The 57,441-nt window shown below is 27.4% G+C and overlaps 2 protein-coding genes, 2 non-coding genes and 1 pseudogene across 4 annotated transcripts; 3 read left to right on the forward strand and 2 right to left on the reverse strand.

Annotated features, from left to right (window-relative positions):
* Nucleotides 1–9,174: 9,174 nt before the first annotated feature.
* On the forward strand, nucleotides 9,175–9,246 carry Trnag-ucc (transfer RNA glycine (anticodon UCC)). Its single transcript has one exon. It is a non-coding gene; the product is annotated as a tRNA-Gly (tRNA).
* Nucleotides 9,247–13,698: 4,452 nt separating this feature from the next.
* Nucleotides 13,699–14,833, reverse strand: LOC132936255 (inhibitor of growth protein 4-like). The gene is made up of 5 exons (XM_061002948.1): nucleotides 14,772–14,833; nucleotides 14,477–14,715; nucleotides 14,284–14,404; nucleotides 13,989–14,221; nucleotides 13,699–13,800 (listed from the first exon to the last, which is right to left on the reverse strand). Exons 1-5 carry the CDS (start codon nucleotides 14,806–14,808, stop codon nucleotides 13,699–13,701), a joined length of 732 nt encoding a protein of 243 aa, XP_060858931.1. The 5' UTR covers nucleotides 14,809–14,833.
* A 9,932-nt stretch (nucleotides 14,834–24,765) lies between these two features.
* On the forward strand, nucleotides 24,766–33,108 carry LOC132934991 (inhibitor of growth protein 5-like). The gene is made up of 6 exons (XM_061001425.1): nucleotides 24,766–25,059; nucleotides 31,736–31,927; nucleotides 31,984–32,222; nucleotides 32,289–32,409; nucleotides 32,475–32,710; nucleotides 32,893–33,108. Exons 2-6 carry the CDS (start codon nucleotides 31,891–31,893, stop codon nucleotides 32,992–32,994), a joined length of 735 nt encoding a protein of 244 aa, XP_060857408.1. The 5' UTR covers nucleotides 24,766–25,059; nucleotides 31,736–31,890; the 3' UTR covers nucleotides 32,995–33,108.
* A 10,150-nt stretch (nucleotides 33,109–43,258) lies between these two features.
* Nucleotides 43,259–44,369, forward strand: LOC132936244 (inhibitor of growth protein 4-like; annotated as a pseudogene).
* Nucleotides 44,370–54,409: 10,040 nt separating this feature from the next.
* Trnag-ucc (transfer RNA glycine (anticodon UCC)) lies at nucleotides 54,410–54,481 on the reverse strand. Its single transcript has one exon. It is a non-coding gene; the product is annotated as a tRNA-Gly (tRNA).
* Between the last annotated feature and the right edge of the window lie 2,960 nt (nucleotides 54,482–57,441).

Raw genomic sequence — 57,441 nt, forward strand, 5'->3', positions numbered from 1 at the left:
CGGTTTACGAGTCTACGACGCGCCTCTCACTATACGTACCTACTCAATTTTCAATTTTATTATTATTTCATCGTACAATTTGTGAATACCTATATATTTTTTTATATTACCTTTTAGTTATAGTATAATAATATTATTCATAATATTTATAAAGATTATTTTTTTTAATTTTTAAGTCATCACAAAATAATCAATACCTATTCTGTATAATAGGTACGTAACATTATGCAAAATTAAAATATCAATCTGTTGTAACTGTTGATTTTGCAAAATATACCTATTCATTATGTTTTTGTATTTACTTTTAAATGGGATTAGGCTTCTAGCAAGTTAACTATTTTTTGACCACAGAAAGCCTTGTAAACATTTTGATTTTTGATGACTGTTTTTTGTTTGCTTATCAAATAAAATTTTTCTGATTATTTTTAATAAGTACCTACCTACAATTTTTTTTTAAAATATGCTAGTATGTTATTTAATTCCAGTACCTATTTAGATTTTAGACATGTTATATAGTAAAAAAAAAAATGAGTTACGTGGACTCTAATGCCTATAATAAAAACGAATCGGTAGTTAAATAATTACTTTCCCCATTGTCTTATTTCTTATAGTTCATAGAAAAAGGTAACTACTGTACATTAATTAACCTAGTTTAGTTAAAAACAAACGTTGCGAATTTGGGTAAAAACATTTATATTTTATTATAAATAACATAAACATGAACACTTTCTTTTTTTTTTTGGGGGGGGGGGGGGTCATCAAAAGTTTTGTTTTATCCAGATTTCTCAGCACCCATATTAACCAATATTAACCCGAATAATAACGGTTTTTGAAAACCCAAATATTTATTTAAAATTTTTTATTCGGGTGTTTGAACACCCAAATACATCCAGCACCCGAAACCCGAAACCCGAATAAATGATTCGGGTGCAAGGCCCTGAATATAATATAACATTGGTTTATACAATATTTAAAAATCAAGGAAAAAATATTTGTTCGCAGTATATAAAAAAATGTGGGTAGGTACCTACAATAATATGTGAATTATATTTTAACATAAAGATCCCCCCTGGTGTCGTTCCAGACCCTTGGAATTTCATGTCCCAAGACCGGTCAAAGAAAAAGCGAATATACCTTTAGACCCAGCATAAGCCATTTATCTTGCCAACTGTAACGAACTGGAGTTTGAAATTATATTATACTATACTATAATACCTACCTATATATTATATAGGCTACCTATCTGTACACGACAACAATAAGTACTGTATTTTCATGTTTCGGTTATATACAACTATAGTGAAACACACCGCACACGAAGTTCAAGAAATTTTGTTCGCAGCCCCGGAGGTCTTATAATATAAAACCTATATTATTACTGCGTCAAGTCAATATTACATGGCAGGGGTTACCAAATACAACCCAGGCGCCCCCACAAATAAAATTTATCCGGCCCACAAACAATGAAAAAAAGTAAAAACCGATATTACCTATGATACGTTCAAGTGTAAGTTGTAGCTTATTATTTTTGTTAATTGGTGACCACTGTTATATTATATGGCTATAATGCAACATTATATTATATTATTAATGAGGATGTATAAAAAGTAATATAGATACGCGGGGTTGCGGATAAATGAACTTCATTCGGTGGTGGTGGCAATAATATTATAATGATCGACGATAATATTGCAATTACGTGGTATATTACCTTAAGGCACCAGGTGCCGATGCCATTTTGTCCTCAAAAATACACTCTGCGGGAATAACGATACTGCCTTGTAGAATCAACCAAATTTCATAATTATTTTTGTAATTGCTAGAGGGGAATAATCTACAGCCCGCATCGATCTCTGTTTTTCAATATTTTATTCTCAAACTTTATAATATGTCTAAAAAAATACAAGATTAAAAACATTTTTAAAATTTTTTTAATACAACTATTGAAATAAAATACAAAATCAGATGCGGGCTGTAGGAAGTCTTCTTCTTTAGATAAAAAAATAGTCATCAAAATCCGACAATTCTACAAAGCTTGAGAGTTATTACCGTAATGTAATTTTTTTCGATATAATACTCCCTATCAACCCCCCCCCCCCCCCTAAATAGGCATCGGGTAGTAGATAAGTGGAAAAGTCTTATAATTAAGGGAGCAACTAAAATATAAAATTTTATTTTCAAATTTTATTGAACTGTGGAAAACTTGAAAAACTGGCACCGTTGTCTATGGTACGCATACCTATGTCTGCAGTGACAATTGTTATCACTGAATAGAGGGTTTATGCGATGACTCAGATGTTAGACCAGACATTTAGTTATAGGTACCGAGAACCTAATTACTATTTAAATAAAATATTAATAATATAGTTTATTTTACTTTACGATGACCTGGTAACAATAGGGACACAAAGTGAACGATGAAATGAGCTAACCTATATATGATCTGAAACATTTTTTTTTACATTTGTATATTCCTCTAACATCTATAATTTTAAATGAAATATTTTTTAATATATAGTACTATAGGTCCCTAGGGATCTATAATATCTATTTTTTTTTAAATACTAACTTTTTAAAAATTGACCAACAATCAGCTGTAGTTGAAATGTGATTGACCAAACTTAATTTTTTTTTTCAAATTTGTTAACATGGTAATTATATTCAAATCAATCCTTTTTATTAATGTTGTACGGCTCAATATTTTTAATTTAGGAAATCCTGTTTGTAAAATAGGTTTAAATTCTGGAGCTTCTACTAAGGAGAATGGCAAACATCGGTTAATGATCAAATTTTGAATCATGATATCCAACTCGTCTGAAAAATATACATAAATTGCATTTTACTACCTAGCTAAAATAAAAACCATAGTGTCAATGAACATTTTCTTGACACTCGATTTAATTATAAATTATAATATTTACATACCTTGAGTTGTATTGTTTTTGGATTTTACATGACACTTTTTTTTTACGCATAATTATGTACAATTATATTAAATATTTATTGTATTAGTAAAAGTGTATAACAGTATAATTGTAGGTACTAATTACATCTTATTCACAAGGCTGATCAAGTTAGGATAATTTTGAATAATTAACTAAAAATATGTTTAGAGAAATCAACATTGTTATAATATGTAGGTACTTACATAGTTACTTATTTAAAATTTTTGAATACCTTTAGTTTTATTTTATTTTAAAACCCATTTTATTTTTCATGCACTTCAACTATACAAATACAATTTTGTTTACCTACCAAGCTTTAATACTTAGGTATATTTTATTTTATCTTATATTATGTAGGCATGTAGCCAGTAAATAAGTACAACTGTATATGATTTTAGAATCTGAGTGAAGCGATAAATGTATTGATTTTACAATGATGTGTGGTTTTTTTTTTATTTTAATTTTTAATTTTTTAATTTTTGTATTTTTGTGTCTGTCATCACCTTTTAGGACAGTAAAAGTGCTTGGATTTTCTTCAACAGTAACTTTTCTGATAGGAAAGTGAATCTAGTTGGTACTTTGGGGGGTCAAATATAAAAACTTCCTAGTAGTTTTTAAAAGCGACGTGAAAAACAAAAGAAAAATTAAGGAAAAAACGGGATTTTTTACGCAAAATCTGTTTTCGAGAAAATCGATTTTGGTTTTTGGTGTAACTCTAAAACAAATGACCGTAGGGACATGAAATTTTGACTGAATGTTTATATTAGCATTTTTCTATACAACATAAAATTTTGAAAATATTTTGACTCTTTTTGAGCTGTTTACGGACATTGTCAGTTTTCAATTTTTTATTTTTTTTTTCTATAAATATCAATAAAATTTTATCTGTTAGTAAAAAAGATTGAAAATTTAATAGAAGGCTCCTAGGTTATTGTTTCAAAGGCAGATAAAAAAAATTAAAAATCCTTAGTCACAGTTTTTATTTATAAGCATTTAAAGTTCAAATTTTGACAAAATACGGAAAAATCACGAAAATTAGCAAATTATTTTGAGTTGAGAATTCATAAAAAATTTTCTTTTTAAATCTAAGATTTTAAAATGTAATATAAGATTACTCATAAGTTTGTCTACCTTTATCAAAAAAAAATGTCTTCAAGAAACTTAAATTACATTTTTATGAGCGTCTGAAATTTATATTTTTACAACATTTGATATTCACTTGATTTCTCATGTAACAATTTTCTTATTTTATTGTAATTGAAAAACGAATGTAATATGATGAAAATCGATTTTGGTTTTTCGTGTAACTCTAAAACAACACTGAATGTTTATATTAGCATTTTCTATACACCATAAGATTTTGAAAATATTTTGACTCTTTTCAAGCGGTTTACGGGCATTGTCAGTTTTCAATTTTTTTAGTTTTTTTTTCTATAAATATCAATAAAAATTTTATTGTTGAGTAAAAAGCGTGAAAATTTAATATAAGGCTCCTGATATATCGTTCTAATAGCAGTTGAAAAATATTAATGCACAACTTTTTTTATAAGCATTTAAAATTCAAATGTTGACCATATTTATCAAATTTATAATTTATTAATTATTTTGTAGTTAAAAATGTATAAAATGTTTAACTTTTATGGCTAAGGATAGAAAATTTAAAACAAGGCTCCACGTAAATAGGTTATATATAAATTACTTTATTCACAATAATATCATCAAATATACTTGGTAATATCATAGGCTGACTGACCGTTTTCGCTTAGAATCGTTTTTCTTATACAATGATATTATATCATTGAATTCAAATTTAACACCATCCATTACAGTGACCCACTTGTAACCTACTGTACAGCAGAGCGACATCCACTTATCCACCTTTTTATAATTATGTTTTAATTTTTAGTAATAAAAATTAGCTAGACACCTAACTGTTATGATTATCATAAAAATAACAGTACCTACATATTAATATATTATAAGCAGTGTTAGGAACAGATAACAAAAAAATCATCCAGATAAAGATAAAGATAACAACACTAAATTTTATCTAAGATACAAATAAAAGATAAATAAATCAAATTCATATAACAAAAAGATAAATGATAAAAATATTTTATCTAGATAATTATCTAAATATTTAAATAACAGATAATTTTAGAAATTATAATTAGAACAACTAATTAAAAAAAATATATATACCGTCATGTAAGTACACAAAATAATACACACACAAGAAAACCCATGGCTAACGGCCGTTCTTGCCGGCCTGGTGGTGGGGTCACCGGCCACTTTTCGTGTCACGTACTATTATTATTATTATTAATAATTAACAACATTGAAAAGATATTTACGAGTATTGTGTATTTGTGTATACGAAATAATGTTTATTATTATTATAAGAAATGTGCAATTAAAATTTAAAATTGGTTTAGAGATTGTTTACAGTCCATAGATTTATAATATAAAACATAAAACCCGAAATATATAAATAGCATCTCATGTATTGCTCGTCAGACTTATCAATTCTCATTAATTTCAGACGCATTGTAAATACGGAAAGAATAGATGGCTGGTTTATCTTTATTTCTCAATGAATAATATTATATTCTATGGAATTTTGTTTGGGACGGCGGTGGTTATAACTTGCTATCTGTTCTATTATTCGTATTTTAATTATAGTTTAAAAAATATTTATAAAATTCTGGGAATTTGACATATTTGTTGCGACAGTAATATACTAATATAGGCTAATTACATAAATCTAGGACATTTCGCCGCGACCGTTTCGCCACAGACCATTTCGCCGTAGACAGTTTCGCTGCCGCAGACCATTTCGCCGCAGACACTTTCGCTGACGCAGACCATTTCGCCGCGGACTGTTTCGCCGCCGTACCGTTTCGCCGCAACCGATTCGCCGCTGGACTTTTCGCCGCCGGACCATTCGCCGCGACTGTTTCGTCGCGAAGGGTTAACCTCCCCACCTCATCATTTTGAAACATAAATGTCGATATATTCCTCAATTCAAATCAGATACATTTTATCACCCCTCCTACTGAAATACGCAGCTTTAATTTCCGTTTGTGCATAAATGTGCAGCTTATAGACATGCGCACGGGTGTGGAGCCATGCGATTTCAGTACTTGCACTCTGTTGGGCCGGGGGCAAATGTTTTTATTTAAGAATCCATGATAAATAATAATATGAACTAAGTCCCACAAAACAATACATTTTAGAAAGAAAAAATAACAACATATTTTGTAGGTATACGTTCACGGCTGAATGGCACTTGACAAGAATTATGAAATTTTTATCTAGGTATATGATTTTTAATAAACATGCAAATGATAAATGTACAATTAATACAATTGCCTGACCGTTTAATATAATTATTAGTTCGTAATATTTATATTGCTTTGTTTGACACTACAGATATTTGATAACCTCCTATGTAATTCCCACAGCCCACGTTCAAATCCAAAATTGAACTTAATTCATATTTCTTACATAATACATACCATGTAAGAAAAGGCATTATTAACTATTTAAATAACTAAGACTAAAAAACATTTTTGTTTCAAAATAAAAATTATATAACTATTAGAAAATAATTTTATCGTGAATTGAGCAAACCCATGCACTTAATAAAACTATATGCTACAAAATCAAATTAGAGGATTCAGCAGTATTAACTATTAACATATTAGAACAAACTGGTCAGGATTGGTAGGTATACCTATACTCTGGAATTCTCAAAATAACATTGTTACCTAAATCATTGATTGTTACATAATTAATTATTAATTTAATTGATTAATAGGTATAATATATACGGAATACTCCTCGCATAACAGTGTACCTATATAATAGCTGCAACATATAACATAGGTAAGTGTACGAGTGTACCTATCTATGATTTATTTAGTGACCCATTCACCATCATTGTATCAAATATCTAATATACATTATACAATGTTCATAATATAACACTCTGTAGGTAATGATTTTTATATTTTATCTGTCTCAACAACTCAAAACATAAAAAATCTAAAAAACTAAAAGTTAGTGGCTAACAATAAAATAATCGTATCGAAGTATCAAACTATTATAATGTAACAGGAACTAGTGTTTTTTTCGACTTACAAAAATTTTAAGTATATTAATATATTATTATTTGTAGCATAGGCGCAAATAGCTCAATATTTTGGTGGGGGACTAAAACCCCACGATCTTCCTATAGTATTTTCTAAAAATTATATATGATTAGTACTAAGTACGGACATTTGAATTGGGAAATTAAGCCCCCCCCCCCTCCTATTTGCGCCATCGATTTGTAGCTAATAAGTTATATAGATACCAATAAATATTGTTATTAATATTTTTAGATTTATAAATCAATTACTAATGACTTGTTTGCTTGTAGCGGATATACATCAGACAATATAATATATTATATACATTCTTCAAACAGAGTTTTAGCATATTTCAATTTTTAACCATGCAGCCACGACTAATTATTTTGTTACCATAAAAAAAATTATTTTAATGTTTGGCAACAACAGCATCTAAATTGTGAATACAAAATGAAACTAATCTATTATAATATATTATTATTACATCTTATTAGGTACATCTTCTTAAATAAAAATAAAAACCAAAATGAAAATGAAAATATAATATACCTACATTAAAATAATACTAATGTAATTTGTGATTTCCAATGACCAATTGAGCTAGGTAGGTACTTGAAAATGTTAAGCACTCCTTCTGCATGGGAAAAATAAACAGTTTTACACAGTAAATTGTGTTAAAATTGTTGGACATTATCAAATTTATTTACATAACTGTTTTTCTAAAGAAAATATTGATAAATATAATTTTTTTATGGTAACAAAATAATTAGTTGTGGCTGCATGATTAAAAATTAAAATATGCTAATACTCTGTTTGAAGAATGTATATAATATATTATATTGTCTGATGTATATCCGCTACAAGCAAACAAGTTATTAGTAATAGATTAATAAATCTAAAAATATTAATAACAATATTTATTGGTACCTATATACCTTATAAGCTACAAATCGTTGGCGCAAATAGGGGGGGGGGGGGCTTAATTTCCCAATTCAAATGTCCGTACTTAGTACTAATCATATATAATTTTTAGAAAATACTATAGGAAGATCGTGGGGTTTAGTCCCCCACCAAAATATTGTTTTAGCTAAGGCCTTGGGTACATGTTTGTGTACTATTAATAATCAACAGTAAGGTTATTATTACATTTTTATAATTATATAAATAGCATTTTATTATTATTCATTATTATTTCAAAAAGTAACTGTTTCTTACGAAGTTAAGATACCTTTTTTCCAATTAACTAGTGTAACTTTTACAAGTAAATAAAATTACTCTTAACTTTTAACTTGATTCAAATTTTTCTATATTATTTTAACTTAACGAGTAAACAAAATATTAGTTTACTTCCCCAGACTTGACAAACAGAATTTAATTTTTATTTTTTATTGATATTTTTAATAGTATTATTATTATTATTATTACTTTCATTATAATAATAATAATTATTATTATTATTATTCAATAAGCAAATAATTAGGGCCAACACTTGTGTGTATTTTCATATTTTTATTGGTTGGTCAAAAAATAGCTAGTTTACCAAAATTTGTTTTATAACCTAACGATGCTGTATACGAAATTTTATTTTGCATATTTTTGCATTTTTAGGGCATATTTTAGCATTTAGTATATTTTTGAAGCATTTTTAAGATACTAAAAACTCGGGAATTACAAAATATTAATTTGTTTCACTCATAAACCTTATTATGCGTATTTCAACTCATTTATGAAAAGTGGTAAAAGTGAAAATTTTTAACATTAGTCGTATCAATAGTTACATCTCTCATGTTTTTGTTTAACTAATTACTTATTAATTATTACTTTAATTTTAATTTTTTAATTTTTAATATTTTTTAATGCCACACATTTTTGTAAATCATTATTCATTGGCAATAATTGTATTATAGTATAAATTGTATAATACATATAAAAAATTAATCATTTTTTACAATATCATTTTTTTTTTAGAGCATATTTTGGTAATTTTTAGGATATAATGCCCATACATATTTTATAGATTTGTAGGACATATAATTGTTGGCCTTACTTATAATATTACACTCTACATAACATTGATCAGACATCCCAATATATATGCGTTGGTGGTGTAATGGTCAGCATAGTTGCCTTCCAAGCAGTTGATCCGGGTTCGATTCCCGGCCATCGCAGCGAGTTTTTGCTGTTAAAACTTTTGCAGTTATTTAGTTCATATTAATATATTATACTAGTCTCTAAGGACTCTAAGTCAGGGGTCACAGGTGGTGAACAATTTTTAACGGGCCTCTTTTTAATAAAGTAATTATTTTGAAATTGAATAATTATTTAACCAACATATTGTCATATTTACTGAATTGGTAGAGCTTATATGGGTCGTCAAGCCTCTAGCGTCTGATTTAAAATACCAACATATTATTGTTGTTATTGTTTTATAAATTATACATAATACATGTCAAATTGACATTGCCAATACAATAATATTTTTCGTTTTCAAAATATAATATTCTTTTAAAAGGGGGCCGTTAAAAAATGTGTTCATTGCCTGTGACCTCTGGGCTCTGACTTAGAGACAAGTATAATATAAACTAAAAAATTAACTAAATGCAAAAATTTTTGAACTGCAAAAAACGACTGCGACGGCCGGGAATCGAACCCGGATCAAATGCAGTTTTTTTTTATCCTGTATACAAAATGTCTACCAGAAGCAGTGCTTCGATTTCAACATATAATATCTTATCTTTTAGCAAATTGGATGAAAATAGTACTTTAGAAAGGTCATTTTTCGATATTTTCAATAGTTATTTAATGCCAAGGGAAAAACCACCGACAATCAATGAAAATCAATTTTAAAAATTGAAATCCGTCTAATCGTATTCCTTCAGTTTTGTCTGACTTTTAGTCTGAGAGCCACTGTTTTCATCGACTGCATTCCCCTGCAGCCCCTTTAAGATTTATGTTATGATACGGAATTTTAATATATTTAAAAGTATTAAGATAAACGAAATATAATATGTTTTGATTGGGCAAATGTACATTAGTTTTGAATTTTGACAAAATCGACAAAAATGTATATGTTAGGTATTTTATTATAAAGGTGATTTATACCCATACATTTTTTTACCAAGTGTAAATTGTACACTGGTATCCACAATATAAAATAAATACATAACAGTATACTAGATATATTATATTAGATACCTATATTTATTACATATATTAGTACCTACACATAGTTCGTAAAAAAATAGTAACAATATTGTGACATTTTCATAATAATATAAGTGATATATTAAATAAATTATACAAATATTCTACAGTTTTTGTCCCCACTTGACTCCCCCCCCCCCCAAAAAAAAAAGAAAAGTTTTCAACGTGGCCTGGTAATGATCTGAATGGCCTGCAAACATTTTGGCATCAATAAAAAAAAAGTTGAAATGACGCCCCTAACAGATACAACTTAACGTAACTTATAGAAACTGTAATTTAGACTTCGAATACGCACAACTATGTTATTCACATGGAGATTCCATCTAAGGTGTTTGTCAAACGTCAAACCTAGATGTCGGGTACTAGATACTCTAAATAATTTTTGACAAAACGGTGTCATTACACAAAGTGCTATTTTCAGGAATGGTCGAATTGCACTTATTTTAGTCCAACTACACTTGGGCTCAAAAAAAGTATTTCAGCAAAAATATCATGCATTTAAAGGGGTTAAAAGTTAATAATACACTCATTTACCTTCCCACTTACAGGCTGAGGACTGACAATGATTTTAATTATTGGCGTAGTTAAAAATGATTGTTTTATGCATACCATGATTGTCTATTATGTTATATATGTTATTATATATACATATATTATGACATATGATATATTAAATCATTAAATGTTATTATTGTCATTATTATAACTTTTTTTTTTAAAACTAATTTTGATAATTTTTGTAGAAATATTATATATATAATTTTTTTATTCTTTTTTGAAATCGTCAAATATTATTCATTTTTTTTCATTTTTTCATTTTTTTAGTAATTTGTTTTTAAATGGTCAAATATTATTATAATAATAAAAGTAAACGTCCGTGGTGACCTGAAATTTTAACTTTTTTCAACGAGTGCAGTTCGACCACTTCCTGTTTTGAAGCCTAGTGCAATTAGACCATTTATTTTTAGGTAAAAAGTGCGATTCGACTATCCCACTATTTTCACAAAAATGTAGGGTTAATTCATCAAAATTATCTTTAATAATATTTGTGCTAAAGTTCATAAACATGGTTTTTTTAAATTTATAAATAACTTTCTATGTCTTAAAGATTCCACAACAATTTTGGATTCATGAGTAGTATTGGTAGTATTTGGTACTAACGTCGCTCCCACAGTCTCCATAAAAAAGTGAACAGGTATCATTTACATATATATTACTATTCGTCCGTCAATGTCCAAATTACACATATGAATGAAAGTGTACCAATTATAGATGGGTTATAGGTAGCATACCTTATCGTCCTCATCACGTCATTGTATAATTATTATTTTTATAAATATATTATAGAGGAAATCAACCTTACGAGACACCTTTTTTTAAATTTATTTTTTTTATTCATAATTATGTAGTTTTTGACGATGAAAACAGTGGTGCAATTATAAAACAAAATACTAGATTCGTTATACTAAGTTTGTCTACCTTTATCAAAAAAATTAATGACCATAAGAAAATTCAATTAAATTATTACAATATTGGATATTCACTCGATTTCTCAAGTAGCAATTTTCTTACTTTGTTGTAATACAAAAACAAATAACCATAGATACTTGGAATTTACACCATATACTTATTTTATCAATGTCCAAACTTTATAACATTTTGACTAGTTTTCTTAGTATATTTTTCTATAAATGTCTATAAAATTTATTTGTTGAGTCAAAATGCATGAAAATGTTATACAATTGTCCTAATATATACTTAAAATAGCAGTTGAAAAATATTTAAAAAATATGTGCACAATTTATTTATACAAACATTTAAAGTTAAAATTTTGACAGAGTGTATCAAATCAAAAATGTATAAATGATTATAAAGCTAAAAATGTTAAATTTTTATATCTAAGGATTGACAATTTTAAATAAGGTTCCACGTAAATAATAGGTTAAATATAAATTACTTTATTAACAATATCATCAAATAAAGTAGCCAGTAGGTATATACTTAGAATTAAAATAGGCAGACTGACCGTCTTACAATTTAATGTATTAGGAATTGTTTTTTTTTTTATCTAAATTAGATGGATCACAAAAATGTTTATATATGATGAAGCACAAGTCATTCCATCTTTTGACAACTGATGAGATGTAACAGCTTAAACTGTTATTATTTCTTATTTGAGTAATACTAAATGGTAAGTAATAATTTTTTTTTTTTAAATGATAATAATAAAAAATTATTTATGTTTTTGCAAACAACAAAAGAAATAACAAATTAATACAAGCTGCAAACTCCCCTATAAGCGTAATGCTTGAGGTGGGGATTAAGAAATTGAGTACTGAACTATACAGTATAGTTAATTAAACAAGAAAAAAAGGACAAAAATACATTTTATAATAAAAACATAAAAAATATATTTTTTAAGTAGAGAATAGAAAAAAATATTAATAGGTACATTGACAAGATTACAATAACTAAAGTTTAGAAAAATCTATTTTTTTTTTATAAATAACCTCATTATATATGTATCAAAAAGTCATAAATATTAACATTGTATAATCTACAAATTCTATAGGAGAATTTACAAATTATCACATCATTGTAAAAAAATGATCAATTTAGGTTAAGTACAAACAAGTTATAATAGATTTGTAACCTTATACAAAACATTATTTTTTTGATTGTAAAATAGGCAGAGAGATTCTTCTAATTTATATTTTTCTAATAGCATGACCTTTGTTTTTGAAATAATATATTAATAGATCTAAGATAAGTAATTATTAATATACCTCATATACATTATAAATATCAAAAAATGAGAACTAGATGTTCATAAAATGGACATGTTGTTGGACCATAGTTACGAATGTTTATGAACACCAAAGTATAGACCAGAGATTCTCAAACTCTTTTTTCTGCGTACCACTCATACGTACTGCGAAATTTCAATACATATTCAACATTCATAATGTTTAAACATTTTAATTTAGGTAGGTACATTTAACAGTGTATTTAGCGTATACCTACATTTACAGGAAACATATTATAGTATTAGATCCGCTATAAATACATGGAATTGTTTAAACAATTAGGAATGTTTTTCCCCTACAAAACTATTTAATTGCTATGTATGTTTAAAGTGAACTATGCTATGTTATAATATTTCATAATATTAATGTAGTCATTAGATAATAAAAATTGATAAAAAAAACATGTTATTTAATTTTTTCTAAATAATTACATAAATTGATATTTAAAACACTTCTTTGGCCTAAATAATTTCTATGCCTGCCACAATAAGGCAGGTATATATAATTACAATCAATTGTTCACACTATAATTTAACCAAAAATTAATAACTACAATAAATGTACATACAAATACATACAAAATAAAAATACATTTCTTTTAAGAATGTTTTATTTTTTCTTCTTGTCTTTTACACAGTTTGGACAAAACCATTCTTCTTTGGGCTTGGTAGTTAAACTGACACATTCAAAGTGGAACCATTCAATATCACACTAAAATAGTAAAACCACACAGTTAAAAAGTATACTATACAAAACCATATAATGAAACAATGTTCACTATACAAATTTAACGTTATTAAACTTTATATGGTTAGGTACGACATTAAACAAGGGGTTTATGTATAATATAAGGAAATAATGTATATAAATAAATATTAAATTAACAATAAAATGCTTACATCTGGGTTATCACAGCCTATCATTTCACCAAACAATACTTGTTTGCACAGACAAAATGTTGGTTCATTGGGATCGATAGGCATGTCGACATAAGCCGAATGTGCGATTCTATGACCAACTGAAGCACCAGAAAGGCAACTAGTCGCTACTGCAACATTGTCTACGCTGTTGGTTTGGTTTGATGGACCAGTGACAGCACTGGATGTAGATGGACCTTTTAATTTTGAACCTCCTAAAAATTTTTAAATACAATAAAATAAATTTAATCAATACTATAATTATTTTATCCAAAACCTTTTTTCGGTGGTAAATTAATTTTAGCCTTTATGGCAGTGTCACGCATATCAGTTTGCAATTGAGTTTTTCCTTTAAATCTCAATAGTTCTGTATCCAACTTCCGAATATGTTTATCAACCTGAAAATCATGCACAAAGGAATATAACAATATTCTAGGGTTAGGTACGTTAACAAATCAACATCTACATACCAATGCATAGTTTTGTATTGACAGTTGAACTTTATCATCAGATATGTTTTTTGCTTCATCAAATTTGGATTGTATTTTTGACATTATTCCTTTCTGTTTCTCTACCGAATATTTTCTGATGTTTGAAATATAATCGTCGGCCATTTTGTCAGCTTCATCCATCAGTTTTCGAGATTTAGAGTTGAGATCGAGCATCAGAGTTAAATTTTGTTGTAACTCTTCAGGGAGTTTGTTCAAACCTAAAATGGTAATCGGTTAGTACTTCGTTGGAATGCTATCCTGATAAACTACTTACTGCTCTCAAAGTCATCCAAGTATGGAGCTGAAGCCATTATTATTTAATTGGTTTAGCGAAGAATTCTAGAGAAAAAAAATTAAGAACCTAAAACACACTCTTAAACAACCACAATCTGGAAATTACTATGCTGTATCAACAAGTGAATTCACACTGCTACGTAGACAACTAGTAGGATCTTTTCGTATATACGAGAACACCGTGATTTCTGAAAACAAAATACAGAGCTGTGATTGGCTGAATCTAGCGCAGTTAGGTTAGTTGTAGTGTTACCGGGTTACCATAGTATAACCATATTATATTTTATATACCAGATAGATGAATCTAATCTTACTAGTGGCATAATAATATATAATAACATTGATTATAAATACTTTTTACCCAACTATAAGTATAGTTAAAAACATGATCTGAACTGACACATAAATATAATAAATTAAAATTCGAAGAGTCATGACACTATTTTGTCCACACGGAGCGCTGCTACAAGTGAGGTTCCCTATATAATTTATGGTCCTTCTTATCACTAGTCGATGAGCAACCATACTGTCTTAATATCATGGTGTACCTACAGTTATATTGGCGGAACGTATAAATAAATAACAAAATTAAGCATAATAAATAATCAATAAATAAAATTATATATTAATTTCAAACATCGACATTTTTACAAAAATCATTGTAGCCCAATTATTAAATATATCATATTATGTTAGACGACATAAAAGTATATTAGTATACTAGTATACTAAGGTAGGTACTAAGGCGGTATATTAGTTGAAATATCCACCGTTATATTGGCGCAACGTGCAAGTTGCTCACTATTGTTCTAAATTCTAACACAACCAGATGCCAGGTAAACGGGCAATATTTTTCCCTCAATGAAAATACTATATGCGGACATTAGATTGCCGTCAAAATTTTGGTGACCATTGAATTGGATACCAATTTTAGGTAAAGTAGGTACCACGTTAACTCCAAAGAAAGGCAATATTGAATTGGGCTCTCCATATAATTTTCAACAAGTGGTTCTCAAATTTAAAAGTTGAAAAAGGACGTGACTTTAACGGTCGCAATCATAATATCAATAAACGCAGGATCACAGTTCGTTACAATCCATCGCAGTACCTACTCGCAGTTTGTCTCAATCCCTCGCAGTTCATTGCAATTTGTCGCAATTCGTACCTACATATAGTAAAATATAACATTAATTCGGTCAAAAAAATGCAAAGTGAAAGGGGCGAATTAATTTTAATAGTACCTAAATAAGTTCAAATTTAGGTATCATAAGCTTCTACGAAATGCATTTAAACGATTAAAATGTACTAAACGATGACGCAAAGCTTATTTAAGAGTTTGTAACAATGAAAATATTATATGAGAATCGTACAATCTTAATCATAACCACGATCCAGATGAAGAAAACAAACTTGAACGCCAAATTATTGGTAATGGACTGAATAGAAAAGCTATCGAAAGTATATGTGAACGTCCTTCCAAATTGTTGTATTCATTCTTAAGGGAAAATTCAACGAATTTAACTACAACGCAAGTTGTCAAATACATCGAACACAATATCATGCTCCAAGCTCGAGCTTTAGTACGTCCAAAGTTACCCCAAAATAGACAAGACGTACATGATATTTTACAAATCATGGATATAAAAACATAATATGACGGTAAACATTTTTTACAAACGAATAAGCAAACCCAGAAAAAGGTGTCTTATCCTTTAGCACATAAGGAAATTTAAAATGTTTAAGTACGTTGACTGATTAATTTTAATTTTGGGAATAACCAACCTTTCCACCATTGCTACTGTCACCGGCAGTGAACTATTAATTATACAACAGTTATAAGTTATAACATCGCATTAAGTTGTACAAAAATCTTTTTTAGTTATAAACAAAGCGAGGTACTTAATAGTTTGAATTGTTGTGTTTAAGAGGATTATTAAACACAATAATTGCCTGGTAAAATCTGGAGAAATGTCATCATTATATAAATGAAAAAAAGTCCATTGAAGCCTTAGCGATTTCATTTTCATCCAATTTTATCAATATTGAGGGTAATAAAAAATTTAAATTCTCAGTTAGTACCTAACTTGTTGTAGTCCTTGAAACCTTGAGTTTAGTTTGAATAATACTGTATCAATTACAGATAGAACAATTTTAATGCGGACAAGCCGATTCCAGATAGTAGATAATAATAATATGACACAATATTATCAATATACCCGTATTTTTCTACACTATATGTCTATATGCTCATTATATTATATTTTATTGTCATTATAATGTCTATAATGACATAATATACGTATGTTATAATGTATTAGTACAGCAAACCCAGAAAAAGGTGTCTTATTCTTTAGCACATAAGGAAATTTAAAATGTTTAAGTACGTTGACTGAATATATGTTGATTGTTAATGAAACATTCTCGTGTAGTACAAAGATTTTTACCAGCTTTTCATAGTCCGCGTAATGAAAAATAATTACTCTATACCTTTGGTTTTTACTTTACTAAAAGATATAAATCAAGAACCACACATTAACATTTTTAAAACCATCAATAACTATTATTTAGCTCATAATAATCAATTTGAAACGAAAAAAATGAATGTTGATTTTGAAGTAGCTATTTATAACGCAATAAATGAAGTTTGGTCGTTGAGAGAAATTCTAGGACTCGTGGTTGTTGATTTCACCTAGGGCAATCATGGTATACCTAGAACAATTAAAAAATTGGGCCTTTAAAGTGTCACCGAACTAAATTTTTTTTGGTGTGGCAATGATCATAAATATAAAATATAAAAAATGTGTGTAACTATGATGTACTTTATACCTACGTTGTTTTAAAAGCATGATAATTTTGTTATACGTATATTTTAGTTGCGTTCATATACTAGGCTTCTGTTACTATACCTCTTTCTTAGAAATACAATCTTTACAATTAGTTTTATTCGTAAAGCTGTTTATTTGCTACCCGTCTATCTTGCGTTGCAACGTATCTTTGATATAATATACCATAATATTTGGAATGACCCGCATCGCCAGCTCCTACATACGGCCGTATCGAGTTATTCTAATCTATTTTAAGAATTTTATAAGTTTTAACTGTACAACGAAAAACCGATTTGATAAAATATTGAAACATACATCATATTATATTTAATTATATAAATGGCATTCTAGTTTATAAATATTTTATAAAACAAAATGATTTGTCCCGTAATCTAATTTATAAGTGTGAAGACGTTGTCTCATTGTCTTCTGTGGCGCTTCGCCACTGGTGATTCATATTACTACTACTATTATTCTTATTATTAGCTATATTACGTTGGACTCTGGATACATCACTACCTTAAATCATGATGTACAGTTATACCACTTATACCTACCATTTTATACTTGTGTGACGTTCAAGTTTGTACGAGGTTTCTTATTGTTGCCTGCATAACTGTTAGCTGTGGCGTTGTCTGTATCTTTTGTGTGGCCACCTAAGTGTTTGCTAAAATTGTGTGAGCTGCAGCCCATGCAATTAATTTTATATACATCAATTTTAATTAATTATTGTAATTATTAGAAGGCGTCCAAGGCCATAAATTGGGCGGTCTGCGTTTGAACGAATTGCCCTTTTACCCGCATAATAAAAGTACCCAATGTGTTTGGGCGAGTTTCTTATAATGTGTTTGACCGAGACAATATAAAAGATAAAATTGTAAAGATTAAGATACAAATATTATATAAAATCTATAGAGAATTTTAGATCAACCCAAATATGGCACAGTCTTATATGCAGGTCGGGCAACTAGTAGAACTCTATCATATTTTCAAATATCAGTTTGCTTGAATATTTGTAACGTGAACTTGTATTATAGCGTTAGTGAGTTTATGGAAAATATGGATCTTAAAATTGAATATATTTTCCATCGAATCATTCCATGCACATTATAATTCAAAATTGTATTCATCACATTCAAATGTACATCAAGTAAGTAATTATAATGTGTTACAACAAATTGAAATAAAAACCAACACAAAATGTAATGCTATAAATAAAAATATTTACAATAGTCAACGAAAAGTCATATTAGAGAAATAAGAATACCTATTTAAAAACGAGCTGGGATAAATATATGTCAGGTTTTAGATAATAATTTAAAATTAAGCTTTTAGAGTATATACAACGTTTGGGGGGCAAAATTTCTCAGGAAAAAATTTTAAAAAAAAATACATTTTTTTAATTTTAATAATACTTATAACTTGATTTATAATCATATAATGAATTCTAACGTAACTTTAATACCAATAAAAATTGTAAATTAAAACCTTGGATCGGTTGGTCTCGTCCCCTCAATTAGAATAAGGGATAACATGTATAATAAAACTCTTAAATAACCATTTAATGTTACTTTAAAAAATCATTATATTTTATACAGGAATATATTGAATAAATTAATTAAATTTCCAACAATTTGTTTTGTTGTAATAAAATTAATGAAGGTAGTATGAATTTTAAAAAAGATGTGGAATTAAAGAAGCATATAACACAAAAACTAATAAAAAAATCAACTGTAAATGAAATACTGAATGGATAGTATACCATAACTTCAAAAAAATATGAAATTGCATTTTTAATACATTTTTTTAGTATTGTGGGATTTTGTATTGTCAATGATATTAATATGAATATTTATAAATTAAGAGAATGGAATGAACTCAACAATAATAAATTGTTTTAAAACTAACTCTATTTATTTTAGATAATACAAGACCATCTTCATTTTTTGTATAATATGATTTTATATCATCTAATTAAAATTTAACACATGTATTATAGTGACTCTCTAGACACCTAATGTACAACAAGTATTACCAACTTTTTACAATTTAAAAATAATAATCATAATCTAGGCTTTAAAAATGTATACTGCATAATAACTTTTATACTTTTGATACTCAACATTGTTGTTAGTTTGCTATTAAAAAGACAAACTCAGCCAAATATTTAGGTCTGTATCTTGGTGATCATTTAAAGTGGAGTATACATATGGTTAAGAAAATTCTTCTATGTTTTTAAAACTCTAAAAAATATTCTGAGTGGTCAACTTTAAATTATATTATACAAGCTTATAAATAAGCACATACTATTAAATTAGATACCATATTAATTTCATTAAATAAGTACTTATTCAACAAGGCACAAGCCATGATTTCACTCTACTATTATACTATGTATAATGAATTAAAAATATTTGATCTTACTTCCCTGCACTTATTATTTGTATGTACGCTATTATTTAAGTATAAGAATACCTACTATTAAGTACTTCACCATACGCACTATCATCAAAACGGGTGAAATGAGTACGATTTTGAACTTACCCAACCTCCTACAACTTCACTATTAATTTTTTAAATCTGAAAAAAATCTAGTATATTATACTGTATATTATAGTCTGCGTACTGCATATAGACTGCGTATAAATGACTAAATTTGCATAAAAAAAATTATGTTTAACTATAACTTGGTTAAAAAAAAAAAATAAAAAGTGGGTGTTCCAAGTCACATTGAGTTTCAGGTGACACGAAACAGTAAGGTTTTTTTTAATGTTTTTGAGCATTGAACCTACCCTACCCCTACGTTTTACTTGGAACACAAATAAGGGTTTTAAAACCATATTTGTACATATTATAATAACCCAAATAAGTCAATACCGGGGCCGGAGCAAGGGCAGTGCAATCGGTGCCCCTGCACAAATTTAGGGCCCCACGGAAGCTGAGCTCACTCCAGAAAAGCAAATCATCACTAATAAAATATTATAATTTCATAAAAATATAACATTTTTCAAACTACAGTTGAAATAATAATTCTGTGACATCCGTACGGTTTTAATATGTGTAATCTAACTTTTATTTAAAATATCATTTTATACATCAACAAAAATTTAAAAAATCCCAAATATTTTTAACAAAATTTAGTATTTACGATACATTGAAGAGGATAAACAATGTAAATCGTAATTAGGTACTGAAGTACTTAAGCAATAAATGGTATAAGACATGGGCGTAGCTAGGATTTCAATCAGGGGGGGCAGTGATGTAGCCAACTTTAAATCATTAAAACTCAATTTTTTTTTAAAGTATTTATTTATAATATATTATTCATTAATCATTATTTTTAAATTATAACAATGACAATCGTCTAGAGTCTTCGCAAAATCTGCTGAAAATTTTCTGTTGCATCTCTTCCTTTTTTTCATCTAGCAGCTTTCTATGCACACTTAGTATGCATAGACCTGAAATAATTTACATTGTATATGATTAATATTAATATAATTATTAATTAGCATTGATATAAAAAACTATTTTGATTTACCATTCAGACGGTTTTCCGTCATCGTTGAACGCAACCAAGTCTTTACCCTTCTTAACGTACTGAATGAATAGTGCAAGTTGTACATGGCTGAGCTAAAGAAATATGCAAGGCTTGTTTTATTTTAGGAAAGAAAATATCTGTTTCTTCTACTACTTCACTCATTTCCATGTCTGATAGTTTGCTTTTAGCCAGTTTTTTCTCCTTCCAGATGTTGTACCATAATTCTGCTTCACTTTCCAAGTCTTTAATTTGGTAATAATTGGCAAAATCATTTATTTTAAGTTTAAATTCTTTGGTGTTCATATCTAACATATTTGAAGGGTGTAATAATAAAAGTGAAAAAGCAGGTATGTTTTCATCAGAAAATCTCCGTTCCAATGAGAATATTAATGAATCCAAGTATGGAATTAGTAATGATCTCTTCCAGAATTCAGCCGAATTTAACGCGGTATAGCGGCCTCTTAATATATCATAGTTGCGGCAGGCGGCGGTCACAATACATAGTGTATATATTATATAAGTAAAAGACTTTGTACTTATTTATTTTACTTTGTAACTATTTATAATTCTAAAACAAGATATGTACTTACCACCAAAAAACTTTCTTATGTCCATCGTGTAAAATAATATTAAATGTAAACGTTATATATTATATTCGTTACTTACGCGAACACAGAACGGCACGTACTGCTGTCTGCTGCACTTGATTGTTGACACTATCGCTGTTGATATTAATGTATAAAGCACATAACGATTAGCGTTTAACTCATAATTCAAATAATCTTTAGATAGACTAATCGATAAAATATAAAACGATTACACGTGTAGATATCACTCGGTCCCACTAAACTATTTTTAGACTTCATGTACTTATATCATATTTAATATTTCAATTTTAACGTAAAACTTACACGTGTGATATAAGAAATACAATTTAGTTTGTAGTGCAGGGGGGGGCACTTGCCTACCCCTGCTCCATACTCGCTACGCCCATGGTATAAGATTAAAATAATATGAAACCATAGGCATGTGGCGTTTCAGTTTCAATTAAGTTTCAGTCCATTTCAATATAATAAATTAATAACCTAATATAGTATTCGCTTACCCTACACCTAATAGGTATTTAACAAAGCCACTCGTAAATCTTTTTGTTTATTTTTAGATTCTGATTTCTGAGTGAAGCTAAGTTTATTTTTTTTCTATAGTCCATAGACACTATTTTCTGGTAGCAAACTTTGTCCAAAAGTTACGTTCGATCACTCTATAGTTCATAAATTTACAAATTGTCCCTTTGAAAATGTTTAGGTACATCATTTAAAACACAACACATAATAATATATCTACAGTGTAATTCTTAGTTTTAAAACTTTTCATAAATGTATTATATTATAATTTATTTATATAGGTATAATTCAACAAAGTATTTTTTTATCCAAGCAATTTTGCACAGGGCCCCAGCAATTTGTAGTACCGGCCCTGGTAAATAAGTAACCTAAATATCATATAAAAAATTAATTAAACACATTCTCTTTACTGAAGCATAATGTTTTTACTTTTTTTAATCAAGCAAGGTAGTTTACCATGGAAAAAAAGTTACCATTTTTCAATTCAGAAATGGCATTTTGTAAAGTTTCATTAGAGAAGTTTTGTTACAACAGACTACCTGACTGTCTCTTGTATCAGTTTGGTATGTTTCAAGTCACCCTTCTTAAATTTTTATTACTTATTTAATAAGTAGATTTCTTAAGTTCATTTTTTGGAGTTTTTAGGGCATTTTAGCATATTTTTTCAAGGGTATTTTTATGTGTTTATTATATTTTTTCATCAACATCCTAACTATAATTATAATAATATAATATTACTTCTGTTTACTATAGTAAATAACTACTAGAAATAGTGCTAGAACCAAGCCTAAGTGGCCATCAAGTAAGTACACAAAGATAATGGTAGTTATGTTATAATAATTATTAAATTAAAAGAGTAAATTTTAATAATTATGTATTATTGATCTACGGGCGCATAACAGTAGTTTAACCAAACCATTATTCTTTTATAATTATTATTACAGATTAAATAAAATATCATGTTATTTGCAATCATATGGTTTATTCATCTTATAATAATTAACATAAATACAAAATTTATTTAGTTCTAAAAATGGTTTTATTTTAATATTTAACACTCAGTTTTGAGCTGTATCACAATTATTTCAGTACGTAGCATACATAAAAATTATTATTTCAGTCATGAATATTGATATAGGTCAAAATGTTTTCAAACATTTGTTAATTGCATTAATAATATTATATCAATTTACAACATCTACCAAGAACATTTAAATACAATTTATTTTAAAATATTTCTATCAAAATAACAAACATTTACCTAATAAAAATTTAATTTGTGTATCTTTTTTAAATAGCTGATTACCAAAAGTTGTGTTTCCTGAGTTGTGTCACTATTCTTTCAGTAATGTGTTAAAAAAAAATTTTAAAAGAAATTCATTAATTAAGAAAAACTTTTGCACAATTGGGACCACATTACTATGTATTTATAAATGTCTGGGTAAATTTAAAATTAATTCTCAAGACTTTTATAATCCCCATATTTTAAACAACTTTTTATCGATACCATTGTAAATAAATTGTGAACTAAGTGCATAATATAAATAATAGGATACGTTTTACACTACTGTTAAGATTTTTATTGAATAAATTATATTAAAATGATTTACTATGGTCATGAACCACTATTTTTTTAAATGTAACTTCAATTTTTCAAACATGTATGAGAAATGTACTTAGTTGGTTAGAATTCTGATCTCCACGCTATCATTGGATTGGATGTAACCAACTATCTTTAGTTGTAATGATATATATTTGTTTTTATGTAATATTGTTGTAGTTTAAATTGTATTTAATAAATAAATTTAATATCCCATAAGACCAGAGAGAACCAATTAAGGAAATATTATCGGTTTAATATTTATTTTAAATAGGAAGTACCGTGAGAATTGTCTGATGTTAACTATTTCAAATAAGGTAGGTATTAATAATCTATAGTTGATGCTCATCCAGCATCCTTGGGTGGAAGTATATTAAATGCTGTCTACGAGTAGAAATACTACCTATGTTGTTTATCACATCGTTTTCTATTGACGGTATCTAAATAATAATAATAGTTGCGAAACTGCCAATGTAACAATGGGTAATATTAAAAAAATATTAAGAAGATTATACAGAACGCTAAGTTTGGACAAAATGATATGTACTGATTTAAATTTTCCATTTGGATTTTTTGTTGACTTCGAATGATTTGTACACAGACTTATAGTTAAGAACATGGAATGATATATTTATAATATGACAACCACATTCGCGAATCGACGTGAAATGTGAATTTTCAGAATATTGGTAGGTACCTATATAGTACCTATAAACTATAATGTTTACTACTTATATTTTAATATCAAGTGATTTGTGACTAGAGGAGTCATGATAACACTCATTCATAGATATCATTGTATTGTTATATATAGAATTTGAAAGTATTTACAAAAAAAAATTATTATTGAAGTCGTATAATATCCTTTGAAATACGTCTATTCCATGGAGGACAATATTTTGGTCTTGAAATGTCGGCATTAATTAGATATTAATAACGAAAAACCTACATAATATTATTCGGTGATAGTGTGATACACTGTATTTTGGTATATTATTCCATATTTTTACATTATTACGTGTGTGCGCGTGTCGACTGTCGAGCGTTGGGCTTCCTGATAAATTCCAAGTTTTGAACCGAGCTCATGTTCATTTCATTCTAGTTTCGATAGACAGCGTGTGGCCTTAGCACCCTTAGCTGTGTTTATCGTTTTATTAAAGGACGTCATCGACGATATTTAGGTAAGTACCTACGTCTTATTTAATGTCGATTTCGTGAAAATCGTACAAATTATGGGTTCTACTTCCACTACAAAACTAATTACGTTTGGTTATCTCGTTGGTTAAACTTTCAACACATTATCGCGTTAGTAAAATATAATACATTATTACTGTATATTGCACTACTGTAGTTGTATATTATACTCTATTTGTACTTTAGTATAGGCACCGAAGTACCTAATGTAGAAATAAGACCAGTCGTAAAAAGTTCATTATTTTTTACCCCTAACTATCTTGTTATGAATTTAGTTAATTTTTTCATCATAAACTTAGACTGAAAATTAATTTGCTTGATAGGTAAACATATTATCATATTATTTTACTTGAATATTAATATTTTCTTTGAATACCGGAAAACGAATACCTACCTACTCATCAAGTACCTATTTACAATATTATTGCTATTTAAAGACAAATGTAGATAGTTGCTTTGCTCTGCTTTACTAGGTAATATATATTATGTGTGTTATAGATCACTGTGTATCAGTGGCGGCAGGATATAGAATTATTTGAAGCAATTCCTATTCATGACTGAAACGGGTGGGTTGGTGTATAATCTTAACGCCTCAACACATATATTATGGCAAACATTATTATTAATAATTATTAATGGCACCTGCTGCTTATTTTGGTTCAATGAAGGGTGGTGGTAAAATTATTTAAAATATACAATATGTTTCAAAGCCTCCACAATTTTATGCCGCCACTGCTGTGTATTATAAAAGTATTTTTTACAACAAATTATTTTAGTATCATTATTTTTTACATCAACAGGACTTGTTTATTTGTTTGTTGGACATTTGTTATTGATAACATTAAAATGTTGCCAATTGTACCTACTGTTGTGTTTAATTGTGTTAAAAAAAATGTATATTTAAACTATTTCATTTCTTATTATATAGTTTAATTATATTAGGTACCTACCTATAGGTACTTGCAAATAATTAAAAAATTTAATTTAGATTTTTATAGTTAATATATTAGAACTATTTTTGATGAATTGATATTAATTATTTTACCAATTAAATTTGTAGTCTAATCTATTATCTATGTAATGTGTTGAATACTATTAATAGGTAATAATAATTCCATAATTAATTTTTAATTTTAATTATTTATTAATTTATTGATAGAACGAGAGAATATTAGATCACTTTTTTTAATGTACATAAATGGTTAATGGTTATGTAAAATAATTCTAGGTTATACCAACTATTTTGCCAAATTTAAGTAGGTATAAAAATCAACATTTTTTCTTATTTACCATGTTTAGATTTTATCTTTTACTGCATAGAATATGTATACCATGTCAAAGATAGACTAATAGTTCCCACCATGTAACAATAATTATTTGGGTTGTAATAAAGTTACTGTATTACTATTATTAAATTTTTATTGATGATAATTGACGCTACATCTGCATATGTTTGATACATGGAAAGTATGTAAAATATTAATATTTAGTAAGAAATTATTATAATTCATTTTACTATGGTTTTACTATTACGTTATTTAATTTTTCTTTTAAAATTCGCTGATCCAATTATTCAAATAAGAACATAAATTCTACAAAATACAAATGTTTGATATAAGTCAATTAATATAATTAATAACTAAAAATGTATAGGTTATAATTTAGTTTCAAAAGTGAATCTCTATACCAGGAGTTGAAGTGTCTTGAAAACAAATTTTGGAAAATTATTCCTAATACTTGATAGTTTAAACAATAATAATCTGCTCCTTACAATTAGGTTTATAACTATTAATCTTATAAACATAACAAATTAAATTAAATTAATTTTTTTTTAGAATACCCACTTCTGAAATATCTATCATATGTATTAGTGTTATATAATAAATATTTTGTGTACATTTTATATACATTTAAAATGAGAATATCTTAATTATACAATTATATCTGGAAAATGTAATAAGAAAAATATATTATTTGAATTGAATCTTAAAAAAACATCACACCTTATTTGTTGAAAAATAATGTAATTCAGGTATTTAGTATCTATTATTTTATTATTTTTATTTTTATTCTTCAAGAAGTTAATGGGCCCACGAATATGTTCACGAGTTCACTATTTGAAATATAAATTCATTAAATAGTTAATATTAATTAAATAAATACAATTTGCAATATACATTTCTCACATAACTAAAATATCAATATAAATAAATACAATTTTTTTTTTCATGTTGTATAATATTATTATGTACTATTATGTAAAAAATTATGTAGTTAAATAATATAATTAATAGCAATAGACCTTCTTAAAGGAGTTATTATGGTCAATTTCTAATGTTAATATATTGTACGTTTTTGCACTGATATATTATAAATATGTGTATTGTGTTAATTTTTTGTGTATAGTTGGTAATTTGATATTAGATATTTTTCTAGTATTATGTCCATGTTCAGTTTTAAAAGTAAGATTATTTTTAATTATGTAAAGTACCGAAGCTTTATAAAATAATTTTTTACTGGTAGTACATTGATAATATCATTGTATAAGTATATTGTGTGGTATCTTCCATCTTTTTTAGAATAATTTTTAGTATTTTTTTAATGAATATATAGTTGCTAAATACCTACCTCCCCATATAGAACTATTATAATTAATTATTGATTCTATTAATGGTTGATACACTACTTTAATTTTTTTAAGTTCTAAGATATTTATTACATTGTTAAATGCATACCTACATTATTTTTCTTAATTTATTTGTGACAAATTTTGTGTGGTCATTCTATTTAATGGCACATTTCTATACCTAAATATTTACAATTTCTAACTATTTTTACAAAGGTTTAGCATGTACATATAGGTATTTTGATTTAAACACATAATTTCATGTATACATAGACTTGATTCAAATTAACTATAATATAATGTGGTAAAATGTAGGTTTTTTCTAAGTTTATGAATAAATTATTTTCACATAGCCACTTTTGGATTTTATTCAAGTCGGAATGTATGCTAGCAAATACTTTATCCCTGGACTGGCCTTCAACAAAAAGTACTGTATCATCTGTGTTGAAAACTAGTTTTTCATTTGTATTCAAATTATGTATTTGGTTTATATGTATATAAACAGTGTAAGTGATGGAGTGGAGTAGTCCCTTGAGGTACACCACATATTATTGAAGTTTCTTCACTTATTAGTTATTTCATTGTTTATTTGTTGTTTTCTATTTTTAAATATGAACTTAATAAATTGTAAGCTGTTCCATTGATACCAAATGTGTTAAAATGTTGTAGTAATATTTTATGATCTATAGTATCAAATGCTTTTGCCACATCCAAGTAAACAATTGCACTTTTTTTTATTTTTGAAGGAATGATAAATATAGCTTGATACTGTTGCAATTTCTTGTTCAGTACTTTTACCAGGTCTAAAGCTGAATTGGGTACATGATAGAAGATAATTACATTCAAGGTAATGAACTATTTTTTTTTTAATAATTTTTTCAAAAGATTTAACTATATATTCATAGTATATGTGTAAATAAACTACTGTATAAAAATCAATTTGGTTTTAGACCTGGCTTAGGGACAGTAAATGCACTTAATAGCGCCACGAGTCACGTATATAATGCCCTTGATCATGGTAAAAAAACCTTAGCTGTTTTCTTAGACCTATCAAAGGCATTTGACATGGTTAATCATGAAGAACTGATAAAGACTACCTAGTTTTGGAATCAAAACAACTAGTTTAAATTGGTTTAGAAATTATCTTAAAGATACGCAAACAAATAGTTAAAATAAACAAAACATCAGGTCAAAAAATGGGAAATCATATGCGGAGTTCCGTAAGGTTGTGTTCTTAGTCCTTTATTTTTCATTTTATATATGAACTGTATATGCAATATAAATATAGATGGTAAAATTGTAACATATACGGATGACACTTGTCTACTCTTTACAGATAGTTCGTGGCCTTCTGTACAACTTAAAGCAATATCTGAAATAAAAGTAGTAAATCTTTTTAACTTAAAGAAATTATATTTGAATATAAAAAAAAACCTATTTTATGACATTCAGTATTTACAATTCGGTTATTCCTTTTGAGGAACTAACAGTACATTGTTGTAAAAATGTCACTGAATGTAATGATGATATTTGTAAAAAAAATTCAAGGGTCCAGTCCACCAGATATCTAGGTATCACATTTGACAGTAACTTTAGGTGGAATTTACATATTAATAATATAGTAATGAGGCTACGTTCTTCACTCCGCAAATTTTATAAACTAAAAAATATATTGCGTAATATATATTTAGCTCTATATCAATCATTGTTCCAGTATGGATGTTTAGTGTAGGGTAGATTGTCCGAAATTTATTTAAAGCCATTACAACTTCAACAAAACAAAATAATAAGAATCTGTTTAGATACAAAAACTATGGAAGACTCAACGAATCAAAATTATAAAGAGTTTAAGGTTCTGCCTACTAGGTTTACAAAAAAAATGTGATACTTTGGTTAGATACTAACAGAAATACATGGTTCAATACAGAGTTATATAAAAATAAAAGACCACAGGGCATTAGATGCATTAGTTAAGTGTGGTCAAAAATTCTTAGACTACCTTGGGCCTACTACATTCAATTCATTGGATTATGATATAAAATTACTATACTATAAAAACAAAAATAAAAAAAAATAAATAATTTATGTATGGTTACTATGCAATTTACCTTAAATCAAATTATTTTTATATTTTAAGCTATGTAAATAATTTTAATCTTTGTTTTATTCGTGCATGTTTGAATATAATGTTATTTTTAGTTTTCTTTTTATCATGTACAATTTCTTAAAAAATTTACATTAATATCTGTTTATTTAGTTTTATATGCATTTAGAATTTTACTTTGAATCTTTAAAATTTTAATTTAATTTAATTTCTTTTCATTAATAATTTTATTATATAATTTAATAACTCTATCTCCAACACAAGCTTTGCTTAAAGGAGATAGATAATCGAAAATTTTATCTTCATAATTTATGTATATTATTTCTTTTCGATCAATAAAAAAAAAAAATTATATTTGTGAGATTAAGCAATAATTTTCTATGTTGGATTTGTCATCCTTTCTGTATACTGCCGTATTGGTGTTATTACTGAAATTTTAATGCATTCTGGAATAGTAGATGTTGCTATAGCTAAATTAAAAATATCTGATAGTGGTTTAATCAGTGAATGTATATTTAATTTGAGCATTTTTACTGTAATTCCATCTAATCTAGGCGAAGAATTGTCTTTTAAAGCCTTAATTGCTTTTATAGTTTATTTGTCATTAATTAAGCTAAATTCACTAAACAAAATGTTTGTAGTATTTGAGGTTAGTTGTTCAGTATTTTTACATTCTATGTTATGTATATTTTATTTGGTTATACATGTTTTGTACTGCGTTTGTAAAGTACTTGTCAAAACGCAATTCAATATTTCTTTTGATTAATATCTGAAGTGTGCAGCTTCTCACCAAATTTTTATTTATAGTTTGAAAAAGGGAATTTGTTCTAGATTAGTTTGTTGCATCTTTAAAATTTCCTCGTTAAATAAATATGAGATAATATAGTATATATAGTTATATTTATATCTTAATAGTTTCTTTTTTTTTTTTTACACAAATTATGATTAAAAAACAATAAGTATTAATACTTTTTCCTGACAAACCTATTTATTGCTATCATTGTTATTTGTTTTTCTCTTCTGTGCCACTGCTTTCCTGACGAATCCTCCAGATGCCCTATGAAGCTACTACGTAGGGTTTGAATACCTTCACTATACATAGTTTGCTCTAGCACAGCCTTTGGCTTTGGAAGTGATCTAATTATAATTATGCATTTTGTAGACATCTTGTAAATTTTGCTTGTTGGAGAAATCAATAAATATTAAATTGTTATTATTATATTATTAAGTGAGGGAGTGGGTAAGTCACCCCTATGGACACTCTTGTAATGAGGACGGGTAAGAATTTATTACAGGAAAATCCAAATTAACTAAAATAGAATTTAGTATTACTCTTGATTTTATAATTTATCAATTATTTATAGTATTGGGTTATTAAATATATCCACATTCTTTACTTTACCAATATTAACATAGCAGATATCCACAGGTGAAAATAAATAGGATATTTGTTGGTTTAACATGCAGTGACTTAGTAAACAAAGTTCTATGATGCCTAGGCGTAATGGTAGACATTTTTTTGAGGGTTGGTTAATTGGATGCATTATGGTAAACAATAACGAAAAACAAAAATTTAATTTACAGTCTTTTTATAGTAAATTTTGTTTTTTAACATTTTTTTTTAATTAACCCAAGTAGTTTTCAAAGGCAAAAGCTAATCAATTACTAAGTGGCCAAAACTTGTTATAAACATTACTTAAGTATGTTGAATTGTTTATGTTGTGAGAAATGAGGTAATGCCCATAAATAATCCCAAAATCTTTCACACAATTTATAGTTAATGTTAACAGAATTTGTCTTCAAATGTTAATTTAAATGCATTATATACTATACAATGAGTAAGATTGGATTTTTCTCTCTGATATATATGGTTACAGCTTACTAACTGCTAGATTTAGCCAATTATAGCTCTGTATTTTTTTTTTTTTTTCAGAAATCTTGGTGTACCTACTGTGCAGTATACAATATACAAGAAAAGTAGGATAGTTGTCTACGTAGCATTACCTGTTGATAACAAACAGCAAATCCCAGATTGTGGTTGTTAAAGAGTGTGTTATACTTAATTTTTTGCTAATCCATAAAATAATAATGGCTTCAGCGTCATACTTGGATGAATTAAGAAACAGTAAGTACTTTATCAGGATAGCATTTCAACAAAGTACTAACGGATTGCCAATTTAGGTTTGAACAAACTTCCTGATGAGTTAAATCGAAACTTCAGTCTGATGCAAGAACTCGACTTTAGATCTCAAAAAGTGATGAACAACATTGATAAAATGGCCGACAGTTATATGTCAAATGTCAAAGAATATTCGGTAGACAAAAAGAAAGAAACTATAGCAAGCATAAAACATCATTTTGACACAGCCAAAGCATATAGCGATGACAAGGTGCAGTTGTCTATACAAACATACGAACTGGTATGTAGATCTTGATTTGTTAATATAACCCTAGAATTCATCTACTTCATTCTACCTACATTTCAGGTGGATAAACATATTCGGAAGTTGGATGCAGAACTATTGAGATTTAAAGGAAAAATTCAATTGCAAACTGACATGCGCGACACTGCCACCAAGGCTAAAATTAATTTACCACCGAAAAAAGGTTTTTGGATAACATAATAGTATAGTCTTGTTTATGTTTATTCTATTGTATTTCAACATTTTTAGAAGGTTCTAAAACAACAAGTGCACCACCTTCTGTCAGTGCTGTCACTGAACCATCAAACCCAACCAATAGCGTAGACGATGTTGCAGTTGAGACCGGTTGCCATTCGGGTGCTTCAGTTAGTCATGGAATTGCACATTCAACTTATGTAGACATGCCTATCGATCCCAATGAACCAACATTTTGTCTGTGCAAACAAGTATCCTTCGGTGAAATGATAGGCTGTGATAACCAAGATGTAAGCATTTTATTTTTAATTCAATAGTTATTCATTGTTTCCTTCTATTTTACATAAACACCTTATTTAATATTGAAACCATTGAAAGTTTAATAACGTTCAATTTTTATTGTAAACGTGGTTTCCTAGTTTTTTTTTTTGTTGAATAGTATACTTTTTAACTGTAAGATTTTATATTTTAGTGTGCAATCGAATGGTTTCACTTCGCATGTCTCAGTTTAGTTACCAAGCCCAAAGGAAAATGGTTTTGTCCAAACTGTGTAAACGACAAGAAGAAAAAATAACACATTCTTAAAAAAAAATGTATTTTTATTTTATATGATATATACGTAAGTACATATTTGTGTGTTTATGTATATGTTACATGTATGAAAATATAAATGATATACATTATTGAATCTTGTGTTAATTTTTAATGTTGATTGTAATTATATATTATATATATATATATATATGTTGGTAATATGATTTTTGGATAAAACATACCACCTGCCAAGGTATATGCAAATATCTATTACAATCAGTGTCTTAATTTACCTTGATTTTAATGATTGCTTTATTGATAGTTATTTCCACAATAGAGCCTATTTTTGGGCAAATTTTCTAGTAGTTATGACAGTCAAGTAGAATAAGACAGGCATAAAAAACATCTAGACCAGATATGTGTTTTAAATGTTCATTTACATACCTAATTAAAAATTTAAATAACATGTTTTTTTGATCGATTTTTTTTATTTAATGACTATAATAATATTATGAAATATTATAAACATAGCATAGTTTAATCTAAACTTAGATACCAATTAAATAGTTTTGTGGGGGAAAAACATTCCTTACTATGGTCTCTACCAGCGGTTCTCAAACTGTGGTACGTGGAAGGCTGTGTGGTGGTATAGTATAGACTGTTATTAAAACAACTGTTTAAACATTATTAATGTTAAATATGTATTGAAATTCCGCAATACGAATGAATGGTACGCAGAAAAAAGAGTTTGAGAATCTCTGGTCTATACTATGGTATTCATAAACATTCCTAACTATGATCCAATAACATGTCCATTTTACGGATAACTAGTTCTGATTTTTTGATATTTATAACATAAAAGAGGTATATTAATAATTACTTTTCTTATGAAATATGTTGGATCCATTAATATATTATTTCAGAAAGGTCATGCTATTTGAAAAAAAAAAATTAGAAAAATCACTGACTAATGTACAATCAAAAATATTATGTTTTGTATAAGGTTACAAATCTAATATAATTTGTTTGTACTTAACCTAAATTAATTACATTATTGTAAATTCTCCTTTAGAATTTGTAGATTATGCAAAGTTAATATTTATGACTTTTTAATACATATATGTTGAGGTTATTTATAAAAATAATAGATTTTTCTAAACTTTAGTTACTATAATCCTGTTTATGTACCTATTTATATTTTGTTCTAACCTAAGAAAAAAATACAATTCCTAATATATTAAATTGAAATTGGTTCAATGTTCCTATATTAGCAAAAGATATTGTTAAGTATAAATGTTTAAGTTGAAATTGTAAATTTGCAATTACTTGGATTACCTATATTAGGTACATTTATTATTTATAATTTATTAATGGAATAGTGTTATTAAATACTAACCTCACATTTATAAGAAAATGGAAATATTGAAATAAGCTAACTCTAAATGTTTGATTATGGTTATCACTTTAAATTTAAAAAAAAATTGGCATTTGGGTGTCGCTTTGCTGTACAGTAATTTACAAGTGGTCACTGTAAAGGATGGTGTTAAATTTTAATTCAATGATATAATGTCCTTATATAAGAAAAGCTATTCTGGGTATAGACGGTCAGTCAGCCTATGATATTACTAAGTATATACTTAATTTGATGACATTATTGTTAGTAAAGTAATTTATATATAACCTATTTACGTGGAACCTTAAATTTGAACTTTAATTGATTATAAAAAAAATTTGTGCCCAAGTATTTTTAATATATTTCAACTACTATTGTAACAATATATTAGGAGACTGTATTACATTTTCAAGCTTTTTGACCCATCAAATAACATTAGATTCACATTTATAAGAAAATGAAAATAACGAACCAAGAAAACTTTAATGCAAAATGATTAGTAATGAATAATAATTTTCATTTTAATTATTTATGATTTTTTAATAATTATTGATTATTATCGGCTAATTCTACTAATAATGATAAAGTTATTATTTATGGTGACATGAACATTACACTAGGATCTCTGATATTTCTGTGTCTTGTATAGATCATATTTTTATTAGAAATATTAATATTCATATTTATAATGCAAATTAATTTGTAATTAAAACTAATATTAGAGATAATTTTAGTTAAGCATTTTTTATTAAAAAAGATTTTATTTATAAAGAAAAAAAAATAAATCTAATATGAAAAACACAATAAAAATTATTAATTTAAATTTGTTAAATAATTTAATTTCCTTTTATGATTGGGAAAATGTAATTATTGATAATGATATAGACATATTAGTAGATGCCTACAATTAATCATAAAATAACTGATCTGATTATTAGTGCCAGAATAAAGTATCTACTAATTAAATTAGAATTATAAGAAAAATAAAAAATATAAAAAATTTAGATAACTGAAGGTCTTCTTACTTCAATTAAAAAAAGACAAAAATTATATAGATTAAAAGTTAAAGTACCTTTTTTTAATATAGATTTCATCATATGGATAAAGAAATATATCTACTTCTTTAAACCAGGGCTTGTGACGGAATAGAGAGTTGACAATTGTATATATAAATGCTTAATTTAAAAATAGAATGAATAGGTATGAGGATACACCTTTTTACTTAAAATTAAGAAAAGACACAGCTTTCTAAAATAAAAAAATTACATTCAAAACCGATAGGTAATACAAAGAAAATACAATAAAATGTAAACATAAATAAGAATGCCAAATGAACTAAAAAAAGGTGGGTAAGTGGATGTCACTTTGCTGTACAGTAGGTTACAAGTGGGTCACTGTAATGGATGGTGTTAAATTTGAATTCAATGATATAATATCATTGTATAAGAAAATCGATTCTGAGCGAAAACGGTCAGTCAGCCTATGATATTACTAAGTATATTTGATGATATTATTGTGAACAAAGTAATTTATATATTTACTTATTTATGTGGAACATTGTTTTAATTTTTCAATCTTAAGCTACAAAAGTTGAACATTTTATAAATTTTTAACTACAAAATAATTATTACATTTAAAATTTGATAAATTTTGTCAAAATTTGAACCTTTAAATGCTTATAAAAAAAATTGTGCTTATGTATTTTCAATATTTTTCAACTGCTATTGTAATAATATATTAGGAGCCTTGCATAAATTTTTCACGCTTTTCTACCTAACAAATAAAATTTAACTGATATGCATAGAAAAAAAAACTAAAAAAATTTAGAACTGACAATGTCCGTAAACAGCTCAAAAAGAGTCAAATTATATCAAATTTTATCCTGTATAGAAAATGCTATAATATAAACATTCAGTGAAAGTTTCAAGTATCTACAGTCATACGTTTTTTAATTACAACCAAATAAGAAAATCGTTACATGAGATACCGAGTGAATATCAAATGTTGTAAAAATATGAATTTCAAACGCTCATAAAAATTTGGTAGTGATGTCGTACGCGATCTACCAAACTTGTTTTCAAGTAGTGCGTGATCTACCCAAATCCACTAAAAATAGTATTTAATTTCCGTATTTTCTTTATATCTTACTTAAAATATAATAATGTCATAACCAATTACATATTTCTCTTTTTATTTGTTCTGGTAGTTTCTTTAAGATCTCCACCACAGCTGACACCTTCTCTCACTGTATTGCACGTTAAATGATTTTCTTCATTTTGAGGTAACAACTGTTTGCTTTTTAAATAATTCGCACATGTTTGTTCGTCACAAATAATATTACGATAAAAATGTCCGATTCTTGAACTCATAATGAAATATTAAAAAATGAAATATTATTTACTATTGTCTAACGAGTAGAAAACGGGTAGTAGTTTCGGCGTAGTAGAGACGGCGATTGTGGCGAGTTACGGCGATTGTGACGTATATTTTATCTTATCGTATTAATTGAACTATAAAAGGGAAGTCATATAAACGTATAAATAAATAGTCGTAAATTATCAAGATAATTTGGAAATTCGGAAATTCGGAATAACCGGTAGATCGCCTATTTGGGTAGATCGCGTACGACATCACTACCAAATTTAATGTAACTTTCTTGTAGACATATTTTTTTTTTTTGATAAAGGTAGATACACTTATGGATAATCTTAAATTGAAAAAAAAATTGTTATGACAATATTTTATAACATTATTTTTATAGTTGGAGCCTTTTAATAAATTTTCAAGCTTTTTTACCCAACAAATAAAATTTTATTGATATTTGTGGAAAAAAAACTAAGAAAAATGGAAATTGAAAATGTCCGTAAACAGCTCAAAATAAATCGAAATATTTGTAAAATGTTATGGTGTATAGAAAATGCTAATATAAACATTTAGTCAAAATATCATGTACCTACGGTCATTTGTTTTAAAGTTGCACCAAAAACCAAAATCGATTTTCTCAAAAACAGATTTTGCGTAAAAATTCCCGTTTTTCCTTAATTTTTCTTTTGTTTTTCACGTCGCGTTTGTAAGCTACTGGGAATATATCGACTTCTTTAAACCAGTGCTTGTGACGGAATAGAGAGTTGACAATTGTATATATAAATGCTTGATTTAAAAATAGAATAAATAGGTATTAGCTAGATACACCTTTTTGCTTAAAATTAAGATAAGACACAGCTTTCTAAAGTAAAAAATGTACATTCAAAACCGATAGATAATACAAAGAAAATACAATAACATGTCAACATAATAATAACATAATTATGAATGCCGAATTAACTAAAAAAATAAAACCACCTATAAATAGTCTGACTAGTAATGACTCCAATTCTCCAATGATTGACGAACATGAAATATTAAACGAGCTTTATAATTATTAGGTACACTTATGTTGGTAAAATATCAAAAACACATTAATTTCATGTATTTCAGTCGTATGAATTAAATTTCACAAAATATGGACGACTAAGTACTAATACATTATAACATACGTATATTATGTCATTATAGACATTATAATGACAATAAAATATAATATAATGAGCATATAGACATATAGTGTAGAAAAATACGGGTATATTGATAATATTGTGTCATATTATTATTATCTACTATCTGGAATCGGCTTGTCCGCATTAAAATTGTTCTATCTGTAATTGATACAGTATTATTCAAACTAAACTCAAGGTTTCAAGGACTACAACAAGTTAGGTACTAACTGAGAATTTAAATTTTTTATTACCCTCAATATTGATAAAATTGGATGAAAATGAAATCGCTAAGGCTTCAATGGACTTTTTTTTCATTTATATAATGATGACATTTCTCCAGATTTTACCAGGCAATTATTGTGTTTAAGAGGATTATTAAACACAACAATTCAAACTATTAAGTACCTCGCTTTGTTTATAAGTAAAAATGATTTGTGTACAACTTAATGCGATGTTATAACTTATAACTGTTGTATAATTAATAGTTCACTGCCGGTGACAGTAGCAATGGTGGAAAGGTTGGTTATTCCCAAAATTAAAATTAATCAAAAACTATTTGAGGAATAGTATGGGTTAGGTTTGCCTTTCTAGTATTACTATTTTTAATAAAAAAACTAGACTTGGACGAAATGATTTCTATATTGGCCGATTCTAAAACCAGAAAAAAGAACTTTCTCAAGTCAGTAAAAATATTTAATACTACCAAAGATATAATTTAGTTTAGTTTAAAAGCAGTGATGTATTGGTAATTTTTTTCTAAGGTATACGCTTTGCACATGAGCTCAAAAAAAAAATTTCCAACCAAACCTAAAATTAACTTATGGTAGGTCGTGGACTATACCACCACGCCTTTATATGTCAATTTATTTATCTAGTCCTCCCTCCCCCCAGAAAAATGATTTTAGACATATTTACGCCATGCATCAGGATCAAATGGAGTTCTAAAAACAGTGCTTGGAAAGTTCCTTTTAAAAAGGAACTACAGCTCTTCTCGTTCACTTTCCTCTTGTTAAAAAGGAACTAAATCCTTTACCGTTCCTGTCTTGAAGAAAGGTTCCTTTTTAATCTGACGTAAAATAAAATAAAAAACATGAGTGTTTGCAACGAATGAGTATTTCACGCAGAAGGTTTATAATATATGAGAGCAAATTTACGTATACCGAATATTAGATAACCAACTGACCAAAGTTTGAGTTATATATAGAGTTGGTACATTTAACAAGCAACGATAAGTGCACGGGATCAGCTAGTATATTTATATGTATGTATTATAAATAGGTACATTTTTGTCTTAAAAATATACACTGACAACTTAAATCAATCATTTCAATTTCTTCAAAAATGTCCGTTTTTTCCGACCCAAATCTTACGACGAAATATGAAACTAGTTCAAATGTACACGGTGTACCGTATTATTCTATTATTATTTTATATTACAGTTTATTAATTTAATGATAGGTACCGATCTAATAAAATACCTTGAACAACACTTCAAGTATCTTTATGAAAGTTAATATAATTTTAGTTTTCCTTCCTGATTCTATTAAATATGTTTTTAAAAATGTACCCAGGCATTTATTGATAAATATAGGTAACCTATATTTCATAATAAAAATCTTATTTTCTATAAAAACATAATATTCAGTACTCACATATTTTATTTTCTATAATAAAAACAAAGATAAGTAGGTAGGTAAGTACATAAATCTTAAGATTTTGTTAAAATTACTAAGGTTATTCAGCTAAGAACATATTTAACACGTTTAACATTAGTTTATTGTACTTTTTATTTTGATAAAAGCATACATCAAATATACTAGGTATATTTTCAATAAAAACAAGACGCGTACAAATTTCATAATCCCGATTAAATCTTAGGGACCTATATGAATATAAACGTCATAGTGTGTATATACGTAAAAATATCATAATTTTGATAAAAACGCTGCTACTTACTTACATAAATACAGAAATCTTGCTAAAATATGTTAATTTTTACAAAATCATGTAATTGTTTCACAATTCTAAATAATGTAGACAAAATCTTGAAAAAAAATATTATAACCATGTCAAGAACTTGCATAGATATTAAAAATTACAATAATAGCAGTTAACTATAGTTTTCGTCAACTACAGTATTCGACATTAAATGCACACATTTTGTGATAATAAGTTGAATAACAGCATGTAATTACAAGTGTCGTATAGCTATCCTCGCTCAGAATCGTTTTTCGTATACAATTATTTTTTATAATTGAATTAAAATATAACCCATCCGTTACAGCGACCCATTTAAATACTACAGCAGCTCGGTATCGATGTGCACTTGCCCGATTGTTTTAAATAACAATATTATGTCGAAAGTAGTTTATAAAAAGAAAATGTTAAAATAATAAAGTCATAATGTATTTCAAATTATTAATTCTTATACATATTTTAATAACCCATAGGATAAATTTATTTTATATAAGTTTGATATAATTTCAAATATTTCTAGTTAAGTAGTACTTAAAGCAGTTTGGAAAATTAAGACCAATATTATTATTTTTACATACTTTATATACTATGTACATATTATTTATTGAAAACGACTAATTTTAATTATTAAGGTATATAGTAATTATTTTTCATTACGTGGACTGTGAAAAGCTGGTAAAAATATGTTGTACTACACGAGAATGTACCATCAATATATATCGAGTAAACGTACTTAAACATTTTAAATTTCCTTCTGTGCTAAATAATAAGACACCTTTTTCTGCATCATTCGTTTGTAAAAAATGTTTACCGTCATATATACGGCCAAGGCCGCCCACAGAAGTTGGGGGGGGGGGGGGGGGGGGGTGAAGCAAAAATATTACACTTCAGTAGTATACATTTGTATGTTCACAGTACGTTTTTTTTCTCCACGGTAATTTCACAACGTTTAATGGAGGATGTCCCGCTTGAACAGAATGATTTGACCGTAACAAAAATCACGGGAAGATTGCACACTCGTTGTCCACGAATTCTACTCTTACACAAAATATTTACCGTAATTAAAAATTACAGGGAGTTTGCACATTCAAAATCGGTGTTGTCCCTTACTCAAAAATATTTACTGTGTACACACCAAATTTTTTTTCCTCCAACAAACCTTATTATAAAACTTAAATAGTTATTTCAAGTACAGAACACATATTACGAAATAATAGATTTTTTGTATTGTCAAGAGGGATGCTATGTAAAATTTTAAAGTGTAGTATTCCATTACATTTTCTATATGATCTGAAATTGTTAGCATCAACCGAAATTTCAAATGTTAATAGGATTTTAAATTTTTTACTATAAATATTTATTTGTTCCATAAATCAATGCTTAATAACTTTAATTTCATAACATCCCTCTTGTAGTTTAATATAACACTACATACGATCATTATTATTATTATTATTATGGTCAACTACTTGTATAGAAAATTTATTATTATGTTTGTTGATATTCGGGAATGAATTAAATGTCTGCAAACATAACAAAGCTATTTTCGAGTCTTCGTAAAGGTTTATAGACGGAAAATAAGGGAAAAATTCGTGGACAAAAAATGTGAAATCTCCCTGTAAATGCTATACGTTAAATATTTTTGTGTGAGCGGCAAATAGGTGGACAACGAGTTTGAAATCTTCCCATGATTTTTGTTTCGCTAAGATCATCGTGTTCAAGCCGGACATCCTCTCTTGAACGTTGTGAAATTACCGCGGTGAAAAAAAAAACTGTGAATATACAAATGTATACTACTCACTTACCATTAATTCTGTTTTTTATTTCACATCATAAAATGCAAATAATGCAATAAAATGCTATACAAATTAGATATTATCTAAATGAGCTCCCCTGCATGTAACCACTTCTTGTCTGTTTTTTCGTAACTTTGAACGTACTAAAGCTAAAGCTTAGAGCATAATATTGTGTTTGATGTTTTTGACAACTTGCGTTGTAGTTGAATTCGTTGAATTTTCCCTTAAGTATGAATACAACACTTTGGTAGGGCGTTCAGTGTTCACATATACTTTCGATAGCTTTTCTATTCAGTCCATTACCAATAATTTGGCGTTCAAGTTTGTTTTCTTCATCTGGATCGTGGTTATATGATACCTAAATTTGAACTTATTTAGGTACTATTAAAATTAATTCGCCCCTTTCACTTTGCATTTTTTTGACCGAATTAATGTTATATTTTACTATATGTAGGTACGAATTGCGACAAATTGCAATGAACTGCGAGGGATTGAGACAAACTGCGAGTAGGTACTGCGATGGATTGTAACGAACTGTGATCCTGCGTTTATTGATATTATGATTGCGACCGTTAAAGTCACGTCCTTTTTCAACTTTTAAATTTGAGAACCACTTGTTGAAAATTATATGGAGAGCCCAATTCAATATTGCCTTTCTTTGGAGTTAACGTGGTACCTACTTTACCTAAAATTGGTATCCAATTCAATGGTCACCAAAATTTTGACGGCAATCTAATGTCCGCATATAGTATTTTCATTGAGGGAAAAATATTGCCCGTTTACCTGGCATCTGGTTGTGTTAGAATTTAGAACAATAGTGAGCAACTTGCACGTTGCGCCAATATAACGGTGGATATTTCAACTAATATACCGCCTTAGTACCTACCTTAGTATACTAGTATACTAATATACTTTTATGTCGTCTAACATAATATGATATATTTAATAATTGGGCTACAATGATTTTTGTAAAAATGTCGATGTTTGAAATTAATATATAATTTTATTTATTGATTATTTATTATGCTTAATTTTGTTATTTATTTATACGTTCCGCCAATATAACTGTAGGTACACCATGATATTAAGACAGTATGGTTGCTCATCGACTAGTGATAAGAAGGACCATAAATTATATAGGGAACCTCACTTGTAGCAGCGCTCCGTGTGGACAAAATAGTGTCATGACTCTTCGAATTTTAATTTATTATATTTATGTGTCAGTTCAGATCATGTTTTTAACTATACTTATAGTTGGGTAAAAAGTATTTATAATCAATGTTATTATATATTATTATGCCACTAGTAAGATTAGATTCATCTATCTGGTATATAAAATATAATATGGTTATACTATGGTAACCCGGTAACACTACAACTAACCTAACTGCGCTAGATTCAGCCAATCACAGCTCTGTATTTTGTTTTCAGAAATCACGGTGTTCTCGTATATACGAAAAGATCCTACTAGTTGTCTACGTAGCAGTGTGAATTCACTTGTTGATACAGCATAGTAATTTCCAGATTGTGGTTGTTTAAGAGTGTGTTTTAGGTTCTTAATTTTTTTTCTCTAGAATTCTTCGCTAAACCAATTAAATAATAATGGCTTCAGCTCCATACTTGGATGACTTTGAGAGCAGTAAGTAGTTTATCAGGATAGCATTCCAACGAAGTACTAACTGATTACCATTTTAGGTTTGAACAAACTCCCTGAAGAGTTACAACAAAATTTAACTCTGATGCTCGATCTCAACTCTAAATCTCGAAAACTGATGGATGAAGCTGACAAAATGGCCGACGATTATATTTCAAACATCAGAAAATATTCGGTAGAGAAACAGAAAAGAATAATGTCAAAAATACAATCCAAATTTGATGAAGCAAAAAACATATCTGATGATAAAGTTCAACTGTCAATACAAAACTATGCATTGGTATGTAGATGTTGATTTGTTAACGTACCTAACCCTAGAATATTTTTATATTCCTTTGTGCATGATTTTCAGGTGGATAAACATATTCGGAAGTTGGATACAGAACTATTGAGATTTAAAGGAAAAACTCAATTGCAAACTGATATGCGTGACACTGCCATAAAGGCTAAAATTAATTTACCACCGAAAAAAAGGTTTTGGATAAAATAATTATAGTATTGATTAAATTTATTTTATTGTATTTAAAAATTTTTAGGAGGTTCAAAATTAAAAGGTCCATCTACATCCAGTGCTGTCACTGGTCCATCAAACCAAACCAACAGCGTAGACAATGTTGCAGTAGCGACTAGTTGCCTTTCTGGTGCTTCAGTTGGTCATGGAATCGCACATTCGGCTTATGTCGACATGCCTATCGATCCCAATGAACCAACATTTTGTCTGTGCAAACAAGTATTGTTTGGTGAAATGATAGGCTGTGATAACCCAGATGTAAGCATTTTATTGTTAATTTAATATTTATTTATATACATTATTGCCTTATATTATACATAAACACCTTGTTTAATGTCGTACCTAACCATATAAAGTTTAATAACGTTAAATTTGTATTGTGAACATTGTTTCATTATATGGTTTTGTATAGTATACTTTTTAACTGTGTGGTTTTACTATTTTAGTGTGATATTGAATGGTTCCACTTTGAATGTGTCAGTTTAACTACCAAGCCCAAAGAAGAATGGTTTTGTCCAATCTGTGTAAAAGACAAGAAGAAAAAGTAAAACATTCTTAAAAGAAATGTATTTTTATTTTGTATGTATTTGTATGTACATTTATTGTAGTTATTAATTTTTTGTTAAATTATAGTGTGAACAATTGATTGTAATTATATATACCTGCCTTATTGTGGCAGGCATGGAAATTATTTAGGCCAAAGAAGTGTTTTAAATATCAATTTATGTAATTATTTAGAAAAAATTAAATAACATGTTTTTTTTATCAATTTTTATTATCTAATGACTACATTAATATTATGAAATATTATAACATAGCATAGTTCACTTTAAACATACATAGCAATTAAATAGTTTTGTAGGGGAAAAACATTCCTAATTGTTTAAACAATTCCATGTATTTATAGCGGATCTAATACTATAATATGTTTTCTGTAAATGTAGGTATACGCTAAATACACTGTTAAATGTACCTACCTAAATTAAAATGTTTAAACATTATGAATGTTGAATATGTATTGAAATTTCGCAGTACGTATGAGTGGTACGCAGAAAAAAGAGTTTGAGAATCTCTGGTCTATACTTTGGTGTTCATAAACATTCGTAACTATGGTCCAACAACATGTCCATTTTATGAACATCTAGTTCTCATTTTTTGATATTTATAATGTATATGAGGTATATTAATAATTACTTATCTTAGATCTATTAATATATTATTTCAAAAACAAAGGTCATGCTATTAGAAAAATATAAATTAGAAGAATCTCTCTGCCTATTTTACAATCAAAAAAATAATGTTTTGTATAAGGTTACAAATCTATTATAACTTGTTTGTACTTAACCTAAATTGATCATTTTTTTACAATGATGTGATAATTTGTAAATTCTCCTATAGAATTTGTAGATTATACAATGTTAATATTTATGACTTTTTGATACATATATAATGAGGTTATTTATAAAAAAAAAATAGATTTTTCTAAACTTTAGTTATTGTAATCTTGTCAATGTACCTATTAATATTTTTTTCTATTCTCTACTTAAAAAATATATTTTTTATGTTTTTATTATAAAATGTATTTTTGTCCTTTTTTTCTTGTTTAATTAACTATACTGTATAGTTCAGTACTCAATTTCTTAATCCCCACCTCAAGCATTACGCTTATAGGGGAGTTTGCAGCTTGTATTAATTTGTTATTTCTTTTGTTGTTTGCAAAAACATAAATAATTTTTTATTATTATCATTTAAAAAAAAAAAATTATTACTTACCATTTAGTATTACTCAAATAAGAAATAATAACAGTTTAAGCTGTTACATCTCATCAGTTGTCAAAAGATGGAATGACTTGTGCTTCATCATATATAAACATTTTTGTGATCCATCTAATTTAGATAAAAAAAAAAACAATTCCTAATACATTAAATTGTAAGACGGTCAGTCTGCCTATTTTAATTCTAAGTATATACCTACTGGCTACTTTATTTGATGATATTGTTAATAAAGTAATTATATTTAACCTATTATTTACGTGGAACCTTATTTAAAATTGTCAATCCTTAGATATAAAAAATTTAACATTTTTAGCTTTATAATCATTTATACATTTTTGATTTGATACACTCTGTCAAAATTTTAACTTTAAATGTTTGTATAAATAAATTGTGCACATATTTTTTAAATATTTTTCAACTGCTATTTTAAGTATATATTAGGACAATTGTATAAACATTTTCATGCATTTTGACTCAACAAATAAATTTTATAGACATTTATAGAAAAATATACTAAGAAAACTAGTCAAAATGTTATAAAGTTTGGACATTGATAAAATAAGTATATGGTGTAAATTTGGTTATTTGTTTTTGTATTACAACAAAGTAAGAAAATTGCTATTTGAGAAATCGAGTGAATATCCAATATTGTAATAATTTAATTGAATTTTCTTATGGTTATTTATTTTTTTTGATAAAGGTAGACAATCTTAATATAACGAATCTAGTATTTTGTTTTTATAATTGCACCACTGTTTTCATCGTCAAAAACTACATAATTATGAATAAAAAAATTAATTTAAAAAAAGGTGTCTCGTAAGGTTGATTTCCTCTATAATATATTTATAAAAATAATAATAATTATACAATGACGTGATGAGGTATGCTACCTATAACCCATCTATAATTGGTACACTTTCATTCATATGTGTAATTTGGACATTGACGGACGAATAGTAATATATATGTAAATGATACCTGTTCACTTTTTTATGGAGACCTGTGGGGAGCGACGTTTAGTACCAAATACTACCAATACTACTCATGAATCCAAAATTGTTGTGGAATCTTTAAGACATAGAAAGTTATTTATAAATTTAAAAAAACCATGTTTATGAACTTTAGCACAAATATTATTAAAGATAATTTTGATGAATTAACCCTACATTTTTGTGAAAATAGTGGGATAGTCGAATCGCACTTTTTACCTAAAAATAAATGGTCTAATTGCACTAGGCTTCAAAACAGGAAGTGGTCGAACTGCACTCGTTGAAAAAAGTTAAAATTTTCAGGTCACCACGGACGTTTACTTTTATTATTATAATAATATTTGACCATTTAAAAACAAATTACTAAAAAAAATGAAAAAAATGAAAAAAAATGAATAATATTTGACGATTTCAAAAAAGAATAAAAAAAATTATATATATAATATTTCTACAAAAATTATCAAAATTAGTTTTTAAAAAAAAAGTTATAATAATGACAATAATAACATTTAATGATTTAATATATCATATGTCATAATATATGTATATATAATAACATATATAACATAATAGACAATCATGGTATGCATAAAACAATCATTTTTAACTACGCCAATAATTTAAAATCATTGTTCAGTTCCTCAGCCTGTAAGTGGGAAGGTAAATGAGTGTATTATTAACTTTTAACCCCTTTAAAATGCATGATATTTTTGCTGAAATACTTTTTTTGAGCCCAAGTGTAGTTGGACTAAAATAAGTGCAATTCGACCATTCCTGAAAATAGCACTTTGTGTAATGACCACCGTTTTGTCAAAATTATTTAGAGTATCTAGTACCCGACATCTAGGTTTGACGTTTGACAAACACCTTAGATGGAATCTCCATGTGAATAACATAGTTGTGCGTATTCAGAAGTCTAAATTACAGTTTCTATAAGTTACGTTAAGTTGTATCTGTTAAAGGGGCGTCATTTCAACTTTTTTTTTATTGATGCCAAAATGTTTGCAGGCCATTCAGATCATTACCAGGCCACGTTGAAAACTTTTCTTTTTTTTTTGGGGGGGGAGGGGGGGGAGTCAAGTGGGGACAAAAACTGTAGAATATTTGTATAATTTATTTAATATATCACTTATATTATTATGAAAATGTCACAATATTGTTACTATTTTTTTACGAACTATGTGTTGGTACTAATATATGTAATAAATATAGGTATCTAATATAATATATCTAGTATACTGTTATGTATTTATTTTATATTGTGGATACCAGTGTACAATTTACACTTGGTTAAAAAAATGTATGGGTATAAATCACCTTTATAATAAAATACCTAGCATATACATTTTTTCTCCCTGCATACTCAACACATATAATATAGCTAGTTTAATAAAACCAGAAATTAATTTTAATGGTATCCTTCTTCACAATGTTTGTGTTATAATTTTATCAATATTATAATATTGTGGGACAAACAAAAATTTCAAGTCCAAATTGAAAAAGTTGATATGTTGTCTCTCGTGAAGGTGCTCGTCTGTACTATGGTGTAACACGTCTAATCTACAGGCCGTTTCGGGTCTGGTTTTATAGGGCCTCCTGCTCCCACTTCCCCCTAGTCTATCGACATATCTGTGGATTTCACAGGACGTTGTTTAATTAATCATCAATACATTCCCACGCCTGGTTATTCCAAGAATCGTGTCCTGTTATCGTGTTTGCAATATATGTTATACGCCATTCGTCAATATTTAGATACTGTGCATTACATATATTATATACCTATGTATATTTCATAAGCAATAACTAAATATTATATTCATATATTTATGATTTATGATTCAGGTGAAGTTGTAGGACCTATTGAAATGCGGGTTCAAGATCGCATTGCCCTCTCGTTATATTCCCATAGGTTTTCTAATAGGATATATGACTTTGATTTATTTAGTCGAATTTCTATGTGCTAATATTTATCTAGTATTTATGTTGCCTAATGTAGCCGAAGGCGAAACGATCACAATAATATATCATGCGTATTATTGGGTTCGTTACAGGTTGATAAAAATGAAATTAATAAGAGCTTTTCGATCTTACGATGCTAAAATAACACTATTTAAAAAATCAATTGGTCAAAATGCAATGTTAATTATCTTGGTCCTAAACATTACAATTCTATGCCTTTCTGTATAAAGAAGAATATTTATACTAATGCAATCATAATAATGTTAAAAAAATAACTGTAGAATGGTTATTTGTATCTTTAATAACTTAGGTTAACTTTATTTATTTTAGATTCTGAGCGAAGCTCATTGATTTTACTATGATGTGTGTTTTTTTTTTTATTTTTTTATTTACTTTTTACTTTTTATTTTTATTTTTGTGTCCGTCCAAGGGTGGTTTCTAAAGTGGAGAATTAAAATAAACGAAACAAAATCATCTCACATAACTTTTGCTTTACGCCCCCGTGACTGCCCCCCATCTACATCAATGACAGACAAATACCGTCTGAACCAACAGTAAAATATCTAGGGATGCATCTGGATAGACGTCTCACATGGTCAACTCACATCAAAACAAAAAGAAAACTATTAAATCACAGACTACATCAACTACGTCCCCTACTAAAATCCAACTTACCAATTCAGAAAAAAATGCTAATTTATAAACTTCTCCTCAATCCTATAGCTACTTATGGAATCCTCTTTTGGGGAGCTGCCAAAAATTCCAACTTAAAAAATCTACAAGCATTCCAATCAATATCCCTCAGAACAATAACCAATGCCCCCTGGTATGTAAGTAATTTAACTCTATGACCTTAACATATCACCCATCTCCGACCAAGCCTCAAAATTATATAAACGATTTCACAAAAAACTACATCTTCACCCAAACCCCCTCATCGCCAATCTATCTACTATCGAGCTACCCGATACAACTCGTAGATTAAAAAGAAAATGGTTCAGAGACCTCTTATCCTAAGGTCCAACATCGGTTTAAACTTGAAGTCTGATTATTACCTAGTTTTACTTTTATTTCTTTTTCATTTCTCTTAATGTATTCATTTTTCGTTATACCTAGTATTAACTGAAGAGTAATATCAATGGATATTTTTCTCTTATCATGTGAACTCATGTCAAAAATTCTATTACTCAAATTTACTTATTGTATTATATTAAATATAGATTGTAAATAAATTTTATTTAAAAATAAAAAAAAATAAAAATAAAAAAAAAAAATTTTGTGTCTGTCATCACCTTTTAGGACAGTAAAAGTGCTTGGATTTTCTTCAACAGTAACTTTTCTGATAGGAAAGTGAATCTAGTTGGTACTTTGGGGGGGAGGGGTCAAGGTTTCCCAGTAGTTTTCAAAGGCGACGTGAAAAACAAAAGAAAAATTAAGGAAAAACGGGAATTTTTACGCAAAATCTATTTTTAAGAAAATCGATTTTGGTTTATGGTGCAACTCTAAAAGAAATGACCGTAGGTACATGAAATTTTGACTGAATGTTCATATTAGCATTTTCTATACACCATACAATTTTGAAAATATTTTGACTCTTATTGAGCTGTTTACGGCCATTGTCAGTTTTCAATTTTTTTAGTTTTTTTTTCAATAAATATCAATAAAATGTTATGTGTTGTGTAAAAAAGCTTGACAATTTAATAGAAGGCTTCTAGGTTATTGTTTCAAAGGCAGATGAAAAAAATTAAAAATCCTTAGTCACAGTTTTTATTTATAAGCATTTAAAGTTCAAATTTTGACAAAATACGGAAAAATAACGAAAATTAGCAAATTATTTTGAGTTAAGAATTCATAAAAAATTTTGTTAAAATAAGGGCCCCGCGTCAATAGTTTATATATAAATTACTTTATTCACAATAATATCATCAAATATACTTGGTAATATCATAGGCTGACTGACCGTTTTCGCTCAGAATCGTTTTTTTTATACAATGATATTATATCATTGAATTCAAATTTAACACCATCCATTACAGTGACCCACTTGTAACCTACTGTACAGCAGAGCGACATCCACTTATCCACCTTTTTTGTTTTTGAAAATGTTCTTTATTTCTTTTTTATTTCTTTTTTCTCTCTCTCTAATGTATGATTACGTAATAATTGTATTTAATTTTAGTTTTTAAGTATAAGTATTAATTTTGTAACTCTCTATCTTCGCTACAAGCACAGCTTACAGAAGATAGATAATTCAAATATATAATTGTATATAATTGTATATTTGTTTTTCTTTAAAAAAAAAAACAAAACAACTGACTATTATAATTTGTAGAGCTTCATTTAAAGGTTTTTTTTACATGTTTAAAACGTGTTTTTTTTTGTTTTAGTAGTGTACCCAGTAATATAGTATATTATAACACATTGAAATAAAAAAAAACAAATAATATATGAAATATTTTTCTTTTTAATTTTAATGAACGTAGTTACTTAAGTTTTACTTTGACCTTGACTAAAAATTAATATAAATTTGGATATTTTTTTATGTACGAAATAATAAATATTCTATCGTTATGAGATATATGACTCCTTTACCATTGTAGATCAAACATTTTGCTCATTGAAACCCATTTGATTTTTTTACATTCTCATGACTTACTATACACACTAATGTTAACATAGTGGTTTGTTTAATGCATATTTAAAATATAAACAACTTGCCAAGTTAGAATATATAATTATTTTATAAATACGAATTAATTAACAATATTAAAAAGCGGGTAAGTGGATATCACTCTGCTGTACAGTAGGTTACAAGTGAGTCAATGTATAATGGGTTGTATTAAACTTGAATTCAATGATATAGTATCATTATATAAGAAAAACGATTCTGAGCGGAGACGGTTAATCAGTCTGGATTTTTTAAATTTGTATTATTTATTATAGCCTTTAAGTTAAATTAATATTATAATATTATAATTTTTTATTCGTTGCTACGTTGATAAACAAAGCGTTAGAAATTAAAATCCCATTTTAAGCGGTTTTTCGTAATTTGTGAGTAGTTTTTTCCGTGGCAATAACTACTGAGAAAATCGAAAAATGACTTGTCTAAAGTACCATCTTAATCCAATTTGCTGAAAGATAAGGTATTATATGTTGAAATCGAAGCACTCCTTCTGGTAGAAATTTTGTATACAGGATATAAAAAAAAAAAATAAACACCATTGTAAAACCACTAGCTTCCTCGCTCTGCTTAGAATCTAAAATTAAAACAAAAAAATTTGGAAAATTTACTTCATGTTATCAAAAACCTAGTTTTATCAGTATTTTGAACTGTTATCATCGGAAACCGATGAACACTACGATTATCCGATGTAGCAATTTAAAATCATACCTCCAAATATCAACCTTTTACTATTAACCATAAGTCCATAACAATTGTCTTATTGATGAACATGTCTCACCGTAGACCACTCTCCAATAACCTATTTTCGATCTTGCTATAAGGCGTTTTTTCAAAAACTTATAATTCTATATTATCAGAAAATCCCGAGACCGACGGCTTTTTGTACATTACATTGGAGTTAAATTTACTTTATACGGTAGTAAACTACTGCTATAGGAACATTAAAATTCTTCATAAGCTTGATTATTTGTAAGACTTACGCTTTTATCAGCATTTACAACTTTTTCTAAACCATTTGGAGAGTAATTAAGTCCACCCTAAAAATTAAAAGAAATACCTAATGTAATATTACAAACATTATCTATAATATAGGTACCATAATAAATTAACTAATTGACTTGTTTACATAAAATGGAAAAAATTGGAATCACAGCATGAGTAGGTAGGTATTGTTTAATTAGTACGTATTTTTAAAATATTATATTTTACTGTTCTCATTTACCGCAAATTAATGTTTACAAAAACCGCATAAGCCATATTTTTAAGGAAAATCTAAATTATAAATTATATTTAGTACCTAATCAGTGGAAAAGATATGATTTCTGAAAGGGGGGATCAAAATAAAAAACGACATCTAAATGGGAGGAGAAAATTGGAAAATCCCTCACCCTCTCAAAACTTTTTACTAAGGTAATAGAAAGCCTTAAGGGGGGTTTTGACCCCCTCGCCACCCTTGTATACGTCCCTGTACCTAATAGTTATTTAAAATTAAATATTGAAGAACTATTATGTTAACGGATGCATCAAGTTTCATTTTAATGTATAATAAGTGTATAATAACATACTTACATTTTGTAGTAACAATGCATACCTAATCTAAAAACTGCTGATAAAAGTTAATATCACAGTTTTGAACATAAGGTGATTTTCACAACAAAAATGTTATAATAATTAATCATAACCTAAAATAACCTAATATGTCATTATCACTAAAACTAAAATTTCCATAATGTTATTTACAATATTACCTACCCCTTAAAAACATGGGTGGATAGTCAATTTTTGGCCTGCCGGAAAATATTTGTTAAGGCCTCATACTATGAATAATGAAAAATTTATACAATCAAAGGCATTATTACTTTAAATATATTATTTTTATGAAACAATTCTTTCTTATCTCTGTATTGAAAGTAAATTTTCAATTTCACATTCTTTGTTTGTGAAGAAATTGAATAATTACTATAAATATGGAATTTAAAATTAGTAAAGTTATAACCTTATTATTTCAGATGAAAAAAAAATTTAACATGTTAATCTTAAATACATAGCTAGTTCAACAATTATTAGTTTGTATTAAAATGGCCCAACAGCTAGGTTTTGTTTATATTCTAAAATACTTTTAGCTTAATAAAAATTAGTTATGCTCAAAAATAACTTTTAATTATTCAAAACAATTATATTTAAATTTTAAATTATATCGTAATTAAAATAATTTCTTATATTATTTATAAATGTAAGCAAGTGCGGGTTCTTAAACAAATGTCTTTATTTATACTTAAGGGGACTCCAGTCGATTTTGTCAAAATTCAAAACTAATGTACATTTGCCCAATCAAAACATATTATATTTCGTTTATCTTAATACTTTTAAATATATTAAAATTCCGTATCATAAAATAAATCTTTAAGGGGCTGCAGGGGAATGCAGTCGATGAAAAAAGTGGCTTTCAGGACTAAAAGTCAGACAAAACTGAAGGAATACGATTAGACGGATTTCAATTTTTAAAATTGATTTTCATTGATTGTCGGTGGTTTTTCCCTTGGCATTAAATAACTATTGAAAATATCGAAAAATGACCTTTCTAAAGTACTATTTTGATCCAATTTGCTAAAAGATAAGATATTACATGTTGAAATCGAAGCACTGCTTCTGGTAGACATTTTGTATACAGGATAAAAAAAAACTGCATTTGATCCGGGTTCGATTCCCGGCCGTCGCAGTCGTTTTTTGCAGTTCAAAACTTTTTGCATTTAGTTAATTTTTTAGTTTATATTATACTTGTCTCTAAGTCAGAGCCCAGAGGTCACAGGCAATGAACACATTTTTTAACGGCCCCCTTTTAAAAGAATATAATATTTTGAAAACGAAAAATATTATTGTATTGGCAATGTCAATTTGACATGTATTATGTATAATTTATAAAACAATAACAACAATAATATGTTGGTATTTTAAATCAGACGCTAGAGGCTTGACGACCCATATAAGCTCTACCAATTCAGTAAATATGACAATATGTTGGTAAAATAATTATTCAATTTCAAAATAATTACTTTATTAAAAAGAGGCCCGTTAAAAATTGTTCACCACCTGTGACCCCTGACTTAGAGTCCTTAGAGGCTAGTATAATATATTAATATGAACTAAATAACTGCAAAAGTTTAAACAGCAAAAAACTTGCTGCGATGGCCGGGAATCGAACCCGGATCAACTGCTTGGAAGGCAACTATGCTGACCATTACACCACCAACGCATATATATTGGGATGTCTGAACAATGTTATGTAGAGTGTAATATTATAAGTAAGGGCCAACAATTATATGCCCTAAAAATCTATAAAATATGTATGGGCATTATATCCTAAAAATTACCAAAATATGCTCTAAAAATGATATTGTAAAAAATGATTAATTTTTTATATGTATTATACAATTTATACTATAATACAATTATTGCCAATGAATAATGATTTACAAAAATGTGTGGCATTAAAAAATATTAAAAATTAAAAAATTAAAATTAAAGTAATAATTAATAAGTAATTAGTTAAACAAAAACATGAGAGATGTAACTATTGATACGACTAATGTTAAAAATTTTCACTTTTACCACTTTTCATAAATGAGTTGAAATACGCATAATAAGGTTTATGAGTGAAACAAATTAATATTTTGTAATTCCCGAGTTTTTAGTATCTTAAAAATGCTTCAAAAATATACTAAATGCTAAAATATGCCCTAAAAATGCAAAAATATGCAAAATAAAATTTCGTATACAGCATCGTTAGGTTATAAAACAAATTTTGGTAAACTAGCTATTTTTTGACCAACCAATAATAATATGAAAATACACACAAGTGTTGGCCCTAATTATTAGCTTATTGAATAATAATAATAATAATTATTATTATTATAATGAAAGTAATAATAATAATAATAATGCTATTAAAAATATCAATAAAAAATAAAAATTAAATTCTGTTTGTCAAGTCTGGGGAAGTAAACTAATATTTTGTTTACTCGTTAAGTTAAAATAATATAGAAAAATTTGAATTAAGTTAAAAGTGAAGAGTAATTTTTTTTACTTGTAAAAGTTACACTAGTTAATTGGAAAAAAGGTATCTTAACTTAGTTAGAAACAGTTACTTTTTGAAATAATAATGAATAATAATAAAATGCTATTTATATAATTATAAAAATGTAATAATAACCTTACTGTTGATTATTAATAGTACACAAACATGTACCCAAGGCCTTAGCTAAAACAATATTTTGGTGGGGGACTAAAACCCCACGATCTTCCTATAGTATTTTCTAAAAATTATATATGATTAGTACTAAGTACGGACATTTGAATTGGGAAATTAAGCCCCCCCCCCCTATTTGCGCCAACGATTTGTAGCTTATAAGGTATATAGGTACCAATAAATATTGTTATTAATATTTTTAGATTTATAAATCTATTACTAATAACTTGTTTGCTTGTAGCGGATATACATCAGATAATATAATATATTATATACATTCTTCAAACAGAGTATTAGCATATTTTAATTTTTAATCATGCAGCCACAACTAATTAATTTGTTACCATAAAAAAATTATATTTATCAATATTTTCTTTAGAAAAACAGTTATGTAAATATATTTGATAATGTCCAACAATTTTAACACAATTTACTGTGTAAAACTGTTTATTTTTCCCATGCAGAAGGAGTGCTTAACATTTTCAAGTACCTACCTAGCTCAATTGGTCATTGGAAATCACAAATTACATTAGTATTATTTTAATGTAAGTATATTATATTTTCATTTTCATTTTGGTTTTTATTTTAATTTAAGAAGATGTACCTAATAAGATGTAATAATAATATATTATAATAGATTAGTTTCATTTTGTATTCACAATTTAGATGCTGTTGTTGCCAAACATTAAAATAATTTTTTTATGGTAACAAAATAATTAGTTGTGGCTGCATGATTAAAAATTGAAATATGCTAATACTCTGTTTGAAGAATGTATATAATATATTTTATTGTCTGATGTATATCCGCTACAAGCAAACAAGTCATTAGTAATAGATTTATAAATCTAAAAATATTAATAACAATATTTATTGGTACCTATATAACTTATAAGCTACAAATCGTTGGCGGAAATAGGGGAGGGGGGGCTTAATTTCCGAATTTAAATGTCCGTACTTAGTACTAATCATATATAATTTTTAGAAAATACTATAGGAAGATCGTGGGGTTTTAGTCCCCCACCAGAATATTGGGCTTTTTGCGCCTATGCTACGAATAATAATATATTAATATACTTAAAATTTTTGTAAGTCGAAAAAAACACTAGTTCCTGTTATATTATAATAGTTTGATACTTCGATACGATTATTTTATTGTTAGCCACTAACTTTTAGTTTTTTAGATTTTTTATGTTTTGAGTTGTTGAGACAGATAAAAAATAAAAATCATTACCTACAGAGTGTTATATTATGAACATTGTATAATGTATATTAGATATTTGATACAATGATGGTGAATGGGTCACTAAATAAATCATAGATAGGTACACTCGTACACTTACCTATGTTATATGTTGCAGCTATTATATAGGTACACAGTTATGCGAGGAGTATTCCGTATATATTATACCTATTAATCAATTAAATTAATAATTAATTATGTAACAATCAATGATTTAGGTAACAATGTTATTTTGAGAATTCCAGAGTATAGGTATACCTACCAATCCTGACCAGTTTGTTCTAATATGTTAATAGTTAATACTGCTGAATCCTCTAATTTGATTTTGTAGCATATAGTTTTATTAAGTGCATGGGTTTGCTCAATTCACGATAAAATTATTTTCTAATAGTTATATAACTTTTATTTTGAAACAAAAATGTTTTTTAGTTATTTAAATAGTTAATAGTGCCTTTTCTTACATGGTATGTATTATGTAAGAAATATAAATTAAGTTCAATTTTGGATTTGAACGTGGCCCGTGGGAATTACATAGGAGGTTATCAAATATCTGTAGTGCCAAACAAAGCAATATAAATATTACGAACTAATAATTATATTAAACGGTCAGGCAATTGTATTAATTGTACATTTATCATTTGCATGTTTATTAAAAATCATATACCTAGATAAAAATTTCATAATTCTTGTCAAGTGCCATTCAGCCGTGAACGTATACCTACAAAAT

This window comes from Metopolophium dirhodum, chromosome 1 (genome assembly GCF_019925205.1).
Source record: "Metopolophium dirhodum isolate CAU chromosome 1, ASM1992520v1, whole genome shotgun sequence".
Lineage (NCBI taxonomy): Eukaryota > Metazoa > Arthropoda > Insecta > Hemiptera > Aphididae > Metopolophium > Metopolophium dirhodum.

Excerpts from the sequence above, each read along its gene's own strand:
- LOC132936255 (XM_061002948.1), bottom strand. The coding sequence starts at position 14,808 with ATGGCTTCAGCTCCATACTTGGATGACTTTGAGAGCA. Across the intron at positions 14,405-14,476 it reads CAATACAAAACTATGCATTG|GTTGATAAACATATTCGGAA; the intron begins GTATGTAGATGT and ends CATGATTTTCAG. Across the intron at positions 14,222-14,283 it reads TAATTTACCACCGAAAAAAG|GAGGTTCAAAATTAAAAGGT; the intron begins GTTTTGGATAAA and ends AAAAATTTTTAG.
- LOC132934991 (XM_061001425.1), top strand. The coding sequence starts at position 31,891 with ATGGCTTCAGCGTCATACTTGGATGAATTAAGAAACA. Across the intron at positions 32,223-32,288 it reads CTATACAAACATACGAACTG|GTGGATAAACATATTCGGAA; the intron begins GTATGTAGATCT and ends CCTACATTTCAG. Across the intron at positions 32,410-32,474 it reads TAATTTACCACCGAAAAAAG|AAGGTTCTAAAACAACAAGT; the intron begins GTTTTTGGATAA and ends CAACATTTTTAG.